The following is a 50,779-nucleotide window of genomic DNA, read 5'->3' on the forward strand; positions in this document are numbered from 1 at the left end:
CAAACAGCTTTCCTTCATCACCAGAAAAGGACAATTGTTGATTAATGTTTATTTGGAGCTTATGGTAAGTCAACAGCAGCCTCGAGCACGCAAGTCGTCTTCGCCCTCTCTCTATCTCTCGGTGCCTCACACTGTACCAGACTCCTTTTGCTAATCCCAGCTGCTCTGATCTGTGACCCGTGAACGGGCTCTTATGTAAGGGGTCGGGTAAGAAAAGCACTGGGTAACAGCCCGTGGTCTCCTACACTAGCTTAGGTAAGCTCATTAAAGGTTACTCGGGGATGTCCAGGCTGACAACGACAGCTGCCATTAAACTTCAGTTTGTTAGAATAACAATTTGAGACATTTGGCTTTGAATGGAGGTGGTGTGGCTCAGAGCTCCCATCTCTAATATTCCTCTGAGTGATGATCTGGTGAGCCAGCTGGGACGTACATACAGATTCTGGTGTGGATCAAACTAACACCGGGAAGTAAAAAAGCAGTGTCACCCACTCATAACTGGTTTCCCACACTCATCAACTGCAACTCCACAGCACCGTTATCAAACGCCTCCCCCCCCATCTGTCCCTTCTTCATTGGAACAATGGTGTCCCTCCTGTCTCGCCACCTGCTGCTGTGCCAGCCAGCTGTGATGCCCTCATAGCTTGAAAACAAAGGAACCAAACATGTACTCGACAGTATGAGACAGACCCTCTAGCCCAAAATGAGCTCGCTAGCAGTTTGCTCAAAGGTTTCCTCCATCTGAACCAAAGCTGTGAGTCACGTCCACTGTTGATGAGGCACACAAACGATTAAGCTGCTGCTGCATTCATGCCACTATAATGGACTGTGTTATCACAGCAAGGGCTCTCTTCTATTTTGCCGCCCTATTTTCTTTATCTGGTTGATGTGTGTGTGTGTGTGCGTGCGTGTGTGTGTGTGTGTGTGTGTGTGTGTGTGTGTGTGTGTGTGTGTGTGTGTGTGTGTGTGTGTGTGTGTGTGTGTGTGTGTGTAAGAGTCCACCCATCTATCTCCCTGTGAGTGTGTTATATTGTCGACAGTGTGTACTCTGATTTGGTAGACAGACTGCCATCTCACAAAACATCTACGCTGACAAATACTTTTGCAACTGGAATGCACATTCAGGATCACACACACACACACACACACACACACACACACACACACACACACACACACACACACACATACACACAAAAAAGAAAAAACGACATCAAGGTGAATAAATAATTTCTGAGAGCATGTTAAGCCACATTTCATTATATAGATTGACACATTTTGTAAAAATACTGCCCCAGTGGAATTGCATGGAGGGAGTATTGTAAATGTTTTGCAGGATGTAAGACCTTGCAGATAGACCTGTATGCAGTTGGATGTTGTGCCGTCCAAGCAGGCTAAGCTGAGGCATCAGGGGACAGAAGCCATGTGACGATGGCTGCAGGGATTGGTTTAGTGCAGACGTGACGTCAGCAACCCTCCCCCCCTTCATCTCTGTATCTCGTTTTTTTTCTATCCTTTTCCTTTTCTCAGCATCTCCGCTCTCAGAGATGGCGTGTGTTAGTTGTGTTGAGCCGTCGGAGGGTTGAATGAATACAGCGCTGGGCGCCTCTGCCGATTTTTGGTGCAGCTTGGGATTCTCTCTGGGCTGCGCGCCCCCTTCTTTCCTCCTTCGTGTACTCACGCGCGCGCGTGCGGGGGGGGACACGCACGCACGCAGCTAAGCGCCGGTGTTTGTGAGCTCTATTAAAGGCCGTCGCGGTGGAAGGATGCAGAATTTGGCGGTGCCCTACCCAGACATCCGTTAACCAGCCGGATCTCCCGCTGTGCGGGGGCAACACAGGAATGAAAATCTGCGATCATGATGCAAGGTAACGTTTGCTTCTGCCCTTTTTCCCCCTGACCCCCTCCACCCCTACCCCCATCCCTGTCTCTCCTGTTTGGACTGTCAGTGGCAGTGAGTCAAGTGATTTGCTGTTGTGATGTGCATCATTGGATGTGTGGAGCACCTGTGTTGTACGTTCTGTGACGTGGCTCAGATGTGTCTTTGAGTGTGAGTGTGTGTGTGTGTGGGGGGGTACTTAACAGTTCTTTCTCAAGGTTACACACCATTACTGTTCCCTGTTAAACTGTGTAGATAGGGGAAGGGTAGAGCAATCCAGCAAGCTTCCTCGACTCTGCCGTGATTTCTAGATCATGGCACTTGTGTCGCTGTCTTTGCCATGATGATGTATTACATCATTATAGGGCCAAAGATACCTTCATTTGTTGTGTTAGTGAGTTGTGAACTGGATAGCCAATATTAAAGACAAGATTGCTTAAGACCCCCTTGACAAATGGTGCCCTGATCAAAGATGTCTAAGAAGCTTTGTTATAAATCCCGACCCTCAATGAAGAGTACCAGGCCTTTTCCATGTAGTGTCAGCATGGTCATGATGAGTGGTTGTTATTAGCAGAAGGTTCCCTTTGCAGTCGGTTTGACATGCTATTGTTACAGTTTATGCTACGCTACTGTACGGTGCTGACATGCTCAAGCAAATCTTCACTCACATCCACAAGTCACATGCTAATCCAAGCCTTTAAGAGCATGTGCATGCAACCAGCTTCCATCACTTCTCGTACAGTATCGTACAGGCAGGCATGGTAAGCTGCACTCAATACATGGATGATCTTATTTGCACTAGCAACTTGTTTGGATGCTCCTTACTATTTGTGCTGCATCAACAGATATTATGAAGCAGGGTGTGTTGGTATGAATCAATGTATTTTTAGACCTTACTATACATGACACATGCAGAAGCCACTGTTATTGCACTGTCTCTTCTGATGAAGAGCCTTAAATGAGTAACCTTTACCGTTAGGCAGTCCAGCTAGCCAATACATCACGAGCCCTAGCATGTCCTTTAGCAACCGACAGTTTCTGCTGCCTAAGTGACTGGTAGGGTACCACAGACCAATCCAGCATGACGCCTCTGCATTGCATTTGCTTTGTTAATCGGTACTGTAATCATAATTCAGGGGAGCCATGGAGTTTGTAGGATGTCATAGCCATCCATGCAATCTGACTCAACAAATACAGAGCTTCATTGATGACATACGTAAGCCCTTCTTTGCTTACATTTCGAGCTTCTCTCTAATTTATTGTACGTTTTAACGCTGTAGTGTTTTTTATTTTTATTTTGGTGGTGCATGTGCAACAACTACATTGGCAAAGATTGAGCCAATATCCTTTTAGCCAATATCCTCCATATCCTAAATCCCAACAAAAGAACTTGGCTATAGTGTTGAACTCAAATCACAATTAACACGATTCATCAACACAGGAGGCCTTGGGAAGTCCTTAGGCTTTGAGCCGTGTGTTCATCCCAAAGCAATATCTTTGTATTGTGTTTTTTTTGTCGTCGTCCTGATTCCAGCACAGCATGGTGCCAACCGTCAGCACCATAGGGGGCTTGGCATAAAGCTCGGCGAATCGGTCACCATAGCTTTTTGCCTGCCCTGTCCTGAAACTCATTGATGAAGTGTTCAGATTGATCAAGTCTCAGCTTGTCTCCTCTCTCCATCTTGTACGGTAAGAGGAGGAGATACCTGCATCTAAGTGTGCGATGTTTGTTCAAATTCCAACCTTGGTGAATGTGGCCTACACACTCAGGGATGAATATGCTTCTTTTTTTTTTACTTTTTATTTAATTATTTTTCAGCAACCACTACAATGGAAAAAAAAAGATTGATAGCACATATACAACAAAGTAAAAGTGAACAAAAATATAAAAAAAACAAAAACACGGAAGCGGGGGAACTACTCTCAATTTATCACCTTTGGTCCAGACTATTCATACCGGCTGGGAACTCAGCCCATCTATTTTCTTGTATACCATCCATTTTCCCCAGTGCTGTTCATGGGTCCGTGCTTTAATCCTTAGATAATGAGTCCGTTTTTCCATGGAGTGTATTTCCTCCACAATGTCCAGCCACTGCCCGATTCCTGGAGGGTCACATTTCAACCAGCTCCCTGTGATGGCCTTTTTGCATGCAAGTATCAGGATTTTGAAAAGATAGCTGTCCTTCTTTTGAATTATGTCGCTGGATATCAACCCCAGGTACACAATCCGGGGGGGGGGGTGTTCCTGGGGATTTTGTAGCCTAAAATCGCCTCAAAAGTCTGAAAAGCCCTGTCCCAGAATGATTGTATTTTGATACATGACCAGAAGATATAAGAGTGATTGACATTCGCCTGTCCACACTGTCTCCAGCATTGCTGCTGTTTACCCAGTCCCCCCCCATCCCATCCCATCCCATTTTTCTCCCCAATTGTATCTGGCCAATTACCCCACTCTTCCGAGCCATCCTGGTCGCTGCTCCACCCCATCTGCCGATCTGGGGAGGACTGCAGACTACCACATGCCTCCTCTGGAGTCGCCAGCCGCTTCTTTTCACCTAACAGTGAGGAGTTTCACCAGGGAGACGTAGCGCGTGGGAGGATCACGCTGTTCCCCCTCCCCCCTGAACAGGCACCCCGTACGACCAGAGGAGGCGCTAGTGCAGCAACCAGGACACAGACCCACATCTGGCTTCCCACCCACAGACACGGCCAATTGTGTCTGTAGGGACGTTCGACCAAGCCGGCGGTAACACAGGAATTCGAACTGGGTTGGTAGGCAATGACATAGACCACTACGCCACCCGGATGCCCCCCAATTGTTTATTTTTAATGTGGGGTGTAATAAAAAAAAGGTAAGTAACTTCTTCCACCCAAATTCCCTCCACCTTTTTGAGCTAGTGGAAGTGTGTTGCGTTCTGCACATGGAATGCCAATCACTCTTCCACAGTTTAATGTTCAGTTCTAATTCCCATTTCAGTTCAACATATAGCGAATTTCTTCCATTTCGTTTTTGTAAACCACTGTACAATTTAGAAATAATCTTTGAGGGTTTTTTTTTTGCATATGTACCTGTCAACACTCCAATCACTTCATGACCTTCTGCAGAGATTCCTTTTCTAATTTCTGTGTCGTAGAAGTGTCTTAGCTGTAAATATCTGAACATGTCCCCATTTTCTAAATTAAATTCTCCTTTGAGTTTTTTCAAACGTTTTCCCCTCCAAGAGTGTGCATACCGCTGTTATTCCTTCTTCTCTCCACCTTACAAATGTATTGTCTATCTCTCCAGGTCTGAAGCTGGGGGTCTGAGAAGGCCAAATCAGCAGTTTACTGTCTCCTTCCAATTTGTATTTTCAAACTATCTCATTCCATATTTTCAATTTATCTTCTAAAATGGCATTCTCCCCCCTTTGGTCTGTGTATTCTTTCCCACCTAGCCTGGCCTGAGGTGTAGATTGGCCCAGATTTAGTTCAATATGCTTCCATCCAGCTTGATACTCCGGGGAGCATGTATATGCTCTTTTGACTTAGTATTAATTGAAATAATGTGTTTTATAGACTTGCTCATCAGAAAGCACTCCTTCCTCAGTTACATCAACTTGCCGTCCTATGTTAACTATGTACATCCATACTAGATCCATACTACATCGCAACCGAGACTCTCAATTTATTACAACAGCCTGAAACCACTGAAATTGCCCTTCCCCTTTTGCCTTTCCCTGTGTCTTTACTAACATGTCAGGATTGAAAAACCGAACCAGAAAAGCCTTGGGGTTACGGAAAAAAGACAAGGACACCGACTCCACGTGAGTTTGCTCATGCATGCAGTGGGACTCAATAAATATGGAAAGTTAAACTACCAAACAACATTAAAAGTGCTTTATAGTTTATCATCTCAGGAAAGAATTCCAATATCTTACACAATTATTACACAACTTAATATTTGATAAGACCTTCCCGGCAGTGGTTAAGACCAGTTGTCAGTGGGTGATTTTATTTTTTCAGCATTTGTTCTCACTTTAAATGTCAACAGGAAAACCTATTCTTTGTCCTTTCCCCTGTGCTTGTCCACAGGAGCTCACCTGACAAAGAGGGAAGTGGAAGTGGAAGGAAAGGAAGCGTATGTATACATGGAATTTTTCCTTTGAAAAATGAAATGGTTGCAGAAGCTTAGAGGCTTTAGAAATTTGACATGGGTTCAGCATTAATTGTGGTGTTCATATTTTGCATTGAGATCCTTGTTGCTCATGTCAAGCGGGACACTGATGTGTTTTGCGGCAGGCTGTGTGATATCATCTTGCCACTCCTCTCTCCTGTCTCCATTTTGATAGAAAAAAGCCAATGGTGCGCCCAATGGATTCTATGGAGAGATTGACTGGGACCGATATGTAAGTAGTATCCACAGCCAACTTCCCGCTCTGCTCCTCCAGTCTGGGAATGAGATGCAAACTCTGCCGTAGCAATCATTAGATTAGGATAGAAATGCCAGGCTCAAAATACCTGCAAACAAAATGACTGCTGCATATGTTCTACCAGTCTGTGAAATTTGATCGGCATATACACGCAGCGTTCATGGGAATGAGAGAAGGGTTTGGCAGTGTCTCCTACTGCGTGTGAAGAGCTGTAGGGACTGACTGTTGTTCTGTTGGCCTTGTCTCCCTCATCCAGGCCTCGCCCGATGTGGATGAAGAGGGCTTCAGTCTCAGACCCGGCGAAGAAGGAGATGATATCCTTACAGTTAAGACTGGTGGGCAGGAAGGGGCTGCAGTTTTAGGAACCTTGCCTGCGAATCTATTGACCTGTTTGGCCGAGTGACTCATTGAACGAGTGCTTCTCTGCATTAGATAGGCCAAATCAATAGCCCCTCCCTCAATGGCCACACTACATATGAGTGCCCCTGTGGGGGACAGAAAAAGATGAGAAGTGAATGGCGACAGGACAGTCACATTGCTTTCGAATTAATGTTCCTCTGAATGCTGTGTTAGTATTTCGTGCTGTCCATTACTGAAATTTCGATTCATAAAATTTGTTCTTGGACAACTTGAAACATCAGTGTAAATATATGTTTAAGTCAACTTAAGGATGTGATCCCAGAGAGTTAGTGCTGTGGATATTCTCTTTCCTGAATGGGAAGAGCTCAGATACAATCTTGGTAACCAGGACACAGCAGACAGATGGAGGCATAAGGTCTCACTGAATTTCTGTTCTACAGAGTTTTTGGATCATGGCATTACATTTTTATTACAAAGTAAGTGAACACATTAGTTTTCAGCATGTCTGCCCACTCACATTTTGAAAAGGACGGTTTAGTTGAGTAGGGTCTCTGCAGACCATAGACTTTGAGTAATGGGTAGCTGCAGGCAGACTTGGTGTTGGTGCGTGGGCGGGTCAGCATCCATCCCAACCCTTAACCCTGACCTTAACCAGTTCTTGACTGACAGATGATTGTAAGCCTCCGATTGGCCAAATTAAAAAATGATTGACAGTCATCCTGCCCCTCTCAAAGTCTTTATTGGCCTTGATGTGTCAGCTTCACAATATGGAAGCTTGTCGGTGTCTTTGAGGCTCCACGTACAGTGTTAATTAAAATGTGTGTTTTACCTCATAAGAAAGAGACAGCATAGATTTCAATCTTGTTTTTTGTTTTTTACTTTATCCACAGGGCAAAGAGTTTCGCCATTCTAGTGAAATACCAACCTGTCTTCAGTTCAAAACAATTGTAGTTATAGCTTCACTACCTCTTTAAAGTTTGTCCTACAAGACCATCTTTAAAATGAGGCATCGCTATAGAAAATGGAGTGGCCATTTTGCATTCCCTAGTCCCAAGCCTCCTTAACAGCTACTCACCAGCCTCCAGAGGAAAGCATTTCTTCTCCTCCAGCGAGTCAGAGGATGAGGAAGACAGCAAGAAAAAGTTCAAAATTAAGATCAAGCCGCTGTTATCGGGCAGCGTCAAGTGTGTCGCTCCCTCCATGGACGAGCTGAAGGCGTCGGTGGGAGGCTTGGCGCTGTCTCCCTCTCTGGTGAGAGCTCTTACCACCATGGGTAAGATCACAGCACCGTCCCTGTGATCTTACCCAGTCTTAAATGGGGGCAAAAACGCATGCGTTTACACACACTGCAACTGAAGTATTTTATCTAGAATACAGCGTTTTTACTTCAGCGTATTAGAAAATTCATCTGAATCTATTGAAATTGTTCATTAAATTTTACTGAATTCTCTTTGTCTCGCTATCATTCTCTTTCCCCTTCTTTGCGTCATTTTTACCCGAATGTTGCCCCCTGTAGAAGAGGAGTCCGGTAAGTCAGTGTTTTTTTCTATGTATCTACTTTTTTTTTTTTTAGCTTTATTCATCTCAGCTATGAAAATTAGCATGGCATGAATTCACTTGGGAGAAGGACTTGATAATTTTCCTGTCTGTGATAGTTGACATAAGTTAGCTTTTTTGGCGATACGTCTAACCCATTTGCAGCATGTTGTCCTAGTCCCTCTCACAGAATGTCCCAAGACACCACTACCCAGCCACCCACCCCACCCCGTCACTATATTTTATTTTACCCTTGAGTGACAGCTTTACTTGAACAAGTCCGGCAAAGCAGAGACATTAAATAATGCACAGTTAACATAACACAGCCTCCAAGTCTATCGGTTTGGTTTCATCGGCGCTCACTTCCTGAGCAGCAAACTAGTCTGAACCAAACGTCTCAGCCGTTTGAATGTGGGTTGCACATGATGCCAGCAGCGTGTGTGTGTGTGTGTGTGTGTGTGTGTGTGTGTGTGTGTGTGTGTGTGTGTGTGTGTGTGTGTGTGTGTGCGTGTGTGTGAGAGAGAGAGAGAGAGGTTTCACAAAGGTGTTATGGGCCCATGTTGCATTATGAAGGCTTTGCGGCTGAAGTAAAGAGGTGCTGTGTGTCCGGTTTTCGTTTGTGTCCATTTGACTGATTTGTCACTCACTCTCTGACCCAGGTCTGTTCTCTCTTCCTTTTTGCTGGTCTCAGAGACGTAGCCCGGTGAGTGTCTCACTCTATCTGGCCTGCACCCCAAAATCACAGCTCCCCAGTCTCTGTTGGCCACTTGTGTGATGCAGCCCGTAAAAAAACAAAAATCAAAACAAAACATCGAAAGTTGGATAACATTGACAGAGTCACACATAAAGTTCCTGGATTGTATGCTTACAATTCATTTGGTTTGTTTCTTTTACAGGGACAGATAAAAAGAAACTTGTCCTGTAAGTACGTCTAACAAGGACTTCTCTTTTTTTTCACTTTTGTTTTAAAATTGGGTTTGTTTTGGGTTAGGAGCCGCCTCAAATGTAAGTTTTAGAGGGAGTTTTTGCTTTGTTTCTGGTATAGGTGAGGAGATTGCCAGACCCAGACGCTCCACCCCCACTCCAAGCCCCGCTCCGGAGACACCAAGGTCAGAGCCATTCTTTAAAAATATATAAGCAGCTGATGAATGTGAATGCCCATCTCCTCCAGTCTGATAGTACTACCACAGTATAAGTAAGTAGGCCATATGGCCTGGAAGGATGGTTAGAGACTCTACCAATCTCAGCAACTTACACTAAGCTATTAAATGAAAAGGAAAACTTCTTTCTTTTAGCTAGAAGGATGGAGGACGATGACTTGTTCCAACACATGTAGAGAAGTGACTAGAAACTGTGTTGTGCTTGTTTTTGATCACAGTGACAAACTATCCCAGAACATTCCTGCCTTCTTCGGGCTGCCTTCAGAGACCAACTACACCAGATATGACGGTCTGTTGTATATCAGTAGTACGTAGCCCCATGTCTGTAGGATACTCATTAGAATAGCGCCCGAGTTGTTACCGGCAGGTAAATTCTTTCGTTGTTTCATTTCGTCTTATTTATTCTACGTTTGTTGTTTCTCTGTGACTGAATTATCCAAATGCAGTTGCCCCCGGTGATGTGTGGGGAGAATGCAGACTACGGCCTGAATCTCCTTTGGCCAGAGGCTTTCCAACAGGAGGTTAGCAGTCATGATGTCACTTTTTTTTTTGGAGTTACAGTTCAAAATTAAATAGCGGGGTGTCTGGGTGGCATGGCAGTCTATTCCATTGCCTACCAACACAGGGATCGCCGGTTCGAATCCCCATGTTACCTCCGGCTTGGTCGGGTGTCCCTACAGACACAATTGGCCGTGTCTGCGGGTGGAAAGCTGGTTGTGGGTATGTGTCCTGGTCGCTACACTAGCACCTCCTCTGGTCGGTCAGGGTGCCCGTTCAGGGGGGGAGTTGGAACTGGGGGGAATAGCGTGAGCCTCCCACGCGCTACATCGCCCTGCTGAAACTCCTCACTGTTAGGTGAAAAGAAGTGGCTGGCGACTCCACATGTATTGGAGGAGGCTTGTGGTAGTCTGCAGCCCTCCCCGGATCAGCGGGGGGGCAACGACCGTGATGGCTCGGAAGATTGGGGCGTTTGGCCAAATTCAATTGGGGGATGAAATGGCGAAGTTAGAGAACTCAGGATAAATACTCTTGAATCATGATAAATAATCTTCCATAGTCAGTTCTTGACAGGGCTGGTCGATATTGACACAGTCACAAATATCATATTTTTTTACTGAAAACTTCAATATCTAAAACATAATGATACTTTGGGGATGACCATTGATGCTTTTATAAGATATTTATACACAACTTAATACTGAGAATAATGTGGTTATGATAAACATAAACAGGCAGAGGCATTCATTGATCATTTCACTCAGCTAATCCAGTCTAAATTCAGAAATATTTATCATTTTACTGTAATGCAGACTTTTGGGACAGGGAATGACAACATTTAGGTTATATTACAATAACCAAAATCCAAGACGATATTTATTCTGATGATATTGATATTTTATCGATATATTGCCCAGCTGTAGTTCTTGATCAGTAAAGAATTCCAGAAACAAGATGTTTCTGTATGATTTTAAGACTTTCAGACTTGTTCAGGTATACCATTTTTTGTGGTGTAGGTGCTAAATTAAGCAACTGTGTCACTTTTTTACAGCTCCTCCTCCTCTTCCTCCAAAAAACATTCCATCGAGTCAATACAGCTATCTGTCAGACTCTTCTGGTAAATTCTGTTTCGATAATCCCATCATTTTAGACCTGTCAAACAGGGAAATCCCAGAATGGCTTTGAGATAAGGGCTCCACCCATTTTTGTTCACAGTCGATCTACCCAATGGAAGAGTAGCCCAAAGTCCCGCCCCCATCTACCTGAATATCCAATCCCCTGTCTCCTACCAAGACTCCCCGGGGCCTGACCTGGACGATGTGTTTGGTCCTGTGGACAGCCCCAGGGCCGGTGAGGACACGGCAGCTCCCAGATGGGTCACCTTCAACAGCGACAGACCCCCTCCGCCAGACGAACCTGCTCCCCCGCCGCCACCAGAGTCTCCAGCCCCTGACACCCCCTCCTCTACACCCTCCACGCCTCGCCTCTCCCCTGGCCCCCCTCCAGACGAGCCCCCCCCTTCACCCCCACCATTTTCACCTGAGTCACCTCCCCCCTTCATTCCCCCAGACTCACCGCCTTCCATTGTCCTGGGACCTCCTCCGGATGAGCCTGCACCCCCCCTGCCTCCCAACTTCTCCCCGTCTGACTCACCTCCGGTCTGCCTCGACGAGGAGGCATATGATGAAGAGGTGCTACAGTTCGCCAAATACTCTTCATCACCCGCCCTGACCAGCCCTGTCCCACCTCTGCCGGCAGAGCGGCGGTCCCCCCGGGCAGGCATCCCATCCCCCTTGGTGCTGGGGAGTGTCGGGGGAAAGAGGACTCCTGAAGGAACTTATCTGAAGGATGATCTCCCCGACTTGGTGGGTTCACCCAGGGAGCTGACCCCAACCTTCAGGGGCACACCGCCTCCTCTCCCTCCAACTATCTACAGATCTATTGTGTCTTCCCCAGGACCTTACTCAGGCAGCAGTGAGTATTTATCACATATTCAGACATCCAGACAAGTTTCACTTTTTTGTCCACTTTTAATTGTTTTGTACTGCATATACGATGGATATAGGACAATGTTATATGATAATTGTCTTAAAGCTTCTAGGAGACTCAAGCTGTGGTCTGGAAGAAGCAGCTAGATATATGGGAGACACATGTGTTTGAGTAGTACAGTATTTTTATTGAAGGTATCCAATGGAGTTTTTCTTTCGAACGACTTGGTTTTGTTCACATTCAGTCTCACCAGAACGCATGATGTGTGTCCTTGAGGCATAACAAATATGTTGAATGCATTTGCTTCATCATAAAAAGTGTGCTGTCTTTTGTGTGTGTGTGTGTGTGTGTGTGTGTGTGTGTGTGTGTGTGTGTGTGTGTGTGTGTGTGTAATGTTTTGAAAGCTGCATTGTTTACGTCAGCTTGCAAGCGTCTTCTCTTTTTATTGGTGTGTGTGGTGCATTACTGCCACCAGCTGTTGAATTGCCTCACCAATATTTGTGTGATCTTTTTCTTTGTCCTTTTATTTTTCTCCTTTCTATATTATGGTCAGGCTTACGTTTCTTTACTTTTACTGCAGCTGCTTCCCTCCCTCAGATCGCCATGTTGTCCCCATGTTCTTCTTTTTCTTCCCTATGTTTTATGTCCAGAATTGTGTAACACGTCACCCATGTCCTTATGTGCATGCTGGGTGAACATGTGATACAAACAATAGCAGGACATGTTTGTCTTGCTGTAATTTATAGCTGCACTTGTGGTCAAACTCCATTGGATACCTTTAAGTTGTGTATATTTAGGTTTTATAAAGGTCTTATAGGAGAGCAACTACAGCTAAATGGAGACAAGCAGGCAATGCAAATAAGACAATTAATGAATTTAATTAGAGATGAGAGTAGGGTTGGGTATTGTTTGGATTTTAATGATTCTGATTCCGATTCCCATTCTGCTTATCAATTCCGGTTCTTAACGATTGTCAATTCTGATTCTTTGAGGGGCAGGGTCAAAACAGGTCATATACTTATTTCACAGGGAAAAAAAATTTTGTTTTCAAAAAAAAGTTACACAAGTCATATTCAGTCATATGTCGGCCTTGTGTGATGGCCTGGCAGCCTGTCCAGGGTGTCTCCCCGCCTGTCGCCCAATGACAGCTGAGATAGGCTCCAGCATCCCCACGACCCTGAGAGCAGGACGAGCAGTTCGGATAATGGATGGATGGATATTCAGTCATATTCATATTCACAATTAACTTCATACAGTTAATGGAACCCGTAAATTAATTTCATACAGTTTAACTTGGTTGCTGTTATTGAATGGCATGTTTTAATAATAATCTGTTGATTCTTTTTTCATTCACTGTACTGTAACTGTAACACTGAAACCCGCCAAAATGACAACATGGCAACAGTCTAAAAACCAATTAATTTACAGTTTAGGGAGCTGCAGCTCATGTGGGTGTTGACGAGAGAGAAGTAGGAATGTCTGTGAAGATTAATCAAAAAAATGTACAGTATTAGCACAAATTTGACACAGTTTTGAGCAATTCGATCAAGTGTAGCTAGTTTGCTGTCTCGCTGTTAGGAATAAGACCAGTGTTATTTAATTTTCACTTTCCCGATTGGGAGGAGGTGCTGGCTGTTGGCTGAGGTCTTGACTGAGGAGGACGAGGCATGTGAGGGGGAGGGAGACCAGCGCAACACGTCAAACACTGTACACTCATTGATTTGTATGCAATGCTGGTGAAGGTGCTTTGTCGTGTTAGTTTAGCATCCTCCCTTGCACGAAACAAGTTTGGCACAGGTGTTGCCACGCTTTTCAGCACTTGTCCATGATGGCCCACAGCTCCACCCAGACTTGCGTGCTCACTGCTCTTATTGATCTTCCCACAAAACAAAAACAAAGTGTAGCGCTTCGCGCAGCATCGTCCATTCCAGAAAGAGCACCAGTGTGTAGTTTAGGAGACGGGAAGACTTGCATGACTACAGGCACAGCCTGCAGATGGATAGCCAGGTCCTGGTACTGAAACTGAAACTAGCGCGAGTGAAATTTGTGTAGGAACCGATAAGCAGAATCAAAATTTCAATTTCTTAATGATCCCATTGGAATCGAAATTTTGTAACCAGTTCTAACTTGGAACCGGTTCTCGATGCCCAACCCTAATGGGAAGAGAGAGTAAGAGCGAGAGTAAGAGAGAGCCAGAGAGGATTTGAGTGGCATCAGTAAAAGGTAAGATGCAAAACTCTTCAGAAGTGAGCAAGGTGATAATCTAGTAAAAGCTTAGTCACATCTTCAGTTTATGAACACTGCATTATGTTTGTCCTGAGTCCTGAGCGTTTATCCTGAGCAGCAATCTGTTAGTCTGGGATGATTCTGATCATTTTAGAAAAGCAGAATTTAATCAGTTGCAGCACAATACATCCACACACGGTTTTAATAAATAAATTGTTGAATCACAGAAGTATGCCATAGTAGGTCGACTGATAAGCGCATGTGGAATTGTTTGCCCTACAAAGCGCCCTACCTTGGGCAGCACGGCGGCCACCCAAGGTAGGCCCAGTGGTTAGTGCTGTCACCTCACAGCAAGAAGGTCCTGGGTTCGAACCCTGGGGTTGTCCAACCTTGGGGGTCATCCCAGGTCGTCCTCTGTGTGGAGTTTGCATGTTCTCCCTGTGTCTGCGGTGCTCCGGTTTCCCCCACCATCAAAAGAAACGTGCATGTTAGGGTTTAAACTCCGGTTTGTGCCCCTGACAAAGGCAATGGGAAAAGAACTGGAGCTGGTCCCGGGCGCAGCATGATGACGGCAGCCCACTACCCCTAGCTACACAGATCACTGCAAGGACGGGTTAATTTGCAGTAACTGAATTTCCCCAAGGGGATTGATAAAGGAAACTTAATAATAATAACAATACAAGTTATGATTGCATATTTTTGAACAAAATAGGCCTCAGTAAAGGGCAGGATTTATGCAGAATGAGCTAAAGATGGTCCTCTTGTTACCTTTTTATTGCTATTCTATATGTATGTATGCCACAGTAACACGACAGCCACACACATTAGAGTGTCTTCCTGTTTTAACCAGACATATTTGCTAAGATATTATTGAAGAGAAAAGAAACCTTTGAGCATTACTCACTTGCTCTTGAGAAGAGTGTTGGCTGTTCTCTAAGAAGTTTTAATTTGTTCGGTAAAACAACTGTGAAATGCACATATGTTCAGAAACACTCAATGACTGTTTACATGGACTTGAATATCCCGTTGTAAGGCTTATCCAGGTTTTGGTCACGTTCAGGATATGGTGTTTACATGGAACACAGAGAAATCTGGTTATTCATATCCCTGTGTACATGGTATATACTAGTATCCCAGTTACTGATTACTTCATGCTATTTGCGCAGGCGTCTGTGATGTTTACAACACAAACCAGGCTTAGCACTATTAAATGCCAACACCGCGTTGTGGATTTGGCGTAGCCACCTTATTGCCAGCAATGGGAGAAAAGAGCGACAGGATACGCACACACACATATATCCCCCCCGTTCCTCCACCCCCCTCTGCCGATCCAGGGAGGGCTGCAGACTACCACATGCCTCCTCCGATACATGTGGAGTCGCCAGCCGCTTCCTATCACCTTACAGTGAGGTGTTTCACCAGGGGGACGTAGTGCGTGGGAGGATCACGCTATTCCCCCCCAGTTCCCCCTCCCCCCTGAACTGGCGCACCGACCGACCAGAGGAGGCGCTAGTGCAGCGACCAAGACACATACCCACATCCGGCTTCCCATCCGCAGACATGGCCAATTGTGTCTGCAAGGGAGCCTGACCAAGCCGGAGGTAACACGGGGATTCGAACCGGCATTCCTCGTGTTAGTAGGCAATGGAATAGACCACTATGCTACCCGGGCGCCCCCTGACAGGAAATATTAAACATGATATCCATTTTGACCGGTGCCAGGCTGTCACCATGTAGGACAAGGGAGCAGTGGATAAAATTCCATTTCTTGTTTCCTCATCGTGCCAGAAGTGAGACACTTCCATTGCCGCCATTGTTTGTGTTTCTGTTACGTCACCTGGCTGAAGCTGTGCCTGCGCAGGTGGTTGGCTGCGGTCAGAAAACTTGATAAGACTATTCATGCAACAGTATCCTGGATTCTGTTGGAGCACTCCAGCTAGCACAACCAGGTTTCTCAAAATTGTGATAAGGGTTTATCCAGGTTTCTGAAATCAGGATATGATGTTTACATGCGCAAACAAAAAAACGGGATGCTTCAAAAACCCAATCATATCTGTGATACTCAAGTCCGTGTAAATGCTGTCATTGTTATAACAGATCAACCTATTAGTTAGTTTTCACTGTTACATTCTGGTGAGGTGAGAGATCAGTGAAGGTGATAAACCACTGCCAAGAGCTTTTACAAAATCAAGTAACAAACCATTGAGGATATTTCACGCTGAAGGTATCATAGAGCTTGGCTTATTTCGGGAGTTTCTTGGTTTAAGTGACATTTACTTCAATTGGAATGATGAGCTGTTCAAAACATCTCCACTTAGATTAAGAAACTTATTGGGAAAAAAAAGAAATTATCATATAATATTGATCACAGAAAGTTGAATCAGTTCATCTGGACACGTTTATTGAGAGAAACGTTTCATAACTTATCTAAGTGACCTCTTTGGTCTCAACTGACTGCAGGTATCCCCACCCTTATAAACAGATGAACTGATTCAACTTTCTGTGATGTCCTTACCTGGATCATTGAGCATGCATAAAGGCTAATAATATTGACTTCATTTTTTGTGAAAATGACATCGAATTATGATGAGAAATGATGGCGCCCTCCTGAAAGAGTCCTCCTCAAAGTGAGGCGATGGTAACTGCTAACTGTTGACTGTATGTGTGTGTGTGTGTGTGTGTGTGTGTGTGTGTGTGTGTGTGTGTGTGTGTGTGTGTGTGTGTGTGTGTGTGTGTGTGTGTGTGTGTGTGTGTGTGTGTGTGTGTGTGTGTGTGTGTGACGTTGCAGGCCCCTCGTCTCCAGCTCGTCCTGCCACACCTCAGTCAGGAGGAAGTCCTGTTCCTCCACCGCCTCCACCTAGACCATCCTCACGACCAAAGCTGCCCCCAGGGAAACCAATAGCAGACCTGGTAGCTTTCTTTCTTTCTTTCCTTGCTTTCTGGCATGCTTTCTGTATCTCTGTATTTCTGAATCTCTAGTTATAGTTAATTCTTTCTTGGTTTGCGTTCTTGCTTTGTATTTTGCTCTCTTTCTTTACTGTCACCTTATTTGTTTCTTTTTTCTTTCTTTCTTCCTTTCGTTCTTTGTTTCTTTCTGAGGTTAGTTACTTCACACTCATTTCCACTCATTGATTTCCTAGCTATTGATATGTTGAGCAGAGTTGTAAAAACCAGGTCCAGAAAGTAGATGTCCAAACCGTTACTAAACCAGCTGATTTCATTAGCTAGTTTTCCCTACCTAGTTGAGGAGTGGTGTTGACTAGAATCTGCTGGTGTAGTGCATGAGTAGAGCAAATACATGGTTTGGACTTTTACTTCCTGGACCTAGTTTTTACACCTCTGATGTTGAGTATTGAACCTTGCTAATGACATCTCTGCCAAACAAAAAGTGGTATGGTTGATCATTGCAAATAACATACTGATCAGCGTACTGTAGCAAGAGCTGTCACTCCGGCTCGTCCCAATGTTGACTCAATCGAACTCCCAGACGTGTGGGATTCTGTTCAGTTGGCAAGGCAGACAGTCTGTTGTGCTGTAATATACTGTGCTCACAATTGCCCTCTGGTGGTCTCATTCTGTGCTGTTGTGTTTCACCTGCAGGCCCGGCCGTTCAGTCCGCCGGTTTCAGGCAGCCCACCGCCTTTCGCCCCTCTGGCCCGGGCAGAAAGCTCCTCCTCCATCTCCTCCATCACCTCGCTCAGTGCAGCATCCACCCCCACCTTAGGCAGGGACCTCAACTTGGCCAACACAGGTACCAATAGGTCCTATTGTGGCAACACATTATGATGAGAAATAATTCTCAGTCACTCAACAAACATCTGCAGGAGAGCAAAAAAAAAAAGACTCACATGCTTGCTGACTTGAAACAATGAACAAGCAAGTCACCCACACACGCTCTCACAAATCACTGACAGATACATTTTCATGTACTTCAGTCCTTGTCATCCTTTATAGTGCCTTCACTTCTTCTGCTGTCATCTGTACCTCTCGGCATTAAGTCTCTCTAATGATTCTTTCTGAAAACACGTGGATATGCATATACACCGGTCAGCCAAAACATTAAAACCACCTGCCAAATGTTGTGTAGGTCCCCCCTCATGCTGCTAAAACAGCTCTGACTTGTCGAGGCATGGACTCCACAAGACCTCTGAAGGTGTCCTCTGGTATCTGGCACCAAGACGTTAGCAACAGATCCTTTAAAGTCCTGTAAGTTACAAGGTGGGGCCTCCATGAATTGAACTTTTTTCCAGCACATCCCACAGATGCTCAATCAGATTGAGATCTGGGTAATTTGGAGGCTAAGGCAACACCTTGAATTCTTTGCCATGTTCCTCAAACCATTCCTTAACCATTTTTGCAGTGTGGCAGGGTGCGTTATCCCGCTGAAAGAGGCCACTGCCATCAGGGAATATGAAGGGGTGTACTTGATCTGCAACAATGTTTAGGTAGGTGGTACATATCAAAGTAACATCCACATGAATGCCAGGACCCAAGGTTTCCCAGCAGAACATTGTCCAGAGCATCCCATTGCCTCCGCTGGCTTGTCATCTTCCCATAGTGCATCCTGGTGCCATCTCTTCCCCAGGTAAACAACACACATGCACCCAGCCGTCCACATGATGTAAAAGAAAACATGATTTATTAGACCAGGCCACCTTCTTCCATTACTCCATGGTCCAGTTCTGACACTCACATGCCCATTGTCAGTGCTTTTGGCGGTGAACAGGGGTCAACATTAGGAACTCTGACTCGTCTGTGGCTACACAGCCCCATAGACAGCAGGGTGCGATGCACTGTGTGTTGTGATGCCTGTCTATCATAGCCAGCATTAAATTTTTCTGCAATTTGAGCTACAGTAGCTCTTCTCTGGGATCAGACCAGATGGGCTAGCCTTTGCTCCCCACACACATCAGTGAGCCTTGGGCACCAATGACCCTGTCATCGGTTCAGCGGTTGTCCTTCCTTTGACCACTTTTGGTAGGTACTGACCACTGCGTACCGGGAACACCCCACAAGACCTACCATTTTGAAGATGCTCCAACCCAGTCATCTAGCTATCACAAATTGGCCCTTGTCAAGGTCGCTCAGATCCTTACGCTTGCCCATTTTTCTCGCTTCCAACACATCAATTTCAAGAACTGACTTTTCACTTGCTGCCTAATATATCCCACCTTTTGACAGGTGCCGTGGTAATGAGATAAGCAATGATATTCAATTACCTGTCAGTGGTTTTAATGTTTTGGCTGATCATATATATTAAGATAGATGTAGGAAAAAAAAAATAATGCATTTCAGTAGAAGCTTGTTTTGTGTGTCGCGCACTCATCAGCTGCCAATGTGATTAAACAACAAAGAAGAACACACAGTCAATAAATATTATGTTGCCCCATGGTACGCCCATAATTTCGGTGGACAGCAACCAATGAGAGGATAGAAAACATTTGAAATATTACAGCCAATGGGGTAGGTAGTTACGATGCACAGCATCCAATGGTGGGATAGAAAACATTACAACCAATGGGGGCTTGTTTTGAAAAAGCAAGGATTTAAAGGGCCAGGGCACTATTGAAATAGCATACATTTAAAAATATAACAAGATAACGTCAAATGGGATAATTTACATATATCATATAGTGGGGTGGTGTTGGGGCACGGTTGGAAGGGTAGGCAGTTAAAATATAAAAATATAACATCTAATAAATGTCACATGTGTATCACCTAATTGGGGGGGATGATGAAGACTTTATTTTACTTGTAGTTACAAAACAGATATTTTTTTCTGTGTCCACAGCTGGTGGCTAATTCATTTCTACTGTTCAAGGTGGACATATCAGGCTTGCAAATAATGAAATATTTCTCTGCCAAGCACAGGTTACATCTTTTGCTGTTAATTGAATATGCATTGCTCTTCATGAGGATTTTCCATGAAATAGAGTAATTAATATTCTTGTCTACCAATGACCAAATGTGGCAGCTTAAAGCCATTGGATTTCTTGCATGCTCATTCCTGAAGCTACTCATATGGGCATTAAACCTAATTTTGAAAGGGCCCTCTGTTAGTCCAACGTAAGTGTCCACTTTGCAGGTGTCATCTCTTGTCACCGATGTTTGGTAGATGACTCCCTCTGTCTGACATTTTCCTTCAAGAGGGCACGATGCCTTAGCACGGCAGTTGCAGTTGGTGGTGTTTGGCTGCGTTGAGGGGGTCTGTGCCTTGGTCATGATGCTTGTGTTATGGGATGAAATAACCTGCTGAACATTTGGCATGCAGCTGTAGCTAATCTTGACTGTGTTCCTGTTGAATATTTTTCTTAATTGATGGTCTGGTGTAAAGCACTCATCCAATTGAAAAACAGTTTTCCAGTCCGCGGTGGTGTAGCGGTCTGAGCATCGGCTTTGTGTCGATGCAGTTGCCCACTGGGGACTGGGGTTCGCGCCCCGGTCTCGTCAGATCCGACTATGGCCGGACTCGATGAAGCAGCAATCATTGGCAAACGCTGTCTTCGGGAGGGGGGCGGAGTCGGCTTGTGTTCGTCACGTGAATGCGTCTCTGTGTGTGTCGGAAGAAACAGTGGTTCGGCCTGGAGTCGCCTTGTCACGAAAGTGGGGAGGCGGTCTCCTTCGAGACTGCCGGCCGGAGAGATGCAGTTGGCGAATGCATGCAGTACAAGGGTGGGTGTTTGAATTAAAATAGGGATCGATTGGCCACTACATTGGGAGAAAAAAGGGAAAAATCAGAAATAAATTTAAAAAAAAAGAAAAACAGTTTTCCAATATTGGAGGCCACAGTGCCGCTGTAGGGAGGATTATACCAGGCGATGTTCCGCCTTCCACTGCTTTTTTTTGTTGTTGCTGGCTGTCGCAAGTTGATGGGTTGTACTTAAACCTGATATTATATCCACATTTTGGTAAGGCTTCTTGGTATGGGGGGGGGGGGGATGCTTCATTAAAGATGGCTTGACTGGATGAAAAACATGAGAGTCTCTTGTTTATGCTCACTGGGATATTTTTCAAGATAGAGGGCAGATGATTGCTTTCTCTGTGGATGTATTGCAGTATGTTATTTGGCTTCATGTATGGCCTGTATGTACCATTTCTAAGGTCCAATGAGATGTCGAGGAAGTCAATTTGGTTTTTGTTAGCCTCAAATTAATTTTTTAGTCCATTGCTTGCGATTATACTACACATTTTCTTTTTTAATTCTCTCAACTTCTCTTGCCGGTTTGTTGCAGACTGCCAGCCTGTCATCTCTATATAGCCCGACGTTGATGTCTAGGACCTGTAGTTGAGACAAGTACAAGCCTACTAGCTCACAAGTCTCTGCCCCGTCGAAGCTGCCCATGGTCACATCAAATTTACTGCTACCTTGCTTTTGCCATGGGATTCCCTTGTGATATAAGATTGACTCTTTGGCATGGGCTATTATGCCTCGGTCTTGGTCAGATATTGTGGTATATGCTGAGGCAAAATCAATAGCTTTGTCTAGTAGCTCTTTAGTTATTGAGGGGTAAAACTCACAAATATCAAAGCATATAAATGTATGCCTGCTCTTGTCATCTATGCCCCTAAACCATTCTAATACTTTGGTTGGTATTCTTCCACTGATTTAAGGGAACCCCCTTCAGAATTTTCCTATTTATATTTTCAATAATTTTTTTTGCTTAGTTTACCTATTTCAGGTTTGGTTGGGTTGATAAGCCTACATGTTGGTTTATTTTTAAAATTTGGTTTGTGGTCTTTCAGGGTAATAAAGGCTTGCTTCTGGGTGGTGACATCAATGCGGTCATCCAATTTCAGGTCCAATACAATTTTTTTTGTCCTTTATAGTGATGTCTCTTTCGGCGTACTTCGCAGCTTTCTTGTATGATTTCGTGACGTTGCTACAAGGAAGATTGTCATATTGATCGGGCCCTAGCTTATAAAAATTAGAAGTTTTGTCGGCTGCAAATAAGAGCTTATCATCTTCTTTTATCAATCTTGTTTTTATGGCGTTTCTTCTGGAAAGCTTTGTTTGGGCATTTAAATTTAATGTTCTGAATGATTCTGAGTATACCTTCCTCAAAGAGTTTCAGCTCTGGGATAGGTGGTGGGGATTTAGGTGATTTGGATCTGTAAGTTAGCTTTCCTTTATGCAACTTAACCATGCAACTGCCGTGCTAAGGCATCGTTCCCTCTTGAAGGAAAATGCCAGACAGAGTCATCTACCAAGCATCAGTGACAAGAGAAGACAACTGCAAAGTGGACACTTACATTGGACTAACAGAGCGCCCTTTTAAAATTAGGTTTAATGCCCATATGAGTAGCTTCAGGAATGAGCATGCAAGAAATGCAACGCCTGAAGCCGCCACATTTGGTCATTGGTAGACAAGAATATTAATTACTGTATTTCATGGAAAATCCTCACGAAGGACAATGCATATTCAATTAACAGCAAAAGATGTAACCTGTGCTTGGCAGAGAAATATTTCATTATTTGCAAGCCTGATATGTCCACCTTGAACAGTAGAAATGGATTGGCCACCAGCTGTGGACACAGAAAAAAATATCTGTTTTTTAACTACAAGTAAAATAAAGTCTTCATCACCCCCCCCCAATTAGGTGATACACATGTGACATTTATTAGATGTTATATTTTTATATTTTAACTGCCTACCCTTCCAACCGTGCCCCAACACCACCCCACTATATGATATATGTAAATTATCCCATTTGACGTTATCTTGTTATATTTTTAAATGTATGCTATTTCAATAGTGCCCTGGCCCTTTAAATCCTTGCTTTTTCAAAACAAGCCCCAACCCCTACCCCATTGGTTGTAATGTTTTCTATCCCACCATTGGTTGCTGTGCATCGTAACTACCTACCCCATTGGTTGTAATATTTCAAATGTTTTCTATCCTCTCATTGGTTACTGTCCACCAAAATTACGGGCGTGACGTGGGGCAACATAATATTGATTGACTGTGTGTTCTTCTTTGTTGTTTAATCACATTGGCAGCTGATGAGTGCGCGACACATGAAACAAGCTTCTACTGAAATGCATTAATTTTTTTCCCCCTACATCTATCTTAATATTCCGCCCCTCATTTGTTGAGCACTTTTTATCTACACCATTGATGGTTTCCAGAAAAGAAAAAAAGAAAAAAACGCTATATCGGTTTTTTTACCCCCCGGAAACTGTCAGTGGTGTTGATGACAGAAATGGTTATTTCTGTCTCTTAAAGAATTTACTTAACTCACTGGATATTATATATATATACACTACCGTTCAAAAGTTTGGGATCACCCAAACAATTTTGTGTTTTCCATGAAAAGTCACACTTATTCACCACCATATGTTGTGAAATGAATAGAAAATAGAGTCAAGACATTGACAAGGTTAGAAATAATGATTTGTATTTGAAATAAGATTTTTTTTACATCAAACTTTGCTTTCGTCAAAGAATCCTCCATTTGCAGCAATTACAGCATTGCAGACCTTTGGCATTCTAGCTGTTAATTTGTTGAGGTAATCTGGAGAAATTGCACCCCACGCTTCCAGAAGCAGCTCCCACAAGTTGGATTGGTTGGATGGGCACTTCTTTGAGGAGATTGAGTTTCTGGAGCATCACATTTGTGGGGTCAATTAAACGCTCAAAATGGCCAGAAAAAGAGAACTTTCATCTGAAACTCGACAGTCTATTCTTGTTCTTAGAAATGAAGGCTATTCCATGCGAGAAATTGCTAAGAAATTGAAGATTTCCTACACCGGTGTGTACTACTCCCTTCAGAGGACAGCACAAACAGGCTCTAACAGGTACTATTTAATGAAGATGCCAGTTGGGGACCTGTGAGGCGTCTGTTTCTCAAACGAGAGACTCTAATGTACTTATCTTCTTGCTCAGTTGTGCAACGCGGCCTCCCACTTCTTTTTCTACTCTGGTTAGAGCCTGTTTGTGCTGTCCTCTGAAGGGAGTAGTACACACCGGTGTAGGAAATCTTCAATTTCTTAGCAATTTCTCGCATGGAATAGCCTTCATTTCTAAGAACAAGAATAGACTGTCGAGTTTCAGATGAAAGTTCTCTTTTTCTGGCCATTTTGAGCGTTTAATTGACCCCACAAATGTGATGCTCCAGAAACTCAATCTGCTCAAAGAAGTGCCCATCCAACCAATCCAACTTGTGGGAGCTGCTTCTGGAAGCGTGGGGTGCAATTTCTCCAGATTACCTCAACAAATTAACAGCTAGAATGCCAAAGGTCTGCAATGCTGTAATTGCTGCAAATGGAGGATTCTTTGACGAAAGCAAAGTTTGATGTAAAAAAAATCTTATTTCAAATACAAATCATTATTTCTAACCTTGTCAATGTCTTGACTCTATTTTCTATTCATTTCACAACATATGGTGGTGAATAAGTGTGACTTTTCATGGAAAACACAAAATTGTTTGGGTGATCCCAAACTTTTGAACGGTAGTGTATAAAAACAGATGTTCTGTAAGAATTGACCTACATTAGCTAGCAGGCTACAAATAATACAAAATAGATATTTACATTTGGTTTCCCAAGCAGTTATAATGTTCTAGTGTCGTTGAACAAGGGAGGACAAGCGTGTGCTCCATCGGCCTTTTTTTTTTGTTTTGCTTAGCCTTGGTTCTCCGCGTGTTTCTTTGTTGTGTAGTCACTCATCCTCCTGTCCTTCTCTTCTATCTGTCATTCAAACCCTCATGTGACTTTCCTCCTCGTCTTCCTGCACGCTCAGAGGGCCCACAGCCCCTGGTGTGGTTTAACCATGGCAGGTTTTATTTAGCCTTCGAAGGTGAGTCGAGCAAGAGAGCTGCTTACTGACATCCGTGCATGGACTAAATAGCCCCACCCTACCCTGCCCTGAATCCTATCCATACACATGTCCGCTCAGCGAGATTATTCCTGCCCATCCTATCCCAGATCTGTTCAGTCTATCGCCCAGTAATGGAGACTATAAGTAGAGCATTGAGTATAGCCTTGATCTGATTGCTTCTCTTTGGTTAGAGCCCCTAACCCCCTGCTTATGATACAATACATCCATGTGAGCATATGTCTAAAATATTGCAGAAGATAAAACGTTTAAGGTGTGTGTGTGTGTGTGTTTGCACATGCCTGATTAGGATGTTCCAGAGGACCCAGCCCACTCACTATGGGACCCCAGGACACTCTGCCAGTGGCAGCTGCCTTCACTGAAACCATCAACGCCTACTTCAAAGGAGCCGACCCCAGCAAGTATGAATCCAATATGAATAACTTAATACAGATAGTTCAACGGTGATACCTAATGGAGAGAAACTGGTAGTGTTGCAGGTCATCAAAAATGCCATGGGATCATACCTGCTCTTAAATGTATATGCTGTACAAAGCAGTTTCATCCTCCAATCATTCCTTTTCTACTTTACTAAGAATTATAAAGAAAAAAATACAGGGGAAGTGGTTTAACGGGGAGAGAGAGAGATAAAGTTCTAGCAAGTTTTAGTACCGGGCCAACACACCCAATATAAAAACCAGGAAACCATGCATTTTATTTGACATTCAAGTTTTGGCCTCCAAAAACATGGCGGGAGCTAAAGGATTTCTGGGTTTTTTTTATTTTTTATTTTACCCTTTTTATTAGACAATACAGTGAAGTAGGTAGACAGGAGAGAAAGGGGGGTATGACTTGCAACAAAAGTTGTCAGTTGGATTCAAACCGGTGACATTGCAGCCATGTGGACATATGGTATGCGCTCTAACCATTCGGCTACGGAGGCACCCTTGGATTTAAGTTTTTAGTTTCATAGCCCAGTGTCTGAGTTCTAGCTGTTGGCTCTGTGTCTCAGATGCGTGGTAAAGATCTTGGGGGAGATGGTGCTGTCCTTCCCTGTGGGTATAACCAGGCACTTTGCCAACCACCCAGCTCAACCTGTCCTCACCTTCAGCATCAGCAACTACAGCCGACTGGAGCAGGTCCTCCCCAATCCACAACTGCTGTGCTGGTCAGTGCCACATTTCATGCAAATGCACACACATACACTAAATATGCCTAATCCAACTGTCTTAACACACACACACACACACACACACACACACACACACACACACACACACACACACACACACACACACACACACACACACACACACACACACACACACACACACACACACACAAGACTTGCCCTGAATAACATAGCTGAACTATATATAATCATGGTTCCTTGCTTCTTGTTGCCTTTGCACTGAATTATGTACCCCCAAAACCTTGCAATCGTTCAGTGATTCTACAATGGACACTATGGACACCAAGGAGTTCTGGGTGAATATGCCAAACCTGATGAGCCATCTCAAAAGAGTGGCTGAGCAGAAGCCTCAAGCAACGTACTACAACGTGGATATGATCAAATATCAGGTGAACCACCACAGACAACTCAAAGTATCTTTATCTTTAAACCTACGTGTATCTCTATCTCCTTCTGTGTCTCTATTCTGGACTACATTGGAAAAACATAACAGCTATGCTGTATTTCCAATAGATCTCAAATTGAAACATGTAATCTTTTTGCCTTAGGTCTCAGCGGAGGGGATCCAGTCCACTCCCCTGAACCTGGCATTGAGTTGGCGCGGTGATGCTACCAGCACAGACCTTAGGATAGACTACAAATACAACATTGAGGCCATGGCTGCCCCTGTGCCGCTACATGACATCCACTTTCTGGTCCCTGTGGATGGGAATGTGGCTCAAGTCCAAGCCATGATCCCCCCTGCCACCTGGTAAGAGGACGCGACCATACACTAAATCACCAAAAGTATGTGGACACACCTTGTAATGAATGGATTTGGCTATTTCAGCCACATCTATTGCTGGTAGATGCATAAAATCAAGCACACAGCCATGCATTCTCCATAGACAAACACTGGCAATAGTATAGGTCATACTGACTTTCAACATGGCACTGTCATAGGATGCCACCTTTCCAACAAGTCAGTTGGTAAAATTTCTGCCCTGCTAGATCGGCCTCGGTCAACTTTAAGTCTGTTATTATGAAGTGGAAATGTCTCGGAGCAACAACAGCTCAGCCGTGAAGTGGTAGGCCACATAAGCTCACAGAACGGGACTGCCGAGTGTGGAAGAGTAAAAATCATCCATCCTTGGTTGCAACACTCAGTGCAAAGTTCAAAACGTCATCTGAAAGCAATGTCAGCACAAGAACTGTTCATCTGGAGCTTCATGAAATGGGTTTCCATGGCCAAGCAGCCGCAGACAAGCTTAAGATCACCATGCTCAGTGCCAAATTTCAGATGAAGTGAGGTAAAACACACCGCCATTGGACTCTGGAGCTGTGGAAATGCTTCTCTGGAGTGATGAATCATGCCTCACTATCTGGCAGTCTGACAGATGAATCTGGTTGTGGTGGATGCCAGGGGAATGCTACCTGCCTGAATGCATAGTGCCAATTGTAAAGTTTGGTGGAGGAGGAATAATTGTTTGGGGCTGTTTTTCATGGTTTGGGCTAGGCCCCTTAGTTCCAGTGGAGGGAAATGTTAAGGCTACAGCATACAATGACAGTCTAGAGAATTGTGGGCTTCCAACTTTGTGTCAACAGTTTGGGGAAGGCCCTTTCCTGTTTCAGCATGACAATGCCCCCATGCACAAAGCGAAGTCCATGAAGACATGGTTTGCTGAGTTTGGTATGGAAAAACTTGACTAGCCTGCACAGAGCCCTGACCTCAACACCATCCAACACCTTTGGGATGAGTTGGAACACAGACTGTGAGCCAGGCCTTCTCCTCAAACTCAGTGCCCGACTTCACTAATGCTCTTGTGGATGAATGGGAGCAATTCCCACAGCCATGTTCCAAAATCTAGTGGAAAACCTTCCCAAATGAGTGGAGTCCGTTATAGCAGCAAAGGGAGACCAACTCCATATTAATGCCCATGGTTTTGGAATGAAATGTTCAACAAGCATATATGAGTGTGCTGTTTGGGTGTCCACATACTTTTGACCATGTAGTGTAGAAGCTTCTGAATCCGAAGCTTATTCATATTGTTTTGCCATTTAGTAGACTAACACTCCATATGTTATTTTTACGATTGAGGCTTACCTTTCCCATGGCCAAATTGATATGAGAAAGGAAATTATTGGACCTTATTTTTATTTTTCTTGTATAGGAACCTGGAGCAGCAGACTATGCTGTGGAAGATAGCCAGCCTCTCTCAGAGGTCTGAAAATGGAGGCAAGTCTTCTTTTTTTCATTCCCTCCCTCTTCTTCTTTTATTTTAGCATTGTGTTATTGCTTTAGACACAATTAAAAAAACAAAACAACTTAATGATTCCTTTTTGCCATGGTTATTGTTACCACATCTGTTCAGTTCTACACACGATTTGATGGATGAACGGGTTTATGGATCAATGGATGAATGGAAAGATGGATGGATTGACACAGACTGGATGGTTGGATGACTGGATGGATAAATTGATTGATTGGTTGGTTGGTTGGTTGGTTGGTTGGTTGGTTGGTTGGTCGGTTGATTGATTGATTGACAGACTGATCAATACTTTATTAATCCCTAATTCATACAAGGGAAATTCATGATACAGAACAGTCTTTGTATAGTGTAACATAGATTAACAATAAAAAGATTTATGAAAAAACTCAGCAGCTGATAGAAACATAAAATTTCCCAATTGGCTTGACCATCTCTAGGAGTAGGAGCTCTGTTGGGCCGGTTCCAGTTGACAGAGGGTCCCAGCAAACCCTCCCAGCTGGCAGTTCAGTTTACCAGTGAAGGGACCACTCTGTCAGGCTGTGACATCCAGCTAGTAGGGACTGGCTACAGGCTGTCCTTGGTCAAGAAGAGATTTGCAGCAGGTCAGTTTCGATGTAAGAGAGGAGATGCTGTGGTGTCCAACTGAGTTTACTCTGAACTATGCTGTCGAGTGTTATCAAGTCAGGTTTCTTAAAATATTCAGTGTGGTTTTGAGTTGAGGGGCCCTAATTCGCCATTTCCATTTTGTTTTTTCTTATCTTGTTCTGTCTTCCAGGTAAATATTTGGCTGATAATTAGTGGACTCCATTTTAAATGGAGCCTGCAGAATCAGTGGCTTTTGACTGTGAAGATGTGAGTATGGACTGAGCCCTTGTTTTAGACAGACTACTGACTGAGAGACTTTCAGAATCTTTAACCCAGAAGCAGCAGCAACGCTTTAATGGTTGGGTTGGTAAAATTAAAACATAATCATACGCAGCTAGACATCGGCATTTACACACACATAGACATAGAAACACATGCAAATATGTCTAGATAGTTTGACTTTCTGACACTGTACCCAGTGAACTGACTGTTGCAGAGATTATGCAAGTAGTAACAAACCATCGGCTTTGACCACCTGGTATACATACACTCATGGGTTTTGTGGAGAAAAATATGAAAAAATTATTCTTGTTAACTTCAACAGTAATTGTTGTGGATTTATCCAGCCTTATTTCTTTAAGAGTTTCTTTTTTTTTCTAACTGGTTGTCATGGCGAACACTGTACAAGATAATGTGAATAGATATAATTTGATTAGAATAATCTGAAATAGTCTAAACAAGAAAGAAAAGGGGGGAAAATATGACAATGTGTTGTATGGCATTTGAAAGTTCTGTTCAATTGGCTTCTCCAAGTAAAGCTCAGCGAGATCTGATTTACACTGCCACCTCAAGTCTGATTTTTCATCACGTGTGACACAGATCTGATCTTTTATTTGCTGCCTGAGCACAACATTTGATTTCTATTTCTTTTTCTGTGTTGATTGCAATGAAAGGTCAGGGCTCACTTCAATACTTCAGAACCCGATACTTCAAAAGACAGAGGTAGCGGTGATCTAGGACCACCAGTCTGTTCACAGGACAGAATAAATTTAACAGGCAAACTGACCTCATCTCAGCACTCTCAATATAAGACACTTGATGCATGCAGGTGTAGATCTGTGTTCTGTATTATGTCGGAAAGCAATCAACTTTAAGAGGCAGAGAAGTACATCCAAAATGGACTGTCTCACAGGCAGATTATGAGAGTTGCTGTTGGTGATGTTTGACAACTTGGTTTCTTTGACTGTGATATTGGTCAGAGGTTGTTGTCTGGCTTCACATTAAGGGTATTGCAGAGTAAGGAAAAGAAATGTGTGATCTGAATGCAGCCCTATACATGTCCCTCTTGTTGATTTATTTTAATTTTTTCCACCATGTGGAGTAAATAGGTGTTTAATCATTTTCTAATAGCAATATTTAAAAACTAAAAAGTATAAAAACAAAAATATGTTTCAGATATCTCTCTTTGGACATATGGAAGTGTCTGTGATTGTATATTGATTTATCAATGTTAACCCTCTTAATGCATTAAGATTACATATGCCATTCAGTGCTGGGTTCATCCAAGTCCTTTATTTCAATGTATGACAATGTACAACATGGGCCATGATAAATAACTTAAGATGGTACCCCATGAAATCTGCATTAATCTGCATTTGTTTTATCACTGCTTTTACCAATGCAATGCCAATTTATTCATTTAAAAAAAATTGTATTCCGTGTGTTACTAAAACTTAAACCTGCTTGAACACTGTCTGCCTTCATATAGACTCCCACTATCAATTTTGCTGTTTTTTTTTCCACCTTCACTCAGAAGCTCAGCATTTATAGGTTTGGCATGCATTCATTGATATTTCAACTTCATAATATGTATGTATCAGTGTGACACCCTCCTGTGTTTGACACACACCCTTTCAGTCATTGCTGCATAAGAGTCTTGCCATCCCAGGGAGACATACACATTCACAATTCGATTTTATGACTTTGTGTCATAAAGAAACCATTTAATATGTGATTTAACACTGCATTTTATAAAATGTTTTGATGTACTGACTTGACTCACAATTTGGTCCTGGTTGTAATATTTTATGTAAGTCTCACTAGTCTTTGGGGGGGGGGGGAAGGAAGAAAAATATAAATATTTCCATTTGGTTCTCTTCAGTTGGGTAGATAGTTTTGAAATGTTTGGTCAATGATGCTTCTGTTTTCATTTGCCTTATGTGTTTGAATATGCCAACGTTTTAAGGCTGTCTGTAGGCCTCCGTTTGTTTGTTTGTTTATTTGTTTGTTTGTTTTTTATCATACAGTTTGGCTGTTTTCCTGTCACCGCATAAAACACAGAATATGCAAACATTTCATGTAAAATTTATCATCCAAAGATTTTGAAAGTAAATATATTAAAGTCAATATGATGTAATACCCGTTTTACTTGGTAATAAAGAAGAGGAAATGTTGGACATGTCTCTCTTGGTCTGTGCAGAAACACCGAATACAGATTTTACGTGATTAACTGAGAAGCTCTGGTCTAAAATATCAATTCATGATGTGCCGTTGTAGCTACACCGTCTTAGAAACTGAATATAACAGCTGACTTTATTAGTAAGTTAGTAAGTTAATAATTGAATATAAGAATAAATAAATAAAAGGGGACATTGATAGTGAATATTTATAGTTAAAGCAGTGTTTATTATTAATAACTATTTACAGATTTATTGAGACATATTTCAATGGATATGGGTCATTATGCATTTATAAACAGGCACTTTGTTTAAGCCACCAAAGGTAGTTGTCGTTGTCGTCCAGGTATCTTGACCACGGAGAATTGGTGACGTCTGAGAGAAAAGGTCTGTGAACTACTAAATAAAGCTCACAAATTGATGGGTTTAAAATACTGTGGCTGGTTTTGTCTGCTCAGCACAAAGGCGGCCAGTTTTTCCGTTCATTAAAGGCCATGGAAATTCAGCTTTATAGTCAGTGAAAGCCAGGGAAAAGTCAGGGAATTTGACATTCGCCGTGATCGCCCTTTACGTAGGCATACTCGACTCTGCTAGTGGTTGAAAAAAGATCCCGTGAGGTCCTTTAAATTAAAGTTTTATGGTGTGGGCGGGGGGAGTGCGCCGCCGGAACCACTGTTGTCATGACGACGAGGCGCGTTTTGGTTGGGGTGTCTCCGACTGACATGATAATACGTCAGGTAGATTAATTTAAATTTACTCCCTTTTAACCTAACGTCAGATAATCATCATTAACATCTATAAGAAAATGTCTCACCAATGACTGAATTTGTTGATGTGACTAACGTTAGCTCGTGTGGGACTTTTTAAAGCTAGCTTAACTGAACTAGATAGCTTACCAGAGTTTGTCAAAGATTTGGACGCAGCCAACAGTTGACTAGCATATATTTTTTTCTCGGACTCATTTTATTTAAATGTCTCTCCTCTGCGAATTTTTTATTTAATGCTAAATTTGCTCTGTATATCCGTTTGTGAAAATATGTCTAGAGAAATGCTGAGAAAGTGGAGGACTCTGAAATTGATGAACCATAGGCCTACGTGTTATTTTAAATTATATTTACAATGCTGCGATGACTGCTGGTCAGTGACCATTTGTGTCGTTGCAACAGACTTTCTTTTGGTAATTAATGAGCTAAGAGGAGGGGGATATCATGTACAATAAAGAAAAAGCATCTCGTCCGAATAAGAAGAGAGACAGCCTGTCATCACTTGGAAGCCATGAGGTTAAGGCCAAAGAAACGTCACCCAAGACAAAGGAGTGAGTATGCTTTAAAAAAAAAAAACAAAAAAAAAAACCATGAGCCCATATCCGCTTTTCAGAAGTCCGTTATTTTGTGCCTTGGTCGTTCAGAAATCAGTACTTAAAAGTGAAAGGTTGACATTCATACATTAGCTCTTTTCTTTGATATACCCTAATAGAATGAATGGATATTTTTATTTGGCTGCCCAGCAACCACAGTGTGTTCGTATCCCCCTGAACTAACTTAACTTTAAAAATAGTCGTCTTACTGGTGTAATTTGAAATCAGTTATGCTGTGTTTTTTTTTTTTTTTTTTTTTGTAGCTCAATAAGCACTGTTTCATATATCGACGATCCAGGGCATCATGATGACAACACTCGAACAGTTGTGCAGATGGAAAACACCTATCAGATGGGTGAGACTTCTCAGCTGTCATTACATGTATGATAAAATGGCTAACAAGAGTCATGACAAATGTTCGATTTACACTCGGGCATTATTATCAGCCAAACGCAAAAATAATTCAGAACTGCTGTTATTGGATTAAGCATGTCCTCAATCTTTTAAGCAGAGCCATATAAACGCTTCCCAGCTTCTATTGTCAATGACGTGCTGAAGGATGTACTCACCAGTTACCTGCAAGAAATAAAATATGAAGCAGAGCTATGCAGACAGATGACAAAGACCATTTCTGAGGTAATGTGGTTAAAAAAAAGACAAATAAAAGCCTACAAATTATGCAGGTGGCTTGGTCATTGAAAGGTTATCTTCCATTCATGCAGCAGCTTACTTGCACGAAAAATAAGAACAGCATTTCCTTAATCTTTAATTTCTTATCTATTTATTCTGATTGGGTGCATTTCCCCAGGTGATAAAAGCCCGTGTAAAGGACCTGATGATTCCCCGATATAAGATCATTGTTTTGATCAACATTGGCCAGCTCTGTGAACAGAACATGTGCATTGTCAGCCGATGCCTATGGGATGCATCCAAGGACACTTTCTCCTCCTACACCTTCAAGAATAGCTCTCTCTTTGCTGTAGCAAATGTCTATGCTGTTTACTTTGAATGAGTCAAATACACTAAGGATAACTTTTCTGTCATGACACAAAGTGTCCTTTTAGTTTACATGTAGTAGAGCGTGTTATTTATAATGAAAGATTCAGGAAGAGCTAGAGCTTTCACATACAGTGAAACACTGATAGGATGTCCTCAAGTAAGGAACAAGACGGAGATATTTGTCAAGACATGTTTCAAATAAATGTTGAACATGTATAACGAAAACATCGATCGTGACTATAGCTAAATAAATAAACTGATTTTCTAGGAAATATTTAGGCCTCAATAAGCCCAGAGCAAACTAAAGTGCATCATTTACATTTATTTTTGGCAAAATAATACTGTATATCAGAACTTTGTATGATTTGCAATTTAGGCATTTTTGAGTGTCAGATGCTAACAGTATACATAATGATTTTCCAATGTTAAAATGAGAAACGGTCAAGAAATTTGTGGTGGTATTTTTATTCATCATTGTAAGGGAACAATGTGTTGCCATAAATATGTCAAAATCATTTGCTGTTGATTTCTTTTTATTTCAAGAAGAAAGATCAGGCAGAGCATCAGGCCTCCTCTGAAAGTTGTCCTCTAGCACAGCATGGAGAGGTCACTCTTCCGGCAGCCTAGTTGACAGCACATTATTGTCAGGGCCTCGTTTAGCTCCCGCTGATGACGCCCCATCACTGGCACCACATCCCTAGTCTGATGGAAGCTTTGCTCAACACCGCCTTGCAAAAGAGTTAAATTTTAAATATTAATTAACTTATTCTTTGCACTGTGTCAAAGTTTATGACTATGGAATAAGCACAAGTGTATCAAGGAGTCATCCAAGCCTCCATATACTGACTGTTTGGTAGTGTCTTTTCCAGCTCTGTCAGCCTTCTCCACCTGGATCCTCCACAGGTGTACACCACAGCCCGGACAAACTCCCGTCCACACAGCCTCAGCACGTGTGTGTTATCCTGTGTCGTGACCTCTGCTACACACAACACACACAGCAGCATTACAGGAAGCAGCAGGAACTTCATGATGGGTGAATAGTTAAAGATGCTGATATAATTGGAGGCTCACTTCATACACACGGCTTCTCTTCTCTGGTGGCCCTCTAAGAAAACAGTCAACCCTTTTATGCAGAATCTTGTGATGTCACACACTTTACTGGGCTTTATGTAATGGGTCATTTTTAGCTAATTTTGTGTCCTGTCAACCGTGGCATGAGATGTGAATCTCCTGTTATAATCATTTGGCTGTTAAAAGCACAGGACAATCTGGCCATTGGGGAGTTGTGTGGGAATCTCTGTCCCCATTTTCTTAATGTTAAAGAGGAGAACTGCTGTTTATGTAAGCACATTGTATGGACTTTATTGCCATGGCTGTAGCTAAATGATTCCTAATGGATCACTCGAGAGATGGTCTGAATAAAAAGAGATTAAGACAATGGCTCTTTACATAGTAACACAGTGGAAATTGTATCTGTTATCTCACGAGTAAATCAGCAGTTCCAAGAAGAGACATTATTACCTTTACATATGATTCATTCATTCATTCATTCATTCATTCATTCATTCATTCATTCATTCATTCATTCATTCATTCATTCATCTTCAGCCACTTCTCCAGGGTAGGGTCACGGTGGCAGCAAGCTAAGTAGGGCACTCCAGACATCCCTTTCCACAGCAACGCCCTCCAGCTCCTCCTGGGGGATCCCAAGGCATTCCCAGGCCAGATTGGACATGTAGTCCCTCCAGCGAGTTCTGGGTCTACCCTGGGGTCTCCTCACAGTTGGCTGTGCTTGGTAAACCTCCAAAGGGAGGTGCCCAAGAAGCATCTTAATCAGATGCCCGAACCACCTCAACTGGCTCCTTTCGACACGAAAGAGCAGCGGCTGTACTCCGAGCTCCCTCCGGATGTCCGAGCTCCTCACCCTATCTCTAAGGCTGAGCCCAGACACCCTACGGAGGAAACTAATTTCCGCCGCTTGTATCCATAATCTCACCCTTTCGGTCACTATCCAAAGCTCATGACCATAGATACAAGTTGGAACGAAGATTGACTGGTAAATTGAGAGCTGAGCCGGGAGGCAAAGCTCCCTCTTCACCACAACGGTCCGGTACAATGTCCGCATTACTGCTGATGCTGCATCAATCCACCTGTCAATCTGCCGCTCCATCCTACCCTCACTTTTGAAAAAGACCCCGAGATACTTGAACTCGTTCACTTGAGGCAACAACTCATCCCCAACCCAGAGGGAGCAATCCACCATTTTCCAGTAGAGAACTATGGCCTCAGACTCGGAGGTGTTGACTCTCATCTAAGCCATTTCACACTCAGTTGCAAACTGCCCCAGTGCATGCTGGAGGTCATGTTCTGATGAAGCCAACAAAACCCCATCATCTGCGAAGAGCAGAGATTCAATTCTGAGCTTCCCAGAACGGACACACTCCTCACCTTGGCTGCGTCTTGAGATCCTGTCCATGAATATCACAAACGGAATCGGAGACTAGGGACAACCTTGGCGGAGTCCAACACCCACCGAAAATGTGTTTGACTTTGTGCCGAGAATGCGGACACAGCTCTCACCTTGGTTATACAAGGACTGGATGGCTTGTAGCAACTGCCCCGGTACTGCATACTCCCGCAGTACCCCCCACATAGTGTCCTGGGGTACACGGTCGTAAGCCTTCTCCAAGTCCACAAAACACATGTAGACTGGCTGGTCAAACTCCCATGCCCCCCCCTCCTCAGCATTTCCACAAGGGTAAAGAGTTGGTCCGTTGTTCCATGGCCAGGACGGAATCCGCATTGTACCTCCTGGATCCGAGGTTCGACAATCGGTCGGAGCTTCCTTTCCAGCACCCTAGAGTAGACTTTCCCAGGGAGGCTGAGCAGTGTGACGTCCCGATAATTGGAGCACACCCTCCGGTCCCCCTTTTTAAATATGGGAACTACCACCCCAGTCTGCCACTCCACAGGTACTGTCCCCGACCTCCATGTGACACTGAAGAGGCGTGTCAACCAAGACAGCCCAACAATGTCCAGAGCCTTCAGCATCTCAGGGCGAATCTCATCCACACCCGACGCCTTGCCACTGAGGAGCTTTTTAACTACCTCAGAGACCCCTGCCAGGGATATGGGTGGGGCTGAGTCTTCAGACTCTACCTCCTCCACCAAGGACATGTTAGCCGGGTTCAGGAGCTCCTCAAAGTGTTCTTTCCACTGCTCGACAACATCCCCAGTCCGGGCCAACAGTTCCCCTCCCCAGCTGAATACAGCCTGAGTCAAGCCCTGCTTCCCCTTCCTGAGTCGCTGGATGCTTTGCCAGAACTTCCTTGAGGCCAACTGAAAGTCCTCCTCCATAGCTAGAAAAGCGCTATATAAAATGCAATTTGATTGATTGATAGCCTTGCCGAACTCCTCCCACACCCGAGTTTTTGCTTCCGCGACCACTGAAGCAGCACAGCCCTTCTGGCCTCCTGATACCTGTCTGCTCCTTCCAGAGACCCCTGGGCCAACCAAGTCCGAAAGGCCTCCTTCTTCAGCCTGATGGCTTCCTTCACTGCCGGTGTCCACCAGCAGGTTCTTAGGTTGCCGCCTCGACAGGCACCAATGACCTTATGACCACAGCTCCTGCCTGCCGCATCTGTAATAGAGGCTTTGAACATGGCCCACTCAGACTCCATGTGCCCAGCCTCCCTTGGGGTACACGAGAACTTCTTCCGGAGGTGGGAGTTGAAGACCTCATGGACAGGGGCCTCCGCCAGACGTTCCCAGTTCACCCTCAATACACGTTTGGGTTTGCCAGGTCTGTCCGGTAGCCTTCCCCGCCTTCTGATCCAACTCACCACCAGGTGGTGATCAGTTGACAGCTCTGCTCCTCTCCTCACCCGAGTGTCCAAAACATACGGCCACAGATCTGATGATATGACCACAAAGTCTATCATCGATCTTCGACCTAAGGTGTTCTGGTACCAAGTACACTTATGAACTACCTTATATTCGAACATGGTGCTTGTTATGACCAATTCATGACTCGCACAGAACCGCTCGGGTTCAGATCGGGGAGGCCGTTCCTCTCAATCACGCCCCTCCAGGTTTCTCCATCATTGCCCACGTGAGCATTGAAGTCCCCCAGCAGAACTATAGAGTCCCGAGGCGGAGCCCTATCCAGGACAGAGACGCCAAGAAGGCCGGATACTCCAAACTGCTATTCGGTGCTTAAGCACACACAACAGTCAAAGCTTCCCTCCACCCCAGCGACTCGCAGTCGTATAGAGGCGACCCTCTCATTACCCAGGGACAACTCCAACACGGCGGCGCTCAACCGGGGACTTGAGAGTGACATATGATGTCACTCTTAAGTGAGTAACGAAATTGTTTTCTTTTTTCGTTTTTTTTTCTAATAAGTTCACATTTTGAACCATAAATGTGTATGAAGAGAACATTGTAAAATTCAACTTCATATTAGCCACGATGTGTGTACGTTGACCGCGCTGCAGAGGCAGTGGGCGGGGCAGCCTATCCGGGAACTACCGCTGACCTCCGGAGTAGGATCGGAAACATGGCGGAGGTAGGCAAGAGTGATAAATATTCGGAGAAATACATTTGTTTGTTTTTTGTATGCTCGTTTCTTCAATCGAACAAACAGATCGACAACCTTTTATCTAATCGAAGCGCGACGTTACGGGTGGCGTGAAAAATGTTTCCAGATACTCGCCGTATCTCAACACAGTCATGTTTTGGTAAACTTCAGAGCTGGCTAGCGTTAGCAACGCAACCGAGACGCCAATTAGCAGTCGCGCTAGCTATCGGTTAATTGTTTGTTTTGATGAGATACTCCACACCTACACACACGTAACTTCAGCAGCTTGAAAGAAACAGTTAAAGATATGGGGCCAGTTTGCTGCTGTCCAGTAAATTTCTTGCCTTTTGTGTTAGCCAGTTTAGCTGTGGCAAGCTAGCTTAACTAGATCAAACGAGGTAACGTTAGCCTGCAACTTGCGATACAACCAAGTTAAGTTGTTCAGCTGTTTCACTTATGCTCGGGGAGTGAACGTAGGCAATAAAACCTAATGGTTACAGCATCGACTTTGCTTTGCTGACTCAGTTTTTCTGTTGGTGGTTACGTGGAAAAAGTAGCCCCCTACCCCCACCTCCGTTTATTATAAATATGCATCAGGCAGCTTTGAAGCCACAGGTTCAGGCGCGCTTTTTGCCCTCTCCCACTTCTTACCTACTGACGACAGATATCACCACTGCGTGTTATGTTCAGACATAAGATAACTAATTTTGACGGATGTGTAAATAACAGTAAACCCGAAGCTGGTGTCTTATTAATTTGTTCATCTCTGTTTTCCCCCCAGCCCTCCCTCGGGAGTTCGAGCCCAGGTACCTATTAAACTGTCCTGCCACTTACAGAGCATGATGATCAAATTCAGTCCGTCATAACTATTTAGCATGAGGCTTTGGTATACAAATAACTTTTTTTTTTACTGACAAAACTTTTTGTCTTTTTATATTTTCTGCTGTGTGTGGTTGTAATGTACAACATCTACAACATACCCCCTTCCACCTGGAAATTGGTGGATTGTCTTCACAGGAGGTTCAGCAGGTTCCGATGACCATGACTTCGATCCCTCGGCAGACATGCTCGTCCATGACTTTGACGATGAACGCACGTTGGAGGAGGAGGAGATGCTGGAGGCTGCAGATGAGACCAATGCTAACGAGATAGAAGATCTTGCACGGGTGAGTCCTACCCAAACAAAAAATGTTTAATCCAGTGATTGCATTGCAAACTGAAGAGTTAACTATCCTTATTAAAATGCTACCCAAAGAATGATCGCCACAATGAATCTGATGTTTTCCCAAAGGCCTTGGAAAATGCTTTCAGGGTCAGGGTGTGTGGATGACTCATACCAATGCCACAGCACAGGTGGTGCGGCCATAGGAGAATATGTTTTCTCGTTGAATTTAGAATTTGAAGAAGCTACCAAAGTCAGAATACTTAGACAGTGAGCAGAGCACCAATTACAAAATTGGTGCTGGCATCTCTCTGTTGCCTTGCAGAGAGCATGTGATTGTGCACATCCAGCCCAGATGTGCGCTAAACTTGCGGAAGTAGACAAAGAGATTATTTTCTCGTTAAGCGGTCGTGGATGGTGTCATTTTCAGGAGGGGTTGTAAAAATTTATAGAACTTTGTTGAAATGTGACTCCAAAGATACTTGGTTGCCCTGCCCAAGTAAAGTTTATATGTACGAAACACTGAAATCTCTAATCCAGTCTGGTTTACACCTTGGGAAGTAAGTGCGTATAATTTATTCCATTAGGAAGGAGAGATGCCCATTCATGAGCTGTTGAGTCTATATGGCTACGGAGCTGGTTCACCTGCAGAAGAAGATGAAGAGGAGGAGGAGGAAGATCCTGAGGAGGAAGAAGAAGAGGAGGAGGAAGAAGAGGACTTGGACAATGATGAAAACAGCAGAAGCACTGGCGAGCTGAAAAGAAATGAGGTATGTGTTACCTGAACCCCTTGAAGCCATATAACCCTTAAAGAAAAAAACAGCCAAAAGAAAGTCAGGGAAGTTTGTCCAAGATAAATCTAAAACTGTATTTGTATGATTTGTTGCTACTTCAGCAGACCTTAACTCTGCAAATTCAACAGGCTCATTGACTGTGTATATGTGTCTTTTCAGGCTGAGGGATTGAAGACCTCATCAGGACAGGAAGATGAAGCTCAACCAACCACTGAGGGGCGCACACGCTCTGTCCGGTCCCTTGGAACAGCAGAACTCATACGCCCAAAGAAACTCAAATACTTTGAAAGTATGGGTAACCTACTCTGAACTAACTCCAGGGAATTGTGTTGTGTGCCATGTTTTTATTTGATTATGTATTGTATGTACAAGAGGTGAAAATCACCTGGAAAATTTGATAGATCTGAGTCAAATGGATAGCATATGTTTTTTCAGACAACAATGATGCAGAGGAGGAGTCTGATGAGGATGAGGACTACATCCCTTCTGAGGACTGGAAAAAGGTACAGCTAAACCTCCATTCCATTCATCCAACTGTAGATCTTATGTATTTGACTGAGATGCCTGTGTGTTTCTGTGTAGAGTTTGCATGTTCTCCCCGTGTCTGTGGGTTTCCTTCTGGTGCTCCAGTTTCCTCCCACCATCAAAAAGATATGCATGTTAGGGTTAATACTCCTGCCTGTGCGCCTGACCAAGGCAATAGGAAAAAGAACTGGAGTTGGTCCCCGGGCGCTGCACTATAGCTGCCTACTGCTCCTATACAGTAGAATGGGTTAAATGCAGAAAACAAATTTCAATGTAACCATACAACTGTACAATGACAAAATAAAGTGGCTTTCTTCTTCTGTGTTGGCACATTACAGCCAGATACATGCTTTCCTGTAAAAATCATGTGTTAGAAGAAAAATAATACGGTCACATATTTTGGAAAATAATCAACAGTTTCTTTAGGATGTTTGAATTGGACAGTTACATATTTGTTTAATCAGTAAAAACTAGCACAGTTCAAGAATATGATGATGCTCCCTTAGCTCCACAGACAGACTCAATTACATTATTTGTGTATATGAACATTTACCAATGCAAAAAAAAGAAGTTTGTGCACAGCACACCAAAAAGCTGCATTTTATTGCTTAATAGAAGAGGTAAAGCCACATAAATCAAGCCTAACCAAATTAGTACAGAGAATTAAATCTTTACATTGCAGAAAATGTGCCACAAAATACCATAATTTGCTCAGATCTAATAATAATATTGTATGCGACTTCAGGAATGTTATCAATGATAAAGCAAAATGCTAATAAAGACATAACAGTTAAAAATACACTTTAAATGTTTATTCTTAATGAGGGATGCAAGCAGGTACCATACTTTGAATGGATTTGGAGTAATTTTCATCAACCATACCTTTAATCTTAACAGGAGATCATGGTGGGCTCCATGTATCAGGCAGAAACACCGGTGGGGCTCAGTAAATATAAGGACAATGAGAAAGGTAAGGTAGTGGCCTCAGTACATTTGATAGAGATATGATCTGAAATTTGGTATTGTGGATTAAATCACATGGCGGCACGGTGGCGCAGTGGTTAGCGCTGTCGACCTTGGGGTCCCAGGTCCTTTCTGTGTGGAGTTTGCATGTTCTCCTCGTGTTTGCGTGGTTTTCTCTGGGTGCTCCGGTTTCCCCCACCATCAAAAAGACATGCATGTTAGGGTTAATACTCCTGTCTGTGCCCCTGACCGAGGCATGGCAAGACGAACTGGAGTTGGTTCCCGGGCGCTGCACGGCAGCTGCCCACTGCTCCTAGTTACACAGCTAGGATGGTTTAAATGCAGATGAAGAATTTCCCCACGGGGATCAATAAAGTAATAAAATAGTAATAAATTAAAAAAAAATTGTCTCATCTCTATGTAATTGTTTCCACAGTGTACGAAAATGATGACCAGCTATTATGGAATCCAGAGTGTCTGTCTGAAGGCAAGGTGGTAGAGTTCTTAACAGAGGCATCGAGGAGAACTGGGGAGGAAAAGGGAGTAGATGCAATCCCAGAGGGATCTCATATCAAGGACAATGAACAAGTAAAAGGAAGCATTATATACAATGTTGAGTTGAAATTAATGAAGCAATCAAGACACACTGCCTGCATTTGTTTATAGTTATTTTTGGATCCGATGTACATCCATGATCAACTAAGCCTTTCAAACTGTATTAAATCTATTTTCACATGTAATCTTAATGTCTACAGGCATTGTATGAGTTGGTGAAGTGTGAGTTTGACACAGAGGAAGCTTTGAGAAGATTGAGGTTTAATGTAAAGGCAGCTAGAGGTGAGTAGACAGTCGAGACAGTCTGCTTGACACAATTTACAACTGATTTCTGACAGACACTGCTGTCCATCATTTCTGAGATACTTTGATCATGTGATTTTTAACTTTGAAAGGATTTTAATGCAATCTCAACACTAACACATATCTTTGGTGTGACAGAAGAGCTATCTGTCTGGACTGAAGAGGAATGTCGAAACTTTGAGCAAGGGCTAAAAGCTTATGGGAAAGACTTTCATTTAATACAAGCCAACAAGGTAAGATAACTATCTGAAATGTATATAAATTGTTATATTTTTCTTTTGTAAAGCCAACAAGAAGAAAAATAGCTGATATAATGTCTGTTGTGAATTATGACATGAGTTTGAGACCCATGTTGGTGTGCACTGTTTTCTGGCTGATGGATGCTAAGGGTAGGATTCAGCTCGATTTCAACCTTGTCAGTTTGAGAGAGAAATCAAATTGCAGTCAGTGAAAATAACGAATTTTTACGAAGATTTCTGTTGAATCCTTAAACCAAGTTTGATTTGTCTCTGAGTTGAAATTGACCTGTGTCCGTCCCTGCAAACGTTGGTAATAATGGCTATTTCGTGTCTGCTGAATTAAATTTTTCAGGTGAGAACTAGGTCTGTAGGAGAATGTGTGGCCTTTTATTACATGTGGAAGAAGTCTGAGCGTTATGATTTCTTTGCACAGCAAACCCGACTTGGGAAAAGGAAATACAACCTTCACCCTGGTGTCACGTGAGTTATTTTCTTTGACACAGCAGCTTTTGTTTTTACGGTGTGAAGAAAGCTTTCGATGGCAGTAAGCAAAATACATTCCTACTGCTAATATCCTGTTGATGTATTGATGCTAGCAATTATTGGAAAAGCGTTATGTTCAATTTGCCACAAGGATGTCCTGATCTGAAAGATTGAATCAGTAGATCAAGACATATTTGTATTGATTATAAGCTATATTAAATCCAATAAAATCACAGTCCTTTGTTTATTTTACTGTATTGTGCTCAGTCTATGCCAGCTGTCATAGGTATTGTAAATGGACACTATCCACAACGTAGGGCAGAAAGTGTAAAGTTAACAAGCAGCTGAAACACCTGCAGTGGGAAACTATTTTAAATGAGAAAGTGAAAGCAGCCCAACGGCAATGCTGGTGTTTAGTTAGGTGTTTCATCACCACCAATTGAATTATAGATTGATAACTTCATTTTGTTGGAGAAAAAAACAAAAACAAATGAAAACCATTAAAGGAAAGCTGTAGTGTAGGCTGTTCTGTTAATGCAGAGCGACTAATTTGTCATGTATAGCTTAATGTAGCTGAAATGTGCGCTGTGCAGCTGTATTATGTAGTAAAATACATATATCAGATTCGGATGGGTAAACTAATATTAAATGACTTGGATTCGATCGGGGCCAAAAAAAACCCTGATGGGGACATCCTAGACTTGATTGGTGTTGCTTATTGGTTGTGTAGAGATAACGTAGTGCAACCACATACACTTAATATGATGAGAAGGAAACTGATGTTATCCTGATAAATATTGTGGGGTGTTGGTACCATGCCTATTGTGATGTAGGGCTGTCATTTTTTATGTTTACTATCAAATTTCATAAACAGAGTCTTAAATAACACAACACTGCAGTTCTTTTGTCACCCTTATTTGAACAAATCATTTGTTGAGCAAAAGGTCTTACCAATTGGCAAAGCATTTTCACACCTGTTGGCCCCACACTAGAGGATAATTAGGCCAATTTTGGGTTCAGTTCACCCCCCGACTATTACGGGGCAGTTTCCAATTTGAGGCTGGTTTGAATCATGTCTGAAGCGATTATCTACCCCAATGATCCTTAAGTGTGAGGTTTTTACAGACATAATCTTATTGTTATCGATTGGATCGGCGTCGCCCCGATTTCGAATGTAAATATCAAGCATGTTTGATAAATTTGAAATCAGGGCGACTTGGAACAGTGAGGGAATATTGAGCAGAAACCTGCAACAGCCAAGAGCGAGCTCACCGGGAAGCATTACCAACCAGATTTTACTTGTGTATGTATTTATAAATGTATAAGTTGAGGTGTTCGGTTGGTGTGGCGGTCTATTCTGTTACCTACCAACACGGGGATCGGTGCTTCGAATCCCCGTGTTACCTCCGGCTTGGTTGGGCGTCCCTACAGACACAATTGGCTGTGTCTGCAGGTGGAAAGCCAGATGTGGGTATGTGTCCTGGTCGTTACACTAGCGCCTCCTCTAGTCGGTCGGGGCGCCTGTTTGAGGGAAGGGGGAACTGGGGGGAAGAGCGTGATCCTCCTACGGGCTACATCCCCCTGGTGAAACTCCTCACTGTCAGATGAAAAGAAGTAGCTGGCGACTCCACATGTATCTGAGGACGCATGTTGTAGTCTGCAGCCCCTCCCTGGATCGGCAGAGGGGGTGGAGCAGCGACCGGGACAGCTCGGAAGAGTGGGGTAGTTGGCTGGATACAGTTGGGGAGAAAAAAAAAGGGGGGGATACATGTATAAGCCATGCTGATTTGTCTTCTCAGCATGACTTCATCCACAGCTTTTTCTCTTTGGGCTATGTGTCGCAAATTGTGGTCAGTCACACATGGATGACCTGAGAGGGACGCTTGGTAGGGACGTATAGTGGGGTTGTTTAGTACTGTACAGACGTTTAGTACAGAGCGAACCACCTTTTATACTGTGACAACACAGCAATTAAGAGACAGTACACCTATTTTTCGCGTCAGGTGCGCCATGGGTCTGTATGGTTTCATGCTTGTTTTGTTTTCAGTGCAAAACAGTACACAAGTGCAAACAGCTGACGAAGATGGTCCGCCTCCATGTTTGTTTTGCTCTGAAATAACGTTTGATCACGCAAGTTTCTGAGAGCCGAAGTCCCTGGAATTGCCCCTCTGAAATCTTTTAGTATAAACACCTAGTGTGTGGTCCTGCGTCTTGACCAAATCAGCTGGTGTGTGCGTTCTTACGATTAAAATATTGAAAATTGGTTAAATCTGTCGCTATATCTGAGGGCTTCCCAGTTAAGATTCTAAAATCCTCTAGTGTACACAAGGCATTAGTCCAGTTGTGTGTTATTTCTTTGTGTGAACCTGTTTTTTTTTTCACTTGTTTCACATTTCATAACAAGATAGACTTGCCTAGCCAGTCTGATATTTAGTTTGAACTTTGTATGACATAGACACATGGTCATTCTTCAACAGAACGTAAGTGCAGCCTACTGGCTCATGTTTTCATAGCTGCACAGTTCTCCACACAGCCTGGTTTACATTGCAAATTGATATGACGGTCAGTTTAATATTTGTTGAGGCATACTGCAGGAATAGCAGTTTTCTTCCCACTGTAGGGCTGCATATGTCATCTATCACCAGAATATTGGCACACAAAAGTATTTATTTAAAATACACAAACATGCACCAATGCATTGGCAAGACTTTGTTCAACAATTTGATGTAAGCTCTTCCTCACATGGCAGTGAGCACTGCTCTGCATCTCATAAAAAGATGAATTGACATACTAGTGATACCTTGTTTATATTTGTATACAATGTCTAGAAAATTCCCACAAAGGAAGGATATCCTGACTTTGTTAAACAGGGTTAGTAAGTAGGCTAAGCATTTTAGTTGTCCACAGTTTTTTTTTTCAATTCTGTAAGCGCAGCCATTTTTTTTAACTTTGTGGACATAATTCATTTGTGAGTAACTGTGTTGTATGAAAGTCATGAACTAGGAGAAGGTTGACTTTTGTTCATACTGGTCCAAAATTGGAGAAGTGACAGCTTAAACAACAAACTCTGCCCAATGTATGTGAAACCAGTGCCGTAGCTTAAGTTGTGTGGAACTGACTGTGCTGCTCTGTGTGATCAGAGACTACATGGACAGGTTGCTGGATGAGACGGAGAGTGCTACGTCCAGCAGGGCAGCATCACCCCCTCCCACCAACTCCAACAGCAGCACCAGCCACTCAGAGAAAGAGGACGGTAGCAGTCAGAATGGTAAGAACAATCCCAAACACACAATATATACAGAATATATGAAGGCAGAGTTGTACATTTTAAAATACTGTTTGGGTTAAGTTTCAGTTGCCTTTGAGGTAGTTATATATATGCCCAATGTTTCCACCAAGTTAACTAAAATAAGTCTGATTGTGGTGTTTGTTAATGCTTTATCACCTGTAGCAACTCAGTCTTCTCTCCCTCCCCTCTACAGGTATAGCGAGTCACAGTTCGAGCTTTGTGGAGGGCTCCCAGTTGCCTCAAGCAAACAAAATCAAACCTGAAACGATCCAGTCCAACGGTCCCTCCCATCTTCTGTTGAATGCTCCTCCCCTCACCTCAGACAATGACTCTAATGGCTGCAGTCAGCCTAGCGCCCCCAGCCATGATCGGAATGGTTCTCTGGAGGCCCACCTAGACCACGGGGAGACTCCTGTGGTGTATGACAGGCCAACCAAGAGGTGCAGGACGGAGGCTGAGCCTTTGGGCCAGAGCGAGCTGGAACCTTCCAGAATGCAGGAGAACTGAAGGGTGATCATGTGACATTGCCTAAAGATGTTGATTTGGGGTCTTTTTTTTTCTGTTACTACCACTTACCCCATTAATGGGCTGGGTAATGAAGGGGGGATGGTAACTGAACCCTATAGTCAGCCTTTAAGTGCAGCATAGACTCGGAACGATGACCCAATGATTCACTCCACTGTAAGGCCAAAGGCCAGTGAAAAACACACCTTGAGGAAACCAACCAACCAAAACCCAGCCAGCCCACCCCATAATGAAAGGAAAGGGCAGAAGTCTGATTGTAAAGGAGCATCCCCTCATCCATCCCCTTGCTGACTGCCCCCAGTCTAGCAAAACCTGTGCTCCGCCTCTTATCCCAAAGTACCACAGCCCCTCCTTAAATACTCACACCTACCAGGATTATCATTCATTCCAGAAATGTGTTCCTCAACCCATTATCAATATTTCCATTTTTCCTGTTTTTGGAGACTGATATCAAAATTTTACAGAGAAAATGCTTTCTTTCTATTTGTATCTGAAGATGATTAATAATCACCTGTGATATTTTTTTACGTGAAATATATTTATATTTTTTAAAAGGAAAAAAAAGCAATTTGAATGGGTATTCACTGTCCAAGCCATTTTAGCCCAAGAAATAGGGAGACCCCTAATGGGAGCAGCCGAAAGAAGAAGAAGAATATAGGTTGTCATAAAGAGGCCGGTTAGGCAAATAAGCTAGGTTGGCTGATGTGGTTGCTAGTTCGCTATAGTTGCATTTTCATTTGATGTTTCTCTTTACTGAAAGGAGCAGCAGAGATAACCAGCGGCATAACATTGTTGCACCTTTAGTTCATAAACTTCTTTAGCCACTGCCATGGCTAAATACATGCCATGGCATGTATGTTCATGTATGTTCGATTATAATAAATGAACCGATGGGTATCGGCCCTGCTCCAGGTTTGTTTGTGTAAAGCAGCTGACATCAGTGATGTCCTGTATAATAACTCATTGGTTAGAAGATTGCTGTATTTTTGGATTTTCACAGTCGTGCTTTGCTTCGTCTCCTTGTTTTTACTAGACAGAATGACCATTTTTATTGTAAAGTTTGTATAGATTTCTTAATCTTGTGCAGTTGGTACACTTTTTGATAACTGTCTGTTGTCCATCTGTACTTCATGGTCTGTCTTGTGTGCTTTTTGTTTAAAATCTCTGGTCTTCTTTTCCTCTGCCATAGAATGTAATAAAAAGTAGCCATTCCGTTTTCCTCTGCTGTTGGCAGCATTATCCATTCCTGTGTTTCAGTGTGGTCAATTGAAACATTTGCAGCAATGCCATAAAAACTTGTGCATAAAAATACTCCCCAACATAGGATATTTGCTGGTTTCCTTTTAGTTTGAAAACTGCACAGTTAAAAGGACTTCAGTTCAACCAGCATTTGCTCTGTTAGGACTAAATAAGTAGCTTTGGTACTAAGAATTCCTGTTGGTTGTTGTAGGGACCACTTTGAAGCAGGAGGATGTGGTTTAAAAAATTATTTTCTTTGGTACAGTAGCAATTCTGTTTGGTATATTGCGTGCCATTCCTTGGGCATGCATTTGTGTTTTGCTTTGTATGTCTCTCTTTCTTCCTCCCCATCATTCAGCCTCAAGTCTCACACCACCGGTCCCTCCATGTTATCATGGCCGGCCAAGTCCTTTCATATTGGGGTCTGCATCTGAAGTAGCGTTGTCCATTCCCTGCCTTCTGTACATCCTATTTATATTTAGTCAGTATACCTTTATAGGTAGTGTGTATCTGATTAATTTGTTACTCTATGATATTAGTTAATCAGTATTCAGTCCTTAAATCGTTATCCTCTAAGCAACAGTTCTTTGATTTGGCAGCACTGTTGATCCTTGCCCCGCCCCCCCTCCCCCGTGTTGCTTATTGAGCATCAGTTCTGTAAATCTTGTAAATGGCACACTGCTCACAGGTTCACTTGTCTGCTAGCACCATTGTAAATAAAACGGCACTGGTCTTTTTTTTTTGCTGTTAAGTCTTGTCCCATTAATTTGATATACAAAAAAACTGGTTGTGGAATCACCACTCCAGCTTGTTCTTGGGACAGCTGCTGGGTTGCACCACATTTTGGGGGCTCATCTAGGAACAACCAGTGTTTCATGGGACATATTCACTTTGTGTGGTTCATGAATGATTTTTGATATACAAGGTTTCCTTGGTAGTCCGAGCCCTGACACATGCCCTAAGGACAATCTTTAAAAAATGTCAGCTCACATTAATATTTCTGTTACAGGGTATTATGTTAAACAAATTGTGTCATGTAGGGGGAGCTGAAGTAAATGTCTTTACACTTGACTGATACAAACCTGTCCTCTGCAGAGAGAACACTAGGTGCTGGGATAAGTGCTTCATCTATTTCAGGGAAACCAAGCATTGTACAGGGTAACCCAACTCCACATGCTGAGGACACAGTTGAGCCTAATGGCCAGCATACACCGGCACTAGCTGAAATGCATCAGGCGGCACTGGGCCTGTAAATGATGGAATGAGCTGCAAATTTTCAACAAGCCTACAAATTTGAACTCTGTGAGAAAGGAGCAGCTTTGATATTTCACAGACTTCAGTTGGCACTTCCTGTGTGTTCTACAGACAGCACTTTACTCATTTGGCTTGCCACTCTGCTGCATCGGTGTGTGCTTGGCTGTAACGACCAAGCTGAGAGTCTGCCTTGCTCATCTCTAAACGGAGGCCAGAGAAAAGGGAAAGTATAAGTAAAAGTTTGACCTACGACTAAAAATTCATAGACGAGTGACTGAAGCTGAAATTGTAGTTTTAGTACAGCAGCTTGAAGTGAAGGCTGAGAATCTCTTGGTAATTGGTCAATGTCTTCCACACACAGTTTTGATATCAATGAGTACTGACCTGGTGCATCTATTTAATGAATCAGAGGTCAACTCCTATTTCTTTGCTTTTGAACACATTGCTTTGTCATTACAATGACCCAGAGATATGTGACTGCTATTACACAGGCAAGGCCCCAAGGGTTGTTTCCTCACTCTTGTCTAAAGATGCACAATATGACAGACTTAAGGAGACGGACCTCTGTGCATTTGAGCTTGTGCCAGTGGCCTATAGACAGAAATGCAAGAACCACAAAAAGAACAATACTCTTTTTTTTTAATTGTACCCAGCCAATCACTCCACTCTTCTGAGCCGTCCCAGTCGCTGCTCCACCCCCTCTGCTGATCCGGGGAGGGTTGCAGGCTACCACATGCTTCCTCCGATACATGTGGAGTTGCCAGCCGCTTCTTTTCACTTGAACATGAGGAGTTTTGCCAGGGGGATGTAGTGCGCGGGAGACTAACGCTATTCCCCCCAGTTACCCCTCCCCCCTGAACAGACGCTCCGACTGACCAGTGGAGGCGCTAGTGACCAGGTCATCCCACCTGCAGACATGGCCAATTGTGTCTGTAGGGCCACCTGACCAAGCCGGAGGTAACACGGGGATTCGAACTGGCAATCCACGTGTTGGTAGGCAACAGAATAGACCGCTATGCCCACAATACTCAAACTGTTGAATTTGCAAAGGAGAAGGGAGCTCTCTGACAAATAGTGTCAAGGCTAATGGGATGAATAATTTTGTTTCTTTTTGTGAGTTGATGCTACTGGAAGATTTCAAGAGCTACAGAGAGACATCG

The 50,779-nt window shown here is 43.3% G+C and overlaps 4 protein-coding genes across 8 annotated transcripts; 3 read left to right on the plus strand and 1 right to left on the minus strand.

Annotated features, from left to right (window-relative positions):
* The first annotated feature begins 1,551 nt into the window (after positions 1-1,551).
* On the plus strand, positions 1,552-31,351 carry LOC130123723 (SH3-containing GRB2-like protein 3-interacting protein 1). Of its 4 annotated transcripts, XM_056292997.1 has the most exons (21): positions 1,552-1,868; positions 5,619-5,682; positions 5,951-5,996; positions 6,208-6,264; positions 6,545-6,602; positions 7,724-7,899; positions 9,081-9,105; positions 9,230-9,293; positions 9,563-9,633; positions 9,791-9,865; positions 10,894-10,959; positions 11,058-11,816; positions 16,846-16,967; positions 17,658-17,808; positions 25,182-25,293; positions 25,884-26,039; positions 26,320-26,452; positions 26,612-26,814; positions 28,214-28,278; positions 28,750-28,914; positions 29,088-31,351. In XM_056292997.1, the coding sequence occupies exons 1-21, from the start codon at positions 1,859-1,861 to the stop codon at positions 29,108-29,110; spliced, it is 2,601 nt and encodes an 866-aa protein (XP_056148972.1). In that variant the 5' UTR covers positions 1,552-1,858; the 3' UTR covers positions 29,111-31,351. The 4 variants fall into 4 exon arrangements, with proteins under 4 accessions (XP_056148972.1, XP_056148973.1, XP_056148974.1 ...); XM_056292998.1 differs by lacking the exon at positions 9,791-9,865; XM_056292999.1 differs by lacking the exons at positions 9,230-9,293; positions 9,563-9,633; positions 9,791-9,865; positions 10,894-10,959.
* A 1,210-nt stretch (positions 31,352-32,561) lies between these two features.
* Positions 32,562-33,848, plus strand: dynlt5 (dynein light chain Tctex-type family member 5). Its single transcript, XM_056293829.1, has 4 exons — positions 32,562-32,668; positions 32,974-33,065; positions 33,222-33,346; positions 33,519-33,848. The coding sequence occupies exons 1-4, from the start codon at positions 32,562-32,564 to the stop codon at positions 33,720-33,722; spliced, it is 528 nt and encodes a 175-aa protein (XP_056149804.1). The 3' UTR covers positions 33,723-33,848.
* Positions 33,849-34,213: 365 nt separating this feature from the next.
* LOC130124374 (relaxin-3-like) lies at positions 34,214-34,737 on the minus strand. Its single transcript, XM_056293830.1, has 2 exons — positions 34,557-34,737; positions 34,214-34,437 (listed from the first exon to the last, which is right to left on the minus strand). The coding sequence occupies exons 1-2, from the start codon at positions 34,735-34,737 to the stop codon at positions 34,298-34,300; spliced, it is 321 nt and encodes a 106-aa protein (XP_056149805.1). The 3' UTR covers positions 34,214-34,297.
* A 3,485-nt stretch (positions 34,738-38,222) lies between these two features.
* mier1b (mesoderm induction early response 1b, transcriptional regulator) lies at positions 38,223-49,060 on the plus strand. Of its 2 annotated transcripts, none has more exons than XM_056292710.1 (13): positions 38,223-38,276; positions 39,070-39,094; positions 39,306-39,454; positions 40,038-40,220; positions 40,404-40,533; positions 40,680-40,747; positions 41,667-41,739; positions 42,169-42,320; positions 42,488-42,569; positions 42,729-42,823; positions 43,182-43,309; positions 46,453-46,580; positions 46,795-49,060. In XM_056292710.1, exons 1-13 carry the CDS (start codon positions 38,268-38,270, stop codon positions 47,106-47,108), a joined length of 1,536 nt encoding a protein of 511 aa, XP_056148685.1. In that variant the 5' UTR covers positions 38,223-38,267; the 3' UTR covers positions 47,109-49,060. The 2 variants fall into 2 exon arrangements, with proteins under 2 accessions (XP_056148685.1, XP_056148686.1); XM_056292711.1 differs by having other exon boundaries at positions 43,263-43,309.
* The last annotated feature ends 1,719 nt before the right edge of the window (positions 49,061-50,779 follow it).

Source organism: Lampris incognitus, chromosome 14 (genome assembly GCF_029633865.1).
Source record: "Lampris incognitus isolate fLamInc1 chromosome 14, fLamInc1.hap2, whole genome shotgun sequence".
In the NCBI taxonomy this organism is placed as follows: Eukaryota; Metazoa; Chordata; class Actinopteri; order Lampriformes; family Lampridae; genus Lampris; species Lampris incognitus.

Coding starts and splice junctions, on each gene's coding strand:
- mier1b (XM_056292710.1), top strand. Junction 42,824..43,181: donor ATTTAATACAAGCCAACAAG/GTAAGATAACTA, acceptor TAAATTTTTCAG/GTGAGAACTAGGTCTGTAGG. Junction 43,310..46,452: donor AACCTTCACCCTGGTGTCAC/GTGAGTTATTTT, acceptor CTGTGTGATCAG/AGACTACATGGACAGGTTGC.
- LOC130124374 (XM_056293830.1), bottom strand. CDS start 34,737: ATGAAGTTCCTGCTGCTTCCTGTAATGCTGCTGTGTGTGTTGTGTGTA. Junction 34,438..34,556: donor GGAAAAGACACTACCAAACA/GTCAGTATATGG, acceptor CTCTTTTGCAAG/GCGGTGTTGAGCAAAGCTTC.
- LOC130123723 (XM_056292997.1), top strand. Junction 6,265..6,544: donor AGATTGACTGGGACCGATAT/GTAAGTAGTATC, acceptor TCCCTCATCCAG/GCCTCGCCCGATGTGGATGA. Junction 9,866..10,893: donor CAGAGGCTTTCCAACAGGAG/GTTAGCAGTCAT, acceptor ACTTTTTTACAG/CTCCTCCTCCTCTTCCTCCA.
- dynlt5 (XM_056293829.1), top strand. CDS start 32,562: ATGTACAATAAAGAAAAAGCATCTCGTCCGAATAAGAAGAGAGACAGC. Junction 33,066..33,221: donor GGAAAACACCTATCAGATGG/GTGAGACTTCTC, acceptor TCTTTTAAGCAG/AGCCATATAAACGCTTCCCA. Junction 33,347..33,518: donor TGACAAAGACCATTTCTGAG/GTAATGTGGTTA, acceptor GCATTTCCCCAG/GTGATAAAAGCCCGTGTAAA.